The following is a 57,568-nucleotide window of genomic DNA, read 5'->3' as shown; positions in this document are numbered from 1 at the left end:
CGTCATCCAAATATGGAGAACAGCACTCGTCCCTTAACCCGTCAAGAACTCCCTCCATACATCTTTGAAAGGCCGCGGGGGCGTTTGTTAGACCGAATGGGAGGCGGGTCCACTCATAAAGCCCCCAGGGTGTGCTAAAGGCAGTCAGGTGTCTGGAGCTCTCCTCGACAAAGCCTTGATGGTACGCACTACCCTGGTCGAGTATGGAGAACCATGAGTACCCCCCCAGACTGTCTAGCAGGTCTTGGATGCGTGGGAGAGGGTGGCGGTCGGGGATGGTTTTCCGATTCAAGCCTCTGAAATCAATACACAGACGTAAACTCTTGTCCTTCTTCCTAACACAGACGACTGGAGATGAGTAGGAAGAAGCAGACTTTCTGATCCAGCCCTGGTCGAGCAGATTTTGGACATAGTCCTTTACCTCCTTGTACAAGGGCTTAGGAACGGAGTTGTAGGACGTTTGCACTGGCGTGTCATCCTTCAGGTGGATTTTTAGTTGCAGGTTTGGGATGCACCCAATGTCACAATCATCTTTGGCGAAGACATCTGACTCCTCATACAACATGTCTCTGACAATGTTTTGTTCATGTCTCTCCAGGTGCGACACATCAACAGGTGGGTGCCATCTCTGTCTTGTTGTGTCCTCTGTCTCATTTTTCTCACTTGTTCCTCTTTGTTTGTCTGTGCTAACCTGAGCTGAGGATGTATTAACTGTGCTAGGGGACATGGGCTCTAACCCACCTGGAAAACAGTTAACTGGTTTAATTTCAGTAGCCTCCTCTAATGTTCCTAAAACTGTTCTCTTAGGGAGGTAGATGTCGTGCTTAGTGGGGTTTTGAACAGGTATCTTAACAATTTTTGAGGACCCACTTGGAACGTCAACTAAGGCCTGAAACAAATCCAACCCCTCAGGACAGTTACTCACAAAGTTGGGTTGAAAGAGCGTAACCCCACCCCCTGGCCATTCTCTGACTCTGCATCTCACCTCACAAATCTGCCCTGCAGGAATAGTGAGACCCATCTTCCCTGTTCTCACACTGCACTCCACAGCTGTCTCACCTGGGGTCAACATCTGGCAAACAGAAACAAGGGCTTCTACAGCACTGTCATTTATGCTTAGTGTTTCTTTTAATAAAGCAGAAATATCAACCTCACTTCTCTGTTCTTTGATTATCTCAACTAAAACATTGCTGCCTAAGAGAGGACAGTTGAGACAGTTCTGGCTGATTAGCATCGGCACTTGAATGGTGACATGTCCACAGTGTTTGTTACCGATTTGGAGTTCAACCTCTGCCCATCCATCAAAGGGAACATCTGTGCCATTTGCTGCAGAAATCACCAGCGGCTCATCGAGAGGGAGGGATTCAAGTGGCTGGATTTGGACATGGGGGAGTGCTTCTTCCATCCAGCCTCTCCCCACCATCGTCACTTGAGCCCCTGAGTCGAGCAACATCTGAAGAGGGACACCATTAATAGCACATGAGACCATACATCGCTTTCCTATGAGCTGTGCTAAGCGTTTCTTTGTTGGTGGTTGACATTGTGTTTTTATTGTTACAGGACTGGCTGTTTTAGAGTGGCTGGGTTGGGCTGATTCCTTAGCTGTCACGGTCACTGGCTGCCCCTCTCCAGTGACCTCATCCCGTTTCCCGATGTCCTCCTTTGAAGACAGCCGACCGCCCGATGTCCAGCTTGGCCACATACGAAGCAGTGAGGGCAACTCATCTTGCCCTGCTGAACACAGTTGCTGCATCTGCCACGGGCTTCAGGTGTTGGTGGCAGTGGCTGGGCTGTGGCTGAGTGTGTGTTCACAGGGGTGGTAGTGTCAGCAGGCCTCACCACTTGAGCCAGTTGTTTGGTCAGGGAGGACACCTGTGCAGTCAGTTCTTTAATAGCGGCACGGTTAGCCTGTAACTCAGTGTCAACTCTAGTCTGCTTAGTTGAGTCACTACAGTCAAGCTGAGCTGGGCTCACAGTCACTGGTCGGTTTTTAGCTACTGTGCCAAGGCGTCTGAGTCTCTCTGTCTCCTCACTGGTGGACTTGGTGATTTGGTCCAAAAGAAAGTCATCACTAACCTGCAAGTCTGTGAGAAGAGGTTTGAGATCATAACGAACATGGTTATTTTTTTCATTCAGACCTTGATACAGAGTGTGGAGAAAGGTACCCTGAACAAGCTTTCTGTCATAGCTAAACTCTGTACCAGGCTGTTGTGACTCAAACAAAACACGCTGCTTTAAACCCATCATTCTGTACAGAAATTGCTGAGGACCCTCTTTGTCTTGTTGTTTAGCATTACTTAACTCTTGAAAAAGTTCAGTGCTGCTTTTGTCCCTGATATGTGCACGGAGAAACCGCTTTAGCTCATCAACAGTTAAATCACTTTTGTTTGTTAACATTTCTCTGAATGCACCAGGTTTTAAGATTTTCATTACAGTGCGTATTACTTCAGACTCGGTGAACCCTTCCTGTATACCATCTTCAATTTGTTTACAAAGGTTACCATAAGACATGTCTGACCCAACATCTGAGATTTGTCCACCATGTAGCTTAAATTCTCTGCGTGGGAGCAGAGCTGCAAAGTCATTCACCCTCAATACCTGGTCTCCCATGCTGGACGACAGGCCCACTCCACCACGGGGAGAACCACCAACCCCCGCGACGAAAGCCCCGGTGACAGCGGAAGTGCCACAGTTCCTCGCCGGCAGTCCACCACCTCCTCCTGAAGATGCTGGACGTGTATGAATGTCTCTGTTGTGTGAGGGGCTGGTAGTGTGTGTGTCTTTGTCCAGTGGTGGAGGTAAAAGGGGATGAATGTCTGTGTTCATCTGTAATGGCTGTGTGGGAATGTTGTGGCTGTGTGTGGTTGTTGTGGATTGTGTGACTGTGTCGTGATACTCAGAATGAGGTGAAGTGGATAGCTGCTCCTCGTGGGGTGATGGATCCTCCCCTGGCTGTCCTGTCTCCTGCGCAGTCCGGCTAGCTTCACTTTCACCCAGGTCTGTGGCCAGCAGGTCACTCAGCAAGTCATTTAGGATAAGGAGTTGAGCCATGCCCTCATCTTCCATAGCACTTAATTTCTCACTCCTGAGGTAGTCCACAATCAGGTCATACAGTTCTGGTTCGCTCAAGTCTTTAATGTGGTGAGTTATGCTGCCATCGTCTATTGAACTCACGATTGCACGAAGCTGTTCTGCATTCAAATATGAAAGACTCTTCTGGATCTTGAAGATCAGCATCCGCCGTGGGGTGACAGTGGCCATTGTGGCGTTACTCTGGTGACTTCCGCTCTCTGGATGACGCTCTGGACTGCAGCAGCCTTCCCTGAAGCTTTGGGCACCGTTTCACGTCGTCGCGACACTCACTTCACTGGCAGGAATGCTAACTCATCCCGGACCGAGCCCCCAAATGTTACCGGCGCCAGAGCTAGGGGTCTCTGGACCGGCAGCATGAGCCTCTCAGGCGGCGGGCACTGAGCGGCTGAGTTACGGTGCTAACAGTTTATCTGTGGATCCAAACACAGGACACGAGAGCTGTTAGCTCATGCTACTGCTGCTCAGCAGGTTTATTCTCTGCACATGCGCTTAATGTTCACATTTCATAATACACAACACTGTAAATACCGTACGAATTACTCTCAGAAAAATATTAATAAACAATAACTCTAGCAGGCAACGTTTATGGTCGGAACTGCTCACACACACACACATATACACTCATTCAGGTTTACCCGACCTTTTGCGGACATGAACGCCCGATAGTAAACAACGACGATAAAGTACATATTTCAACATCCTACTATGCTTAGCTTCCCTTCACGGCTTCGCCTTATGTTGTTACATAGTTTAACTGAACAAAACTGTACAATTAATACATTTTACATACCTGTGGATCCAAACACAGGACACGAGAGCTGTTAGCTCATGCTACTGCTGCTCAGCAGGTTTATTCTCTGCACATGCGCAGAGCAAAGCAGAGCAGAAACTATTTGCTGGACCCACTGGTGTTAAAGCACCATCTACTGGCGCAAAGTGGTAATGCTTTCTGCAAAACTGAGTTTATAAAGTTTCAAATAAAGGTTCAAATATTAAAATGAAAAAGAGGGGGTGTCTGTTAAAGTAATAAACTATATGTGGCTATTCAGACCCACTACACGTCGCAAAAAAAAAAGTCGCGTATACCGCGTCGCGCGCCTAATCGCGTCTCGCGCCTAATCGCGTCTTTGCGTTACGGCCTTTTACACCGCGGACGTAACGAATAAACGGTTACGGTGTGAACGAACAACATAGAACAGGACCAGACGTGGCGTTGTTTCCTCTTTTCACCGACAGCTCCACTCTCCCTTACTTACACTAACTACTGTTATTGTTGAGGCCAGAGAATTGTGGGATTTGTAGTTTTTGACCAATCGCAGGTTGTGCTCTTTCTGTTTTTGTGATTTTCCCGGTTCACACATGTATTTTTTTTTAGGGGCAAATGCGAGTGAAATGCTCGCCCATGGTGGGCATAAGAACATTTAAGACCTGTCTAAAATTATTTAAGACTTGAACACAATAATTCAACAAATTTAAGACATTTTAAGGCCTAAAATTTAGATTTTCAAATTTTTGACTTTTTAAGACCCCGCGGATACCCTGTAACTATTACCCCTGGCAAAAAATGTATTTAATGAAATTTAATTTAATTTTAATGAAAAACATCTGATACAGGATATAAATCCTTTACATCAGACTCAAATAAATAACAACATACAAAAATTAAACACAAATATACCAACTACATACATAATCACTAAAATACATATAACAGAATAATCCCCAAAAATCTCAATAAAACTACAAAACAAAAACAAGAAAGAGAAAGAGAATTGTATTGTTCTGTATATAATTATATATATATACCGTATATATATATAAAGCAATTAAAAAAATGTTTTTTTCATTGAAAGAGATTACTGTTTCATTTATACTTTGTTGGATTGGTTTTTTGTTTCTTCAGTGTTTTTTAAACAGCCAGAAATGATCTCATCTGGTCTGGCTGTTTAAATAGATTTTAAAAATGCAAATATACAGTACATCAGTCAAATACATTGGGAACATTTCCCCATGTGTTTCAAATTTAAACTTCAAATCTCATTAAATTTGCTAATTGTTGGGAAAAAGTTCTTCAATTGTGAAATAATCAAAACTTTATATATTCTACATTATAAATGTTGTTTATTTGACCAGATAACATTTCATTTAAATCCCATTTTGTTCCTGAATCCACCAAACTGCTGGGATCAGAATAATCCTGATGTTCTGGATCAACGTTTTCCTGATCCGACTAAAAAGCTCTGAACGACACAAACTGATGAAGGTTTGATCCATTTTCAAGATTTGATCTGATCAATGATCCAAAATCCGATCAGTTTTTAACCCTTTGTAACAACTGGGTCCAGGACCAGAAAGTGACTTCTCCCACGTTCTCTGAGGAACCTGAACTCACCACAAACGACTCAGACTTGGTTCACTTCAACTTTATTGAGTTTTTTTTTTTTTCTTTTTTTTTCTTTTTTCTCGTTTGACCAGGGTTCAGACACTTCACAGTTTATGAGTCGGACCAGAACCAGAACCAGGACCAGGAACCAGGTCCAAGAGTCCTGATCTGGATCCACATCCCCACACAAAACCACGACAGCATCAACAACAACAAACAACAAACAACAAACATTTCAACACATGAAACAAAACAAAACAAAACAAAATAGACAAAATAAAGGTCAGTATCAAAAAAAAAAAAAAACTACGACACCATCGTTACCCAGCAGCCCAGAGGAAGACGTCGGGACCGGGACCAGGACCGGGACCAGGACCAGGACCAGGTCAGGGAGCAGCTGGTGGGGGGAGGGGAGGGGAGGGGAGAGGGGAGAGAGGGGGGGGGGGGCACTTAGCAGCTACAGAACCAGGACCAGAACCAGGACCAGAACCAGAACCAGGACCAGAACCAGAACCAGAACCAGGACCAGGACCAGGTCTTCCCCTCAGGAGCTGGAGGAGCAGTAACAGTCAGACGGGTCCAGAACCAGCAGCAGGTCCACCGGTTCATTTACACACAGTTCAGTCAGTCGGGACCAGATCGGACCAGGACCAGGACCAGGACCGGGACCAGAACCAGAACCATGTGAAGTTCTGGTCCTGATGATCAGCGGAGACTTTGTGGACCTTTCACAGAGCGGTTGGTCCTGGTTCTGGACTCAGAAAACCAGACCACCAGCACCTGAAGAGCTGAACCCTGGTTCAACTTGGACCAAAAACTACAAAAACCTCTAAACCTCCAACCGAGAGAGAGAGAGTGAGTGAGAGAGAGAGTAAGGGGGTGAGTGAGTGAATGAGTGGTTGTCATGGAAACGACATGATTGACAGGCTGGCCCCTCCCCCGCCGCATCGCGCCGCCGCCGCAACTCGCTCAAAGGCAACAAGGAAATAAGAGAAAAGAAGAAAGAGAAGAAGATGATGATGAAGGCAGCAGCAGCGGCGGCGGTGGCGATGGCGGCGAAGGGGGAGAGGTGAAGGTGTGTTAGTGTTGGCGGTCCGGTTCCATCCGGTTCCATCCGGTTCCATCCGGTTCCATCCGGTTCCATCCGGTTCCATCCGGTCGGGTCCGGTCACTTGAGGTCCAGCACCATGCTGGCCGGGTTCTCCAGGTATTCCCGCCACAGGTTGGAGAAGCGGCACATGGTGGCGCCGTCGATGATGCGGTGATCCGCCGACCAGCTGACCGCCATGATGTGAGCCGGGACCACCTGACCGCCGGCGCCGAACCGGGGCAGCACCTGAGAAACACACACACACACACACACACACACACACACACACACACAGCGTTGGAATTAGCATTCGGCCCCAAGTTTTCAAAACAAATGAAGATTTTTTTTCCCGCTATATACATTATAGTTCAACATTTTGTCAAATTGGCCCATTGCCATAATCCCTATAGTCATAGCAGTAGGTTCGTTAGTTACCTTTAGTTGTCGGTGCAAGTTATTTTTAGAACGGCGGAGCAGAGCCGTGAGCTGCTCAGAGCTACGCTACGGAGGCTCATGGGATTTCTCATCAAATACACAATCCAACAACTCCACAACGCTCTGGTGGACAAGTTGTGAGCTGCACATTCACCACGCTATGAGATAATAACACAACGTTACCACACAGAGTTGTTTTAGAGGGAAATACAGAGACTGTTTGATGAAAAACTGTCCCTGAAGGCAACGCGCATCAGCGGTTTTGCACGAATTTCCCTCTAAAACAACTCTGTCTGGTAACGTTGTGTTATTATCTCATAGCGTGGTGAATGTGCAGCTCACAACTTGTCCACCAGAGCGTTGTGGAGTTGTTGGATTGTGTATTTGATGAGTTTGATGAGGGAAACCAAGAAATCCCATAATGAGCCTCCGTAGCGTAGCTCTGAGCAGCTCGCAGCTCTGCTCTGGATTATGGCAATGGGCCAATTTGACAAAATGTTGAACTATCCCTTTAAACTCTAATTACCTTTCTTTCTTTTTTTATTATATACCCTGCACACACACACAGGAAGGGGGCGGGGCTTGGCTTATCTAAGTACTTTGACCTCTGTGGTGTGTTCATAGGTCGTTGGAAAGTCTGGAACTCACCTGCATTTTCCCCAGCGCTCCGATGGCGACCTCAGGAGGGAGGATGACTGGTTTGGCGTACGTCCCTCCGATCTACAACACACACACAGAGGAAACAGGTTGTGGTTAGAGCGGGTCTAGAGTCCGTCTCCGTCCTCAGAGCGGCGGCGTCTGGACTCACTGATCCGATGTTGGACAGGGTGAACGTTCCCCCCGTCAGCTCCGACGTTCCCAGCTGCCCCACGGCGCCGAGCGTCTGCAGCCGGTTCAGCTCCTGGGCGATGTCGAACACGCTGAGCAGCTGCACGTTCTTCACGTTGGGCACCAGCAGACCCTGACTCGTGTCCATCGCCAGCCCGATGTTGTGGGACGCCTGAGGGCAAAGAGACACACCAAGGTGATTAGATATAAATGATGTGAAGTAACCGGGTCAGACTGATCCAGACCCAGTGATCTGATCGGATTCTGGGAAACCTGATCAATGACAACTGATTAATGATTATCTGACACATAACAGGTCTGATCTGCTGTTAAAGGGATATTCAGCTACAAATTCAGTTGGGACAGACTTTCAAACCAAGAACTTTTTTATCTGGGCCAGATGTTTTCAGTGACACAAACATACGAAATGTAGAGAAAAAGGGTTATTTTCTGCCTCTGCGCTGGTCTCACATTTGGGCTTATTCTGACCAAATGGTAGCTCCTATCAGAAAAAGAAGCAGACCGTGGTCGTCATAAGGATTTCCTGAACACTTTGGTATGATTTTGGTGTTTCTACAGTAAATATTTTGGAAACACTTGCAAGTTATAAACAGGGGTCCCTCCTGCTTCTCTTTGTATTAGAGTCAATGGGCGGCAGGAAGAGACCTGGCCGCAATGAGAGGCTCACAGTTTAAATTTTGTAATTCTCTCTGCTTCGATGAACACATTGTTAGAGAGAGGACAGAGGAGATCAGATCAGCTGCTGGTTAATTTTAGTCAGAGTCTCCAGGTCATGTGACCGACAGATACCCCCACCTCTTACCCCCCCTCTTACCCTCTTACCCCCCCCCCCCACTCAGAGTCACATGACTGGGCCGGTCCTGGGTCCTGGGAGAGGAGTCGGGGTCTCTCAGCCAATCAGAGCGGAGGACCTCCCACCTCCTCTCTGACCTCTGGAGTTTCTGACCGTGTGTGTCCTCCTGCACGTTGGGACGTTGTCATGGTGACGGCAGCATCTGGTCCACACACAGCAGCCCTACAGAAGCTTAAGGATGGGATGTAGGAGCTCAGTGCATCATGGGAGTTTGGTGAAAGAAGCTAAAATGAGTCGTAGCAACAAGTAATAAATATTTGACACATGAAGTAAAGACATTGGCCTTTGGTCAGCCCTAGATATTATGGTATTAAACTACATCTTTTTATTTAACTAGGCTAGTTAAATCACAGTAGCATACTGATGTGTTGAACTTACAGGCTTGTTACTAAGTATGTATTAATTATCATGATAAATAAAACTCAACCTCACACAGCTCCATGTTGTCTCTGTGTGGTGTTCAGGGACAGTCAGGACAGTCTGAGGACAGAGTTTATATTAATGCACCGTGACACAGTGGCAGGTCTCTGTACGTCTTCACCACAGATCACAGATCAGCTGTTCAGCTGGAGGAGGAAAACTCAGCTGTTCTCGGTTTCACCGCGACGTGCGCCTGGCGTTAGTTTTTTCTCCATATCAAGCTCCGGTAGCGACCCAGGTAAAATACGGGAGGACACCGTGCAGCTTCTGCTCACCTGACTCTGTGCAGCTTCTTCATTAAATCCAAACAGTCCGACACAGCGACGCACTGCTCCTCTTTGACTCTAAAGTCTCAGCAACCGGACTTATACTGAGTCTCCAGACCAGTTGGACCAGTCCCAGCCTGGTCAGATGCGTAGAACTGATGAAGCCTCTTGGATGAAGGTGAAACGTCTTCAGACAAATAACTAAGTCCAGTTGCTTTCGATTTAACCTCCTTTGAAAAAAAAAAAAAAAATTGTTGTAGTGAAAATGATTTTTTTTTTACACGAGTCAAAACGAGCGTCAAATCGCGTATCTCGCGTATCTCGCGTTTGGTCGCGCGTCAAAGCTCGCGCGAAAAAAAAGCGTTCCTCGATGAAATAGACGAAGACGCGATGGTCCCGTCGCCATAAAAGAATCGCGTGTATTGCGTCGCAAAAAAAAAAGTCGCGTCTACCGCGTCGCGCGCCTAATCGCGTCTCGCGCCTAATCGCGTCTTTGCGTCACGGCCTTTTACACCGCGGACGTAACGAATAAACGGTGACGGTGTGAACGGACAACATAGAACAGGACCAGACGTGGCGTTGTTTCCTCTTTTCACCGACAGCTCCACTCTCCCTTACTTACACTAACTACTGTTATTGTTGAGGCCAGAGAATTGTGGGATTTGTAGTTTTTGACCAATCGCAGGTTGTGCTCTTTCTGTTTTTGTGATTTTCCCGGTTCACACATGTATTTTTTTTTAGGGGCAAATGCGAGTGAAATGCTCGCCCATGGTGGGCATAAGAACATTTAAGACCTGTCTAAAATTATTTAAGACTTGAACACAATAATTCAACAAATTTAAGACTGGGATCTCTGCAGTCCAAAAAGGAGGACATGGCTTTTCAATCCCCATACATGTACAGAGCAAAACCTGGGGTCGAGTACACAAGGTTCAGTGTGAGTTGGAAGAATGCAAGCAGTATTCCAAAATGGCATCACGAAGTGGATTAATTTTTACACACTGTGAACACATCCGCTCTTTGCAATACAGTACAGACATAGCCACTGAAGAATGCCTTAGAGAAGATATTTTATCAGAGATGGTGCGCTTAAAATTTTTTGGTGACGCAAAAAAGTCAACCTGTATTAAAAGGCAAGAAAATGCACAGGCAGCACATGTCCCTCTCTGTGTTCAGGTGTCATTTGAGGAAAGCTCAAAGCACTTTTGTTATGAGCCAACTTTACACTATTACAGTCGCCTCGGGAGGATATTTGTAACATACAATTCATCAGCAAACACATGGCATTGCCCTTGTGCCAAACCAAGGATGTCATGTGTCCACAAAAACATAAGCAAATGGCATTTATTTCAAACCAACCCCGATGTGTTCAGAACAGAGGAAACCAGCACCAGTACACCAAAAAAGCACCCAGATACTGTCTATCCACCATCAGCAGAAGTCTTCAAACGACTTGTAGAGTATATATACGGACATAAAAAACTTCCAGCTAACCTGCCAGATGACGTTATAAAACCAAAAGCACTCACAGACTATGTCACAGAGTTGCAGCCAGCAGAGACAGTTTGTGCACTCTGTCCAGGACCTGTAAATCTTGAAGAGTCATCAAGAATCTCCAGAAAGGCCAGGATAATCACCATGAATGGTGTAATTGAAAGTAAGTAATTTGTGTTTTGTCTGCTATTATGGCAGTTTGTAGAGAATGTAACAATGCTAATGATATATTCATGATTTATTTACACCAGATGTATCGACCTATTTCCGGCGATGTCCAGTGTGTCACATAACCTATAGGTACCAGGAATGGCAAGACGGTCTACATAACTTTGATGACCATACAATATTGACCCTGGAACTTTGTGTATACCTGAGACTTAACCTACAGGTATGTACAGTATATTTTTTATGACAAATACTTAAATATGTGTGTGGGTATATTTGTCTTCATAAATCTTATGTAACATGTTTTTTTTGTTTTGTTTTTGCCTCTTCTATAGAACAACGTCTCAGTATCCAAGGTAGTAAATGCAATTGAAGGCCTAAGAAAGGTGACAATTCCTGACAGAGATGCAGTTCTGCATGCATACTGCCACTTTGAGGCATTGACAAGCCATGACTACTCCTTTTCTTGTGTTTGCTGTGGCTACTATCCTCCAGTAGTTGTTATGGACTTACACAAAAAAGGAGTGTTCAACTTCCCTGGTAAGTCACAGTGTCTTGTGTGTTGGGTGGGAGTTATATCATAGTATTTTCAAAACTAGTTAAATTAATTACTGTTTTTCAGTGAGTGACATTAAAGATGCCCCAGAGAACTTCACTGGTGAAGTCAACATTGAAGAGTTCTGGGACTCTGTACAGCTGGAGATGATTTCTCGTGGCTTTGTCCAAAGTATGTACATATTAATGTTTCCTTAAATTAGTAATTACCCTAACTTAATGATGCAATGCACTGTAGCATATTAAGAATGTAACGTGTACTTTTCACAGGTCGTGCAAAGAACAGCTTCAGTGTAAGACCTAGTTATGAGTACTGGGGCCCATGGATAGGAAGGAACACACGTAAATCGGAGATGGCATTAAACACAGAATTTGAAAAAGCATCCTCTGCCAAGTCCTCCACTGAAGCTGAAGTCAGTATGGTGTCAGAGGACCGGCTGGTGGATGAGCTCATGAAGCAGAAGGTAGAGTTGTTGTGTATGCATGTATGTTTGTTTGATTTGCATTGTGCAGTAACATCTTACTTTTATTTCTTGTCTGTATTTCAAAAGGTTTCAACTGTGCGTAAACTGTGCAAGGCCTGTAATTTGGATGCAAAGGGATCGCGGATGGATCTGATTCTTAGACTTAGGCAAGAGATGAAGACACGACACTCATACGACAAGATATTCCAGAAAATCTGGGGAGCATCTGGTAAGGGTCACATTTAACTGCACAATAAATACCTACGATGAGCTACTTGCTCATTTATTATTAATTTTTTTTTCTTCTTCAATTTTCCATTGAAGGTGGGTGGTCAGTGATTCTCTGCCCACATGGTGTGGTGTACAGTTTAAAGTTTAACCTGCGTGCAGAGTCTCCACGAGATTTTGCTGATCTCCTTCTATCCTGGAAACATCTGCCAAATGTCGCAGTTTATGACTTTGCTCGGGGTCTGGCAACTCATGTCAACCTACGTTGTCCAACTGTGATACCTTTCCAACCACATGAAGGGAGATTGGCTGCATCGACACCACAGAACATCACAGCAGCTCAGCAGAACAAACTCAAGATCTCCCTACCATGGCTGACTGAAATGTTGCAGAATCCTGATAAAGATGGGCATCCATGCACTGGCTCCCCAGACCACTATGTCTTGTATGACAAATTCCATGAGGCCAATACCAAAGACCCACAGGAAGTGTTGAGGAGGATCAACCTGGTTCCAGAACTTCAGGGTTCATTGAATAGCCAAGTGGCCGAACAACTTTTTTCATGTATGCGCAAAAACAACTACTTCCTCAATAACATGGCATCCTCAACACACGTTTTTTTGATGAGAAACCTAATACATCACAGAAACAACAAAACGAATGTACAGCTTTTAGAAAAGCAACTACAGAGAGGACGTGAGTCGCATCGTTTGCAAGACATCACACTGGACAAATTTGGACAAGCAGTATTTGGTAAAAAGTATTTTAAAGACATATGTTTTGTTTCTTTGTGGTAATTGGAAATATAATGCTTATGTTGCCTGATAATGATTTCTTAAACCTCAGGACCCCCAGCACCTGATATGCCTACACAGCATCATCCTGCAGTAGCTGGAACATCTCAGCAGCTCCATGTGCTCCCCACTGACCCAAACACAGGTAGGTGTTTTTTTTTTTTTTGGTTGTTTTTTTTAAATCAACACAAAATAGTATTGGCAAGATTTTATGTTAATTCCTTTTTTTGATAGACACTAATGCCTGTGGACCACATTGTGAAACGATCACAAAAAGTGAGAATGTGAGACCATGCCGATCATCATGGTCCTTCAAGCTTCATCCTGCCCAAGAGCAGCTGGTATGTGTTCTTGAAAAAAACAGCTGTGTGATATATTAGACAGATACGTGCTTCTCATCTTGACGCCCTACCACCCATGTTCCTATGTTTATAAATTTAAATATGCTTGCTATGATTTTTTTTTCTTCTTCAACAATCAGCTTAAATACGTATTGGACACTGACAACCAAGCGGGCGAGCTCATTGTAAAAACAAGAAAAAGTTGCCTGACCCGAGCTGACTTCTGGGGGCTTGGATTGAACAAGGAAATGGAATCAACCGTGAGTTAACATTTGAACCCATTTTAATTGTGAGCTAATCATGTTTGTATGTCACTGCCAAGTTTTTGTTTTTTGTTTGGTTTGCAGATAGGAAATGCGTGCTTTGAAGTTATTGAGAAAATTGCTCAATCACAGGTATAAAACATAAATATTGTTTTCGTAGTATACTTTTCCTTTTTATATTTTATGGATATTTGCTCACATTTGAAATGTATCACACAGGGGAAAACCATTTTTGTTGCTGACCTCTATATTGTACCAACCTGGCGAAAACCAACATTGTGTGATCCACTTGCAAGCTTACCTGTAAGTGCAACTTATCCTACTGAATTTTATTCAGATTATATTTCTTGTGTATTTTACCTGTTTGCTTTTGAACTTTTCCTTTGTATTAGAATGATGCTTCAATCAGAGATGCCATTGTCATTCCTGTGTGGAAACCTGGGCATTTCCTGCTCTCTGTAAGTAGTGATGCTTACTGTCACAGGTGGTTTGCATGTCACAGAAAATTTATATCAAATATTAACAAAAGTATCTTCATTTTCTATTGCAGTGCTGTTGTTGTATTGTGTTGTGCTGCACTTTCACACAATGTTGAGTTCAAATGTCACTAACTACAATTACAGGTTTTGAAACCAGTACAGAGAGAAATAGTCTTTCTTGACTCCAAATGTGCTGAAGCACCATTAGGATTTGGTGATAAGGAGATGAGGGAGCTGATGAGGTCACTAACAAAAACTTTTTTTGTGTGTGCTTTTTGGAGTTCATGTTCCAAAGCTGTTCTAAAGAGTTCCATATTTAGTTTTTTAACCAGGTCATGTTCAGATCTGTGTGACAGCCTTTTTATGGTGCAACATAAGTACAATTGTAGTTTTGTGTATCAAATCATGCTTATAAATCTTATATTAGTTTTACAGATTTACCAACATTAACGTATTTCATACAATTGAGTCAAGAAACTGGCACCATAAAAAAGCCTTTTGAAATAATGTGTGGAGTGTGACTGCATGGAAAGGGATGCATGGATGGTCTGTCCTGAATCGGAACCAGTGATGCATGTGAAAAGAGCCCATATTTATCATTATATTATTTACTATTATTTATCTTTTTAATGCAACTGTTTTAGAAACCTTTCCCAGTCACTAAATCCTGGCAACTGGACAGAGAAAACTGGATTACAAATTCAGGTAAGAGTATAAAGTATGTATATATTAATAGTTGAATACTTAAATACTGTAAAACAATAATTACATAATTGACTTCTTTCTGATATCTAGGGTTTTCCACGACAACCATACGGGATTGACTGTGGCATCTTCATGTTGATGGTATTAATTATTTGTGCAATTCTGTGTGCGTTACAGATATCAGCATTAAACTAAAATTACTATGTTTTATTCCTAGAATGCCTTTTACACCACACTGGATGCTCCCTATGACTTTTCTATTGTAAGTTCATTCATGGAATCAAAGTAAGCTCAAAATTACAACAACAAAACATTTATGACATGGTGTGAGGCTTTTGTTTTTTTATCTTCACTTTTCAGATGGACATGCCACTTTTGCGACAGTGGTGGTGTATCATCCTTATGGAAAACTTTGACCTTGGAAGGTGAGACTGCAAATATTTTGATATTGACTTGAAATTGTTGCAAGAAATGTTTTATTTATTTCTATTGTTTAATCATTTTTGAGCCATGGAAAGCTGTTCGCCCACTGGACAGATGCATCAAAAGCCCTCCTGCGAGGTGAGGTGCCACCAGTGTTTAGGCTGATGAAAAGGAAGGTGGATGACATAACTGAGGTCAGATTTAAATTTTGTTTGAGTTCCATCTGAGTTTTTCTTTTGTTTCAGGTCAGAAACCAGCATTTCTATTTCCCTATTTTTTTTACCAATCTTTTTTCCAATTTTACTGCAATTGTGGGGTCGCTTTAAAGAACATGCCATTCACAAGTTGAGGTTAGACCTTCTGTCTGCAGTTTAAAAATAAAGTGTCTAGATCATGCATGATTGGATGATTGCATGATCTCTAATATGTCGAGGAGGGCACTGCTGGATCTTTTCTTTTTTTCTTTTTGGAGCTTGTGTTTTGAATATTACAACTGATCATTTTGCCTATATATTTTCAGGATGAAGAGCAGCAGGCTGAGGTCTCAGTCAGACCTGCCGACAAGGACACACCAGTGGAATGGGTAAGCTTTTTCACAGTATCTATTGGTCAGATACTGTTGGTGCAGCAGCTATGGTACAGACATCTTTCTGTCTTTTCCATAGGACTCGGTTGAAGATCGTATTCTCCATGATTGCAGACATGCAGCAGAGTGGGTTGAGGCCAATGAACAATTGTTCTCTGCCAAAGTGGGCCTGCCTGATATTCTGTGCATGGGGGAGGAGAACCAGGCTGAGGCTGCTCTGCAGTATGGGAGGATTTGGACAGAACAACTGGACGACGATGAGAAGGAATCCATCCTGGAGCCCTTCAAATTTACATTTTTCTCCACTGAGGACATGTGGACATTTTGTGAAGAAATTATGGACAAAAGAAACTGTTTGGCCTACTGTGAATGTCACACAGATGAGTGACTTGTGTTCTGGAAATAAAGGGCTACAGAACATTGATCATGTTGTGACTTGGTGTTTTTTTAATGTTTTTTCTCTTTGATCACTTAATAATTAACTTGGATTATACTGTAGATATCAAGAGGGTTGTATCTAGTGGTACTTAGGTGTTCCAGCAGCACAAGAACATTAGCATAGACATAGAACCAAACTATTTGAAACTATTCGAAATTTATGGTGGTTATGAATAAAAATACAGAATGATACAACAGAAAAACAAATTGAAGAAAAAAAAGTAAAACAGCAGTGCAATAAAGTCAAAGTTAAATGATATTGAAAAGCCAGTGAAGTAATAGTACACAATAAAACTTATAGGCCTATGACAGCTTATGAGATGTTGGCTTATGAATATGAGTAATAACTTAAATTTGTGCACTGACCTATGTTATTCCTGCCCTACATTGTTTTCATTGATCAACTATTTTAGCCTCTTTTCAAGATCCTAAGCTTTATAGTAGGCCACAAAGACAATTGAGCCCCGATTATCACCCACCGTTTGTTTTTCATAATGATAAGTTGTACAGTTAAGCAGCGCAGTGTATGCTATAGAGTCTACATAATATGGCAATCATTAATGAGAATTGTTTTGAAAAAGACAAAGGCTAATGCTTCAATTGTCCATATCAAAAGATTTATTTTATATATACTATAGCAATTGATCGATTTTACATCATATTTTTACTAATTCATGCTTTTGTGAGGAGAGCGATTCAACCGGAAGTGTACTTGCGATTTTATTTTGAAACGTATCCCGTGCATTTCCTGTCCTGATAGTGACGGTGGCTTGTGAGTAGCCTGCCGCGGTAGCGGCCTCACAGTGGAGGCGGCTTGAGAGTGGAGCCTGCACCGGAAGCGACCTCACAGTGGAGGTCTGCAGCCAGGACCTCTTGGAAAATTTAGACATTTTTAGACCCCGCGGATACCCTGTAACTATTACCCCTGGCAACAAACTGTATTGTTCTGTATATAATTAGATAAAGCAATTGAATTTTTTTTTTTTTTTTTAATTGAAATACATTATTGTTTCATTTATACTTTGTTGGATTGGTTTTTTGTTTCTCCAGTGTTTTTTAAACAGCCAGAAATGATCTCATCTGGTCTGGCTGTTTAAATAGATTTTAAAAATGCAAATATACAGTACATCAGTCAAATACATTGGGAACATTTTCCCATGTGTTTCAAATTTAAACTTCAAATCTCATTAAATTTGCTAATTGTTGGGAAAAGTTCTTTAATTGTGAAATAATCAAAACTTTATATATTCGACATCATAAATGTTGTTTATTTGACCAGATAACATTTAATTTAAATCCCATTTTGTTCCTGATCAACGTTTTCCTGATCCGACTAAAAAGCTCTGAACGACACAAACTGATGAAGGTTTGATCCATTTTCAAGATTTGATCTGATCAATGATCCAAAATCCGATCAGTTTTTAACCCTTTGTAACAACTGGGTCCAGGACCAGAAAGTGACTTCTCCCACGTTCTCTGAGGAACCTGAACTCACCACAAACGACTCAGACTTGGTTCACTTCAACTTTATTGAGTTTTTTTTTTTTTTTCTTTTTTTTTCTTTTTTCTCGTTTGACCAGGGTTCAGACACTTCACAGTTTATGAGTCGGACCAGAACCAGAACCAGGACCAGAACCAGGTCCAAGAGTCCTGATCCAGATCCACATCCCAACACAAAACCACGACAGCATCAACAACAACAAACAACAAACAACAAACATTTCAACACATGAAACAAAACAAAACAAAACAAAATAGACAAAATAAAGGTCAGTATCAAAAAAAAAAAAAAAAACTACGACACCATCGTTACCCAGCAGCCCAGAGGAAGACGTCGGGACCGGGACCAGGACCGGGACCAGGACCAGGACCGGGACCAGAGCCAGAACCAGGTCAGGGAGCAGCTGGTGGGGGGAGGGGAGGGGAGAGGGGAGAGAGGGGGGGGGGCACTTAGCAGCTACAGAACCAGGACCAGAACCAGGACCAGAACCAGGACCAGAACCAGAACCAGAACCAGGACCAGGTCTTCCCCTCAGGAGCTGGAGGAGCAGTAACAGTCAGACGGGTCCAGAACCAGCAGCAGGTCCACCGGTTCATTTACACACAGTTCAGTCAGTCGGGACCAGATCGGACCAGGACCAGGACCAGGACCAGGACCAGAACCAGAACCATGTGAAGTTCTGGTCCTGATGATCAGCGGAGACTTTGTGGACCTTTCACAGAGCGGTTGGTCCTGGTTCAGGACTCAGAAAACCACTTTAAACTGGACCAGATCCCAGACGGGTTCATCTGATCTGGATCGAACTGATGGAACTGGACTCTGGTGAACCCGGGTCTCAGGTCTCAGGACCCAGTTCTGCCCCCCCCTCCCCCCCAATCAGACTCTGGTTCTGGATCTCTCTTACACACACACACACACACACTGGTTCAGTCTCACTTCCTGTGATTTTCAAATTAAAAGTTTCACCGATTAAAATTATTATTATTAGGATTAATTTTCCAAATAGAAAAAAAACAACAAAACTGGTCCGGTCCAGGATAACAGAGTCCAAACTGATCAATGAACTGATGAATTATTGATGACACACACACACACACACACACACACACACCCCCGACCCCCCAGCAAAGAGAATCCAGACCCAGAACCACCAGCACCTGAAGAGCTGAACCCTGGTTCAACTTGGACCAAAAACTACAAAAACCTCTAAACCTCCAACCGAGAGAGAGAGAGAGAGTGAGTGAGAGAGTAAGGGGGTGAGTGAGTGAGTGAGTGAGTGGTTGTCATGGAAACGACATGATTGACAGGCTGGCCCCTCCCCCGCCGCATCGCGCCGCCGCCGCAACTCGCTCAAAGGCAACAAGGAAATGAGAGAAAAGAAGAATAAGAAGATGATGATGAAGGCAGCAGCAGCGGCGGCGGTGGCGGTGGCGGCGAAGGGGGAGAGGTGAAGGTGTGTTAGTGTTGGCGGTCCGGTTCCATCCGGTTCCATCCGGTTCCATCCGGTTCCATCCGGTCGGGTCCGGTCACTTGAGGTCCAGCACCATGCTGGCCGGGTTCTCCAGGTATTCCCGCCACAGGTTGGAGAAGCGGCACATGGTGGCGCCGTCGATGATGCGGTGATCCGCCGACCAGCTGACCGCCATGATGTGAGCCGGGACCACCTGACCGCCGGCGCCGAACCGGGGCAGCACCTGAGAGCACACACACACACACACACACACACACACACACACACACACACACACACACACACACACACACACACACACACACACACACAGTGTCAGAAATTAGTCGGTTGCCACGAAATGCGATGCTAATTTCTGTTAGCCCGTCTATGAGGTTTTACATTATACGTTAGCATTAAGCTAGCGGACTTTATACTTGTGAGAATGGCTGTGTGTTTTGAACGTTGTTGGTTTGATTGAACATCTTTGATGCTTAAATACATATATTACCGCTTAATATATTGCTTTACTCTTTATTTTATGCCATTTTTACTGTAGGGCAGGCTAATCTTCAATTCGGAGTGACAAATAAAACCATGAAGCAAAAAGATTTTGTCTTTTGTTTGAGAACTGACATTGATGTACAATAATTCAGTTAACAGTTGTAAATGTACCTTATAGGGTTTATTTTTTAATATTTTACCATTCAAAAGCAAGCTCAGTGCTGTCTGTCCCATAGAAGAACATGATAGCGGCAGCCTGCTGTAGCCCCTCTGTTATATCAATCGCTCTGCTTGTGGTGCAATACATACAACAGTCTCCAGCTGCAATGAAGCACACGCTGGAGTCGAGCAATGGGGGCGTGGTTTTTGTGATTCCTGATTGGACGGAGGTAAATTCATGCAAAACCACTGATGCGCGTTGCCTTCAGGGACAGTCTCTGTATTTCCCTCTTAAACAACTCTGTGTGGTAACGTTGTGTTATTATCTCATAGCGTGGTGAATGTGCAGGTCACAACTTGTCCACCAGAGCGTTGTGGAGTTGTTGGATTGTGTATTTGATGAGTTTGATGAGGGAAACCAAGAAATCCCATAATGAGCCTCCGTAGCGTAGCTCTGAGCAGCTCACGGCTCTGCTCTGGATTATGGCAATGGGCCAATTTGACAAAATGTTGAACTATCCCTTTAAACTCTAATTACCTTTCTTTCTTTTTTTATTATATACCCTGCACACACACACAGGAAGGGGGCGGGGCTTGGCTTATCTAAGTACTTTGACCTCTGTGGTGTGTTCATGGGCCGTGGGAAAGTCTGGAACTCACCTGCATTTTCCCCAGCGCTCCGATGGCGACCTCAGGAGGGAGGATGACTGGTTTGGCGTACGTCCCTCCGATCTACAACACACACACAGAGGAAACAGGTTGTGGTTAGAGCGGGTCTAGAGTCCGTCTCCGTCCTCAGAGCGGCGGCGTCTGGACTCACTGATCCGATGTTGGACAGGGTGAACGTTCCCCCCGTCAGCTCCGACGTTCCCAGCTGCCCCACGGCGCCGAGCGTCTGCAGCCGGTTCAGCTCCTGGGCGATGTCGAACACGCTGAGCAGCTGCACGTTCTTCACGTTGGGCACCAGCAGACCCTGACTCGTGTCCATCGCCAGCCCGATGTTGTGGGACGCCTGAGGGCAAAGAGACACACCAAGGTGACCAGATATAAATGATGTGAAGTAACCGGGTCAGACTGATCCAGACCCAGTGATCTGATCGGATTCTGGGAAACCTGATCAATGACAACTGATTAATGATTATCTGACACATAACAGGTCTGATCTGCTGTTAAAGGGATATTCAGCTACAAATTCAGTTGGGACAGACTTTCAAACCAAGAACTTTTTTATCTGGGCCAGATGTTTTCAGTGACACAAACATACGAAATGTAGAGAAAAAGGGTTATTTTCTGCCTCTGCGCTGGTCTCACATTTGGGCTTATTCTGACCAAATGGTAGCTCCTATCAGAAAAAGAAGCAGACCGTGGTCGTCGTAAGGACTTCCTGAACACTTTGGTATGATTTTGGTGTTTCTACAGTAAATATTTTGGAAACACTTGCAAGTTATAAACAGGGGTCCCTCCTGCTTCTCTTTGTATTAGAGTCAATGGGCAGCAGGAAGAGACCTGGCCGCAATGAGAGGCTCACAGTTTAAATTTTGTAAGTCTCTCTGCTTCGATGAACACATTGTTAGAGAGAGGACACGTTTGTCTACAAATGTGGAAAAAATCATGTGTGTAGAGTGTCATTTGTGGTTGTAAGCAGCGTGGAAAGAGAAAAATGATGTCACCCACGCTAGCCTGAACATTCTGCGCAATACACACCCATTATAATCTCAACACTTCTCCAAATATGATCATGGTCATTAAACAGTGATTGATCAAAAACTATAATACCTATCGAAAAACGTGAATTAATACACCAATAAACGAGAGTTGTGTCTTGCAGAAGTCAGAGGACAGAGCCTCGCTGTCTTTGCCCCGTGGCCCTAACGAAAAGTGCCCAGTTTGATCGGATAAAACCTTGAAAACGGGTTATTGCAAAAACTAAAACCAGATCATGTGATCCAGTCTTGGTTTTAATCTGGATCAAACCCTCAGTTTGTGTTGATCAGAACTTTTTAGTCGGATCAGGAAACTTTGACCGTGTTTGTGTGTGTGCACCAGCGCGCACGTGAGAGAAGGGCCGCCACAGACTCGTTAATTAATAGGAAACACTGCTGGTTGGTAAGTTTCATTTTTACCGCGCACCACGGGCATGCATGCTCGCTTCTCTCTCTCTCTGTGTGTGTGTGTGTTGTGTGTGAACACAGCGAAAGAGCGCTACGCCCTGCCTTGGGACTGCGGCTGAAATTTAGCAGTTGTGCTAAATCCGGCACATTTACACTGATGCTTAATGCGTCAGTGTTGATGAATGTGCACTGTCCCAATTCAATAAATAAAGAAATGAAAACGCGGAGATGAATTAACGGAACGATATTGCGTTGATAGAAAAAAAAAAGCAGAATCAATTTGTGTCTTGGTCTTGATTCTGTGACACTGCACCACACACTGGTCAATGTATGGGAAACAATAGGTGTGTGTGTTTGAGTAAAATGATAGTTTGTGTTTCATTCTATAAACTACTGATAACAATTTCTCCCAAAAATTACAACTGGTCAAAATAACAAAAAAAGATGCAGTGTTTTCAGACCTCAAATAATACAAAGAAAACAAGTTGATATTCATTTTTAAACAGACCACTAATGTTTTAATTTAGGAAGAGTTCAAATTAATATCGATGGAAATTTAAATTTTAATCCTGCAGCAGCAGTGATTGTTTATTGATTTACTGATTATTTACTGATACATATTGTAGCGGCCCTTGGTTCCCCAAGAAAAGAGGCGGAGAGTTCCTTACGGGTGCATGAGTTTATTTCTTTGGTGTAGCACCGTGAAAACTGAGGGAATATACAAAAAACACAAGAAGAAAAAGTTTAACACATTGCACTTCACATACCACTTCCCCAACACAGATTCAAAAACACCCAATTTATTACTATAAAAAGGCAAACAAACAAACCACATTTTATTAACCCATTACAAAATCACTAAAACCTTATTTAAGGAATAAAAATATAATTTGAACGGCATCACCCCAAAACCAAAAAATAAAACAAAACATCAAAAATAAAGTACTGGCCCAAAATTAAGATACACACCTTGTTCCACAAACCAAGGGGCTAATAGGAGGATGGAAGGTGCCGTCTATACTGTGTGTCACTGTCTCCTGATAACAGAACAAAACCAAACCATAAGGGAACCTACACCAACACAAAAATTACAAATAATTCAACAAAGAAAACTCACTCAACGAGCCACGGACATGCTTCAAACAAAGCCAGCAGCACAAACACTGAGCCAACCAGGGGAGAACAAAGGGAGGATGGTGGTGATGCGCACAGGTGAGCGCACACACCCACAGGAAGAGCTTACAGGTAACAGTGGCCTCCTCCCTTTTATACCCCAGAAAACTGACCACTAGATGGCAGTGATACACTGACTTTTACAGGCACTTGAGTGAGAAAAATAAAGGGGGGAATCAGCAGACAAGACACAGGAAGGCTGAGATGGCAGCTCAAAACAATTACTATCATTTACACTCCCACCAATCATGTTATGATAAATATGTCCTCAATGAATCATACATGATTTTTTTTTTTTTTTTCTTTTTCTTCCTTTTAACAAGTAATACATTTCCCTTGGGTTCAGGTTCATAACCTTTGCCATCACTGTATTGAACCACAAATGTTAACAGATTGGCATAACACTAGCAAACACCAAGTTGCTCATTCTCTAACAAGAGCACCAACTTCTGAATGGGTCTTTCGACAATTGTGAGTTTCCCTGATGATTTCCGATCTCCCACTTGCACTTTGACCTTACGCACTAGGTCATCACTCCCTTGGATGGGTTCAACCACTCGTCCCAACTGCCACTGATTTCTGGGAAGAAAATCATCCTTGATGATGACAACATCATTAACTCTAAGGTTACGCCGAGGCACATGCCACTTTTGCCTTGTAGAAATATTCAAAAGGTATTCTTTCCTCCAGCGACTCCAAAACTGTTCAATCAGATATTGCACTCGTCGCCACCGTTTTGCTGCATACATGTCTTCCTTCACAAATTTCCCTGGGGGTGGAAGAGCGACTTTGGGCTTCATCAGGATTAGATGATTAGGTGTCAAGGGCTCTAGTGATGTGGGATCATTGATGCCATCTGTATTCAGCGGGCGACTGTTAACAACGGCCATAGCTTCATAGAACAGAGTTCGAAGTGAAGCATCATCAAGTCTGCCAGGACAGAGAGAAAGAGTGGCGTTCAACACATTCTTCACAGTCCGGATTTGTCGCTCCCAAACACCACCAGCATGACTTGCCGCGGGGGCATTGAAAATGAACTCACATTGTTTATCCGCCAGTTGAGCCTCGAGTTGAGTGACATCACACTGCTTTAATGCTTCTCTGAGCTCGTTCCTGGCTCCCACAAAGTTTGTGCCATGATCACAATGGAGTTGGCGCACAGCTCCTCTGAGGCTGATGAAACATCTTAAGGCATTCATAAATGTGTCTGTCGACAGATCTTCCAACATTTCAATGTGAACAGCTCGGGAAGAGAGGCAGGTAAAGATGAGTCCATATCTCTTATGTTCCTTGCGGGCCCTTTTGATAATGAACGGTCCAAACACATCCATACCACTATATGTGAAGGGGGCTGACACCTCGACTCGTTCGATTGGAAGCTCAGCCATACGTTGCTCCTCTACTGGGCGTCGAAGCTTCCTACACTTCACACAATTGTATATCAGCCTGGCAACAGATTTACTCCCACCAATAATCCAAAATCCGTTGGCTCTAAGCTCCATTTGAGTTTGACTTCGGCCTTGATGGCAAATCCTGTCATGGTAATGTGACAAAATGAGCTGAGTAACATGAGAGCCCTTTGGAAGGATGACTGGATGTTTTAGTTCTTGACTGAGGGATGATTGCTTTAGCCTCCCACCCACCCGAAAGAGGCCCTTATCCACAATAGGATCAAGGCGGAAAAGAGGACTGGAACTAGGGAGACTACCTCCTCTTTCAAGTGTTTTCATCTCCTGGGAAAATGCTCGCTGCTGAGCAAGCTTAATAACCACATCAGCTGCTCTCTCTCGTTCTTCCACAGTCACATTATTACCATGTCTTCGCTTGGATGCCAGCCTTTTAATTCTTGCAACAACCTTGAGAAGTTTTAACCAAGATGAAAATCGGCTCAAAGCATCGAGCACACTGTTGGAGTCACTGGTGTTAGTGGTGGCTACATTCACTTGAACTGCTCTAACTTCAGGGTCACCGACCAGAAGTTCAGTGGAGTAGTTTGGTCTAGGTTTCACCTCTTGCTCCCACAGGAATTTGGGTCCTGACATCCAGCTTGTTGAGGAGATATTGGAGACATGTAGGCCTCTAGATGCATGGTCAGCTGGATTCTCTGACGTCTCAACGTAATGCCACTGACCAGGGTCTGTTTTTTCCTTAATCACTTGCAGGCGATTTGCGACAAACACATGAAATCTTCTAGCATCATTATTGATGTATGCCAGCACAACTTGAGAGTCTGTCCAAAAGAACTCCTCATCAATTTTCATTTCAAGTTCAGTTTTCAACATGACGCTCATTCTGGCAGAGATTACAGCAGCTGAAAGCTCCAGCCTCGGAATGCTCAAGATTTTTATGGGTGCCACTCTTGCTTTGGCCATCACAAAGCTGCAGTGTATTTCATTTCTGTCATTAATGTACCGTACATAGGAACATGCACCATAACCCACATTACTAGCGTCCGAGAAGTAGTGCAGTTCTGTCCTTACAATGTTGCCAAAGTTGTGTGGGTGATAGCATCTGGATATCTTTACTTCTTTCAGGTTTTGGAGGCCACCTTTCCACTCCTCCCACCGTGAATGTACATCCTCAGAAAGGGGCTCATCCCATCCCTTGCCCGTGCGACACAATTCCTGCAAAATGCACTTCCCAAGCAAGGCAAAGGGGGCGACAAAGCCTAGAGGGTCGTACAAGGAGGCGATAACTGAGAGAATACCCCGGCGAGTAGCAGGTTGGTCCCTTAAGTTGATATTAAAACTGAAGGTGTCATCTTCTATTGACCACTGAATGCCAAGTGCACATCCGACTGATGTCACATCCAAGCCAAAATCATGGGATTTAGCAGTTGTCACCCTTTCTGAGGGATCAACACAGCTGAGAACCTCTTGCCTATTTGAGTTGAACTTATGTAGGCGCAAACCTCCTCTTTTGCACAACCTTTGTGCTTCAACAATCAAGTCTTTAGCTTCCTTGATTGAACAAACACTGGTTAGGCCGTCATCTACATAAAAGTTCTTCTCGATAAAGGCTGAGGCTGAAGGATGAACAGATCTGTATTGCTGTGCTAAATACTTAAGGCCGAAGTTGGCACAACCAGGGGATGAGGCAGCACCAAAAAGATGGACGGCCATCTGGTATTCTTGGGGTTCTGTTTCCAAATCTCCATGCTCCCACCACAAAAACCTCAGATAGTTTCGAACTCGAGATGGAACAAAAAACTGATGAAACATCCTTTCAATATCACATACAACAGCCACAGCTTCCTTCCGGAAGCGACAGAGGACTCCCACCAGTGAATTAATTAAGTCTGGACCGGTCAGGAGAGTATCATTGAGGGAGACTCCACGGAACTTTGCTGAGCAATCAAAAACCACCCTTAACTTGTCTGGTTTTTGTGGGTGGTATACACCGTGGTGCGGTATGTACCACACAGTATCTCTCTCAGCAGGGGGGGGGACTGGTTCAGCGTCTCCTCTGCTGATGGTTTCTTCCATAAAGGTTTTATAATGATCATGATACTGTTTATTGTTCTTCAATTTCCTCCTCAAAGATTGCAGACGGACAAGGGCCAGTCTTTTGTTATTTGGTAGTGATGGTGGAATGCTGCTCTTAAAGGGGAGGGGGAGCTCATAATGTGTGTCTTCTCTCTGCTTTATGTTGTCGCTTAGGAGTTGGATGAAGCGAACATCATCTTGTGACACATACCTGTCTTCATATCCCTTCTCATTAAAGTCAGACTCAAGAATTTTAAGAACATCAGTGACTGATGGAGTTGGTATTTCCTTCGCTGCAATTCTGTGCACGAAGCTCTGGTTTCCCAGTCTGTCGAGATGGGGATTAGATGAGCCTGTTATACTCCACCCAAGCTCGGTTCTCTGTGCAAAGGGTTCGTTTCCATCACCTCTGATGACCTCCAGAGGGGCCAGTGCTAATGGACAATCATATCCAATTAGTAACCCCACTTCACAGTCTTGCAGTGGTGGAAGTTTGTCAGCTAGGTGTCTCAGGTGTGGCCACTGCAGAGCTGTCTTGGCAGTTGGAATATGAGATCTGTCCACTGGGATAAAATCCCTGGAGTAAGCCTTATGTAGCTGAATGTGGGTTTCAGAATGAATTCCTCTAATTTGCAGCCCATGGGAAATCTTGCTTGATATGATAGTGTCGACAGCTGTCATTGTGCTTAGCTTCAGTTGAACAGATGATGCGTTCACATTAAGTTCCTTGAGCAAATCCTCCAAAATAAAGGTTGAGTCGCTCTGAGTGTCAAGTAAAGCATAAGTGAGCAGCTCTCTGTTTGGTTCTTTCACTGATGACAAAAATACAGGTACAATATTAGAGGTGGAGGAAGAATTTTGAGTCACGGCATGGGACAGTACATTGTGGATTTCCTGACTTCTGCTGTCCTCTGTGGAAGTAGAATTTTGCTCCAAAGCTGCCATAGATGCAGTTCCCCTTTCTTCATGCAGGCAGGTAGGATGACGCCGGCCGCATGCACTACATGTGTGTCGCCTTTTGCAGTCCTTTATGACATGGCCCTTCCACAGACAGCCAAAACAAAGTTGGTTTTCTCGAATGAATGTCCTTTTATCTTCCATGGATTTCTCTGCAAAGGTAGGGCACTTAGCTATTCCATGCATTTCGTCCTCACACACTAAGCAAGGTGGTTTTGACTTAAAATAAGTTTGTTTGTGGGTCACAGCAGAGGGGTTATTAGACTGGGCGCTTGTATTTAGAGTACTTGCTCTTTTGGGTAGTCTGTCATCCATGGCCTTGGAGTTAATCAGGAATGGGGATGCAATGGGGTTGCATGCTATTCGGGCTTCCTTTTGTATAAAATCTGTAAAACGAGAAAAGCTTGGATAATCACCAGATGCATCCAACTCATCCACAACGATTCTACTCCATCTGTGCACAATCCAATCTGGTAACTTCTTAAGTAGTTTATGATTTTCCTCACAGTCATTTAAGATGTCTAGCCCCTTAACATGGGGCATGGCCTCAGCACAGCCCTTTAGGAAGTCTGCAAATTCTCTAAGGGCTGGAGGGTCGCTTCCACTAATTTTGGGCCATTTCAAAAGTCTATCGCGGAAGGCCTTTTGGACGATAAAGGGATTTCCATATCTTTCCTGCAACAATGCCAAGGCGCTATAATAAGCATCTTCAGAATTCCGGTAAAAGAATCCCTCCACAGCCTTGCGTGCTTCTCCTGAGAGATAATGTTTAAGATAGAGCATTTTTTCACAGGCTGGGAGGGGCTTCTGGTCAATAAGGGCCATGAAGGAGATCTTCCAGTCAATAAATTTTAAGGGGTCACCAGTGAATGTTATTAATTCAGGGGGAGACAGCCTGCTTACACTTAAAGAGCTTGCAATGGCTTGGGCTAAACTGACTGTGTCTTGACTTGTTGTTTCAGGAGAGATCTGAGAAAGAAATGGAGCAGCCCGTGGGTTTAGCGAATAGCTGGACTCCACCCTTTGATGCACAGAGTGAATCTCAGCAGGCCCGCTCTCTTCTTCCTGATTCTTCACACTGCCTTCAAGATTTTTATAGGCTCTTACCCGGGCTGCTGCTACTTCCACCTCGTTTTCAGCTTCCAGCTGTCTTAACTTTAACTTCTCCTCTTCTCGTTTAAAAAGCATTTCAGCCTCCTTCTGCCTTATTTCTGCCAGCATTTTTGCTTCACTCTGCTTCCATTCATTTTCCATTTGACACAATTTTACTTGTTGAACTTGTATTTTTTGCATTGCCCTTGACTTCTCCAGTTTTACTAAAAGCTCTGCTTCAGCTTCGGCTCGTTTGCTGGAAACCATAGAGAGGGAGGAGTGGACCGAAGGTGTCCTTTGTTTTCTGCATTTCCTTCGCATATCCAGATTTTACTGAGGGTTCTGCTTCAGCTTCAGTTTGTTTACTAGAGGACGCCTTTGAGATTACTGTTTCTGTGTCGGTGTATCCAAAAATGGAGCCATGTTCATTTTTATTTAATATCTCCCTTACCCTCTCCTTCTCCAGTTCATCATTAAACATGTTTTCAATAGTTCCTTTTCTTTTACAAACAAGATCACAGATCTCCATTGTGAGGGAGATGCAGGCGTCCATTTTCTTGGTAATTTCTGGGGTGGAGGTGCAGTTGCGTCTGATAGGCTCATAGAATTCACACACTGTCTCATGTTCGGCTTTTATGTTTTGTTGAATACTGTCAAGGTCGTCCAATGCGCAGAATCCCTTCAGTTTTGTTCTGGAGTCTCTTGCTATTTGTTTCCAAGAGCTGTATGCTTTTATGAAGTCTTTCTCATGTTGTTTAGCCCTCTCTTCTCGCAGCTCCCGACCCTTGTCTGTTAAAGTTCTTTCACGGGAGCTGGACCTGGATGATTGACCATTAATGTTGTCCATCTTTTGTGATTTGAGTGACATTTTATGAGGCTTATTGTATTAAAGGTTTGTGTTCAAATAACTGGGCTGTGGTTCATTTAGTTCACAAGGTGATGCCTTCACACATTATTTAACAATAAAATATCATAACTGTAGCCAAATGAACACGCAACAGCTATGAGCATAAAAACTTATATTGCTCTTTGCCCTTTCAACATTTTCATGTAAAGAGACATTGTAAGTGTATCATTCACGGATAAAATACATGGGCTACTGTGGCCTTTACCGTGTATTTGACTCTTAAACCCTTGAAACATTTAATTTCTACTTCATGTTTATTCTTGACATTTAACTCAAAAACAACATTCAGTGCGTTGCTCCATTTTCTTTCTTTCTCCCGTTTCTTTATTATTTCAGTCCAGTGTCTCTTACTGCATTTGGCTGTACCTTTAGAAGATGGGTTACTGTTCATTTACTGCGTGTGTGCCAAAGTGCAGGCTGCGTGGGCTGTGTCGGCTGCTGACGAAGGACGACGAGGATGGCTCGGACGTGATGGTCAAGTTTTCACTGTAGCGGCCCTTGGTTCCCCAAGAAAAGAGGCGGAGAGTTCCTTACGGGTGCATGAGTTTATTTCTTTGGTGTAGCACCGTGAAAACTGAGGGAATATACAAAAAACACAAGAAGAAAAAGTTTAACACATTGCACTTCACATACCACTTCCCCAACACAGATTCAAAAACACCCAATTTATTACTATAAAAAGGCAAACAAACAAACCACATTTTATTAACCCATTACAAAATCACTAAAACCTTATTTAAGGAATAAAAATATAATTTGAACGGCATCACCCCAAAACCAAAAAATAAAACAAAACATCAAAAATAAAGTACTGGCCCAAAATTAAGATACACACCTTGTTCCACAAACCAAGGGGCTAATAGGAGGATGGAAGGTGCCGTCTATACTGTGTGTCACTGTCTCCTGATAACAGAACAAAACCAAACCATAAGGGAACCTACACCAACACAAAAATTACAAATAATTCAACAAAGAAAACTCACTCAACGAGCCACGGACATGCTTCAAACAAAGCCAGCAGCACAAACACTGAGCCAACCAGGGGAGAACAAAGGGAGGATGGTGGTGATGCGCACAGGTGAGCGCACACACCCACAGGAAGAGCTTACAGGTAACAGTGGCCTCCTCCCTTTTATACCCCAGAAAACTGACCACTAGATGGCAGTGATACACTGACTTTTACAGGCACTTGAGTGAGAAAAATAAAGGGGGGAATCAGCAGACAAGACACAGGAAGGCTGAGATGGCAGCTCAAAACAATTACTATCATTTACACATATATTATAGTTCTAAGATTTTCTATTAAAATAAAGTCAATAATGACATTTTTTGTGTTCTCTTTTTATTTGGAAAAGTACCAAAAAGTATCGAAAAGTATTGAAAAACATTTTGGTACCGATACCGGTACCAACATGTATCGTGACAACACTAGTTGTCAGATGAGGTCTGGCTGTTTAAACGACATTGAAGAAACAACAAACAGCAGAGAAAACAACACAAACATCCCATTTTCAAATAAATCCACTCTGAGTGTCTCCATGCTGCTGTTCTACCTGTTGTTTACACATTTAAAACACTCATTATCTGGATTTGGTCATCTAGAGAAGCTTGTATCTGCTCTGAACAACTGGGGTAAAGGTAAAGATGGATTACGTGATCCTGGATGGCAAAACAACGGATTGAAACAACTGGGTCTTAAAGAAAAAGTTTGAATCTACAATGTAGAAAGTGTCCAGTCTGGACCGGGTCGTACCTTGTAGGTGATGTTCTGACAGCTCTGGTCCAATGAGGAGTTCAGGATGGGGAAGTGCAGGAGTCCCAGAGAGGCAGCCTGAGCCAATGAGAGCACAGCATCAACGTCAGCATCAAACATCACGTGACCAATCAGCATCAAGGTCGCCCCCCGCCAAGCCCCGCCCCCTCGCCCCACCTCTCAGCCCCGTACCTTGATGAAGAAGGGCATGAAGCTGAGTTTGACCCCCCGGCCCTCGGCGAGGGGCCGGAGCTCCGCCCGCAGTGCCACCAGGCGGCTCAGGTCGACCTCGTCACAGTAGCCGAAGTGAGGGATCATCAGAGCGGCCGTCATCGTCTTCACCATCGCTTTGTGGAAACCTGGTCAATAACAATCTGGTGTTAAAGGGATATTCAACTACCAATTCAGTTGGGACAGATTTTCAAACCAAGAACTTTATCTGGGCCAGACGTTTTTCAGCGGCCTGTGGTTTTAAACTAATACAAATTAATGTAGATTGAAAAACAAGTAGCTAATGTTTATTCATCGTTTTCATTTTAAAATTGGTCACTTTTGACACCGGCCCATCAAACAGTGCAGAAAAACAAAGAAAAAAGCTTCAACTGAACAGAAACTGAGGTAGTGGCGATAAGAGAGGAGAGTGTGTTGTGTGTGTTGGTGTGTTTGGCAGAGCCTTGATCTAATGGTGCGTTCCAGGCAACCCGTAACTCGTGTTTTTCCGACCTGTTCCTATGGTTACCCGTTGGAACGTACAGTCAAACTCGTAACTTCCCACCTGTGAACTCGTACTAGATCGATGTACTCCCAGTTCCCAGTTGTAACTCGTAACTGGTGACTTACGGGTTCAAAAGCCTGCCTGGAACGCATCATAAATGTGTGGTAGACAGTGCTCAGAGCAGAACTGGTCTCTGATTGGCTCTGGCCTGAGGCTCAGAGGTTACCACGGCAACTTGAGGTGGTTGCCAATGACGATAGAGGCCCCCCAGGCTGAGGCAGACAGAAACGTGGAGAAAAGAGGGTGATTTTCTGCCTCTGCGCTGGTCTCACATTTGGGCTTATTCTGAGAAAACGGTAGCTACTATCAGAAGAAGAAGCAGACCATGGTCGTCGTAAAGACTTCCTGAACACTTTGATATGACTTTGGTGTTTCTACAGTAAATATTTTGGAAACACTTGTGAGTTATAAACAGGGGTCCCTTCTGCTTCTCTCAGAAAATCTTTGTATTAGAGTCAATGGGCGGCAGGAAGAGACCTGGCCGCAATGAGAGGCTCACAGTTTAAATTCTGTAAGTCTCTCTGCTTTGATGAACACATTGTTAGAGAGAGGACAAGTTTGTCTACAACTGTGGAAAAGATTATGTGTGTAGAGTGTAAATTGTGCCCGTGAGCAGCGTGGAAAGAGAAAAATTCAGACAATTTCTGGCAACTTCTCCCACTCTGACACGAACATTCCGCCCAATACACACCCATTATAATCTCAACACTTCTCCAAATACGGTCATGGTCATTAAACAGTGACTGATCAAAAACTATAATACCTATCGAAACGTGGATTAACACACCAATAGACGAGACTTGTGTCTTGCAGAAGCCAGAGGACAGTGCCTCGATGTGTTTGCCCCGTGGCCCTAACTAAAAGTTCCCAGTTTTAGCAACAACTTGCTTCCCGTATGAATTTAAATCAGTAAAATTGTGGTCACCTAGATGCACCTCAAAGGTCATAAAGAAGGAAAACAGTATTCACAGTCTACTGAAGGCTAAAGGTTCAGGTTTTTCTGCAATTCTTATACCACCATCTGGGTCTGGGTTAAACCTACGCCCTTTAAAGCCCCAGTATGTAACTTATTTGGCCTTTTATTAGTAAAAATCAAATCTGTCTTTCATAAATCCGTATTTCACTGAAGGTGAATCACACCCGCATACAAATGAAAGCTTTCTGGTACCTTAGAATGAGTTGTTACAAGTCGTTACAAATACATAAGTGGTCGACGCACCGAACCGAGGCGGCCATGTTGCAGCGCCATTTTTTACGTTGAGTGACAGCGTGAGCGTAGGTAACCACGGAAACGGCCTGTTAAAACTGTCACCACTGTGTAGTGTGAGGAAGGACGGAGGCACTGGTGTTGCATTCAGGTGCAGTCAGGCAGACGGCCGTCGGCAATCCAACCAGATGTCATTTTACTCCACCAGAGAAAGACGGTAAAACAATACCACATCACCATGACAATATATTGTCAGGCCTGTATTGTTCTGCCTCGTGCTGGCGGACCACTTGTTTACATAGACGCTTGTTTATCCTGTTACATGCAGCGTCTGTTGTCTGTCTGACGTCTGCCCCATTTCACCTGAATGCAACATCAAGAATACGTTCAGATATGCAACCGCACCGCTAGATGGGGGGAATTCCTACGTACTATACCTTTAAATCACCAGAACTAACAAAGTGATCGATTGATCAGCTCATCAATAATCTCAGAGTCTCTAAAGTCTGCACTGACGTCACAGTTTCCCGTTGCTGACTGCTGAGATGATCTCTGACCTTTGAGGGGCTCGGTCACGTCCTTCCCGGTGAACACGGGTCTGGGGATGGCGGGCGGGGGCTTGATGGCGGCCGGAGCGCCGGCGGGCCGGAGCGCCGGCGGGCCGGGTGGCGGCGGCGGCGGCGGCAGCGGGAATCGCACCCGGACCCGGAGTGTGGATCTCCTGGAACGGAGTGGGAGGTAAGATGGCGCCGGTCTGCCGGGCCAGGAAGTTCAGGATGTCCTCCTTCAGGATGCGTCCGTCCCGTCCCGTCCCCACCACCTCGCTGAGCTTGATCTGAGCACACGCCGGTAAAAACACAGTTAACCCTTTAGCTGCCGAGGCTGGAAATGGACATCTGGACATGTTTTTTTTTTGTCTGAATGCTTTTTCTAGGAGAACTTCAACCTGAATTTGTAACATCGGATAATAAATGATCATAAGTGTTAGGTGTCTCTTCCTCTGTGTTTCTAACCCTCCTCTCCTCCATGTGCATTTGTTTTCAACGAAGTCGGTGAGAAATCAGTGGACAGTGGTTCTCAAACTTTTTCAAATCAAGGACCCATAATCAAGCACAAATTAGACGATGGACCCCCATTGGACAAAATTTTGAAGCAAACATGAGAAATACATAAATATTTGTTCTGAGACTGAAGAATGTTACTTTTTTAGTTGATGTACATTCTAATTAGGGCCAATGGTGTGAATTTTTGGAAATATTGTAGAGAAATTTCTGGAAAAAAAGTGGTACAATTTCTCCCAAAACATTTAAACATTTCTAGGAATGTATATATAGTCATAGCAGTGTTTCCCCCAGAAAATTTGTTAGTTAAGGTGGTGTCTGACCTGTCGACGGGGGGGGGGGGGGGACGAGCAGATCGATCGTCGGGGGGGAACGCACCGCGCCGTATTAAGTTTCGCTTTCAACACGCGCTGCTGTTATGCATGCGCGCTTCTCTGTGGTGTGTATGTGTGTGAGACAGTGTTGGCCAAGCTACTTGGAAAATGTAGTGAGCTAAGCTACAAGTTACTCTGCATGAAATGAAGCTTCACTACACTGAAGCTACCCACCAGAGAAATGTAGCAAGCTACGCTACAATAAAATGACAAAAGTAGCTTAGCTTGGGGCGGTGTTTAGCTCAGTTGGTAGAGCAGCCGCCCCATGTGTTGAGGCTATAGTCCTCACTGCAGGCGGCCCCGGTTCGAATCCCGCGTCGGACGGCCCTATCCTGCATGTCATTCCCCCCATCTCTGCCTCCCATTTCCTGTCACACTCTCAACTGTCCTATCGAATAAAGGCATGAGAAGCCAAAAAATATATACTTTAAAAAAAAAAAAAAAAAAAAAAGTAGCTTAGCTACATCAAAGCTATTTTTTTTAGAAGTTAAATAAAGTTTTTCATTTATATCGGCCCATTGTGAGTGCTGAAAGATCTATGCAAGTACATTCCAAAAAAACCCAAGTGTCTTTTCAAACAGTGGTTCCTAACCTTTCTTGGTCAGATTTTTTTTTAATTCATCAATTAGGCTACTAGACATTTCAGGCGACCTCATTTGAATTTCAAGCGACCCCACGTGGGGTCCCGACCCCAAGGTTGGGAAACACTGTTTTAAAAGACGTCGGCCACGGACGGAGTGGGCGACATGCTGGGACAAGGAGCTTTCGTTTTAACTGCTGCAGTCGTCTCTCCCTCTCGTACTCAGCATGCTGTTCAGGGTGTTTGGTTTGATTCATTAAAAGGCGCGTTCCTACAGGAACGGTCCCGTCACTCAGTCCTCTCAGTGGCCGTGTCTCCGCTGCAGACAGGACGCACCGGCTCTTGGAGCGACGTGCAACGGTGCGCGCGGTCGCTGTGCAGCGATAAAGTTGTCCAGCTACGGCTCTGATTCACGAACTTAACGTCGCTACTGCCCAACACTGGTGTGAGAGGATGCGGCCATCGTCCGACGCTTTATGACAATAAACTGAGTCTCTCTTTGGTTTGTGGACAAAACAAGACATTTGAGGACGTCAGCTGGTGGTTTGGGAAACACTGATTGATGTTTTTCAACATTTTTTAATATTTTATTGACCAAACAACTAATCGGTTAATCGTTTAAATAATCAACAGATTAATCGATAATGAAAATAATCGTTAGTTGCAGCCTTACCAAAAAGAGTTAGTAACTGAATTTACTACATAATAACAGTAACTATTGAGTTAGTTTTATTCCATAAAATGCTCAAATATGTTAGACTAGTTGATGGACCGAAAAAAAATGTATAACGTAAACTTTAACAGGTGTTTTACTATTTTCTGATGGGACTTCTTGAGTCAAGTAACGGCACATTTTATTGTCAGTAACGGTAACAGCATTGTAACGGGGAAACAGTAACTTTTTTGATAACTGTTACTGAAAAAAGTAGCGCCGTTATTTATTAATCCCTGGTCATAATTGGTCAAGCCCACATTCTGCTCAGAAACATAATGAAAAGAGCCACAAGGCCAAGAAACAGTCTTAAATGGACTGTCCCAAGGAGGTGATAGTCATAAAGTTAAAAAGTTACGTTTTTGTCTGGTCTCAGTAGCTAGGCTACTGATTGGCTTTTCTCTCTGAATCAAATTGTTTTTTTGCATTGTGCTATTTACAAGCTGTGATGTGCTATGTTCATAATTCCCCACGCTGAAGAAAGCCAAGGGCTGAAACGCGTCCGTCAGGCACTGCTGTGCGTTTAATAAATGATTCAAGATTATTTTGTGAGTGCTGCAATTTCAGTTTTTTCTATGTTCATAATGCTTCATCCAGGCAAGATAATAATACTAATAGTGGTAAATGACTGAAAGGTGGGGATGACAAAATAAAGAGGTAAATAAGCCTTGTCCTTTTATCAAAGTTAATGATTTTGCACTTTTTCATGCATACGCTGACTTTTTTGCTTAAAAAAATCCCTATACGGGGCGGTGTTTAGCTCACTGGGTGGAGCTGCCGCCCCATGTTGAGGCTCAGTCCTCGGTGCAGGCGGCCCCGGTTCGAGTCCCGCGTTGGACGGCCCTTTCCTGCGTGTCATTCCCCCACTCTCTGCCTCCCCATTTCCTGTCTCTCTCTCGACTGCACTATCAATTAAAGGCAATAAAAGCCCCAAAAATATAGGCCTACTTAAAAAAAAAAAGAAGACTGGACCAGGACAATAATCTGATACCTTCCACTCCTCCTGCTCGATGCGGAGCACCAGCCGTCCGTCCTCGGTCTGCAGCTTCTGTCTGAGTCGAGCCAGAAGGGCCCGGTCCTCCCAGACCCCCAGGCTGAGTCTGGAGCGCCGCTCGGTGCCGCTCCTCCTCCTCTGCTGCTCCTCCTCGTCCTGCTCCTCCCTCCTCCTCTTGATCCGGGTCTCCCACAGAGCTCTGACCGAGCTGATGGAGCCGCACACCGCCACGCCCCCCACCATGGTCACCACGACGACGACGACGTCACAGCGCCGCACGGGGGGACAGGCGAGATGACCTCTGACCTCTGAGCTGCAGCCTCGCTCTCCTCCTGATCATCCTGTCGTATTATCACCAGAGGAACAAACACAAAACATTTCATTTCTTTGATTTCATTTCTATTTTACTAAATAAATTGTGAAGAAAACTGTTTTTTTTTTATTATTCATTTAATTGAGGCCTATATTGAGGCCACATTTTGTAATAATGTAATTAATTTCACCTCATGATGTAATATTTTGTAAAATCTGCCACAGTTTGTAACATTTTGTAACCTTTTTTTGTAAAATTCTTGAATGCAATATATAATAAACTTTGCCACATATTGTAATAAGTTGTTACATTTTGCACAAAATTATTACATTTTCTATATGAAAAAGTGCAACACTTATGTTGTATTTTGTAATAATGCAATATGTAACAACTTATAACAAAATGCGGCAAAGTTTATTACACATTTATTGCATTATAATGCAACTTTATTACATAATGTGGCGCTACAAGGCCTAATCTATTATTTGTATTATTTAAATTAATGTGTTTGTTTTTTTATGTATCTTAAATTACTCTTTGTATTTTTCTTTTATCCTTTTTAAAGTTATTAGGGAGAGATGCACCTACATTTTTTTGTGCTTCATTGCTCGATGACAATAAAGGAAAACTGAAATTTACAATATAAGAGAAAATCACCGTTCTGGCGAAACGTCAGTGATTTATTTTATTTTATTTGTTTGTTTTTTTTCCATTTATCTTCATGTTGTCAGTTACACAGAATGAAAAAAAAAACTATTGTACAAAACATTTCATTTCTTTGATTTCATTTCTATTTTACTAAATAAATTGTAAAGAAAACTGTTAAAAATTATTTATTTAATTGAGGCCGCATTTTGTAATAATGTAATACATTTTCACATTTTGAAATAAAATTCTTGAATGCAATATGTAATAAACTTTGCCGCATTTTGTAAAAACGGGCTATACAAATAAAATTGCCTTGCCTTGCCTTGTAATAAGTTGTTACATTTCGTGCAAAATTATTACATTTTATATACAAAAAGTGCATTATAATGCAACTTTATTACATAATGTGGTTGGTAAAGTTAGTCTATTATTATTTAATTTAATAATTTAATTATGTATGTTAAATTACTCTTTGCATACTTCTTTTATCCTTTTTAAAGTTGTTAGGGAGAGATGCACCTATATTTCTTTGTTGCTCGATGGCAATAAAGGAAAATTGAAATTTACAATATAACAGAAAATCCTCATTTTGGTGAAATTACAACAGTTATTTATTTGATTTGATTTATTTTCCATTTATCTTCACGTTGTCAGTTACACATAGAATGAAAAAAAACTACTGTAGTACATTTAGTTTACAGTGTAGTATCTTAAAAGTATTGTTAGTTGTATTTCCATCAGTGCTGTAGTGTTACAGTGCAGTAATATTACAATGTACAGTGTTATTGTTGTGTAGTATCACAGTAATGGACTGTTGTGTTACAGTGTTGTGGTACTGTAGTCTAACAGTGTTGTAGAACTACAGTATAATTACAGTAGTATTATCATAGCACCACTGTGTTATTGTAGTATTCAAAGTATTACAGTGTTGTATTATCAGAGTACAGCTGTACAGTGTTGTAGTAGTATCACACAGTACCACAGTGTTAGTGTTGTAGTCGGTGAACACTGGTGTCATGTTGTAGTTAGTGTTGTATTACTATAGCTCTGTAGTATTGCAGTACTGTGGTACTCCAGTATAACAGTGAGGTAGTATTATTACAGTGTAGCAGTATTGTATTGCAGTATTATTGTAGTAGTACAGTCTCAGTGTAGCAGCTCTCACCTTGTCTCAGCGCAGCGGCAACAGTCGTCGTCCATGCTGCTGAGAAATTTGACCTCAGATCAGATCAGCTGCTGGTTAATTTTAGTCAGAGTCTCCAGGTCATGTGACCGACCGATACCCCCACCTCTTACCCCCCCTCTTACCCTCTTACCCCCCCTCTTACCCTCTTACCCCCCCTCCACTCAGAGTCACATGACTGGTCCCGGTCCTGGGTCCTGGGAGAGGAGTCGGGGTCTCTCAGCCAATCAGAGCGGAGGACCTCCCACCTTCTCTCTGACCTCTGGAGTTTCTGACCGCGTGTGTCCTCCTGCACGTTGGGACGTTGTCATGGTGACGGCAGCATCTGGTCCACACACAGCAGCCCTACAGAAGAAGGATGGGATGTAGGAGCTCAGTGCATCATGGGAGTTTGGTGAAAGAAGCTAAAATGAGTCGTAGCAACAAGTAATAAATATTTGACACATGAAGTAAATACATTGGCCTTTGGTCAGCCCTAGATATTATGGTATTAAACTACATCTTTTTATTTAACTAGGCTAGTTAAATCACAGTAGCATACTGATGTGTTGAACTTACAGGCTTGTTACTAAGTATGTATTAATTATCATGATAAATAAAACTCAACCTCACACAGCTCCATGTTGTCTCTGTGTGGTGTTCAGGGACAGTCAGGACAGTCTGAGGACAGAGTTTATATTAATGCACCGTGACACAGTGGCAGGTCTCTGTACGTCTTCACCACAGATCACAGATCAGCTGTTCAGCTGGAGGAGGAAAACTCAGCTGTTCTCGGTTCCACCGCGACGTGCACCTGGCGTTTGTTTTTTCTCTCCATTTATCAAGCTCCGGTAGCGACCCAGGTAAAATACGGGAGGACACCGTGCAGCTTCTTCATTAAATCCAAACAGTCCGACACAGCGACGCAGACGCACTGCTCCTCTTTGACTCTAAAGTCTCAGCAACCGGACTTATACTGAGTCTCCAGACCAGTTGGACCAGTCCCAGCCTGGTCAGATGCGTAGAACTGATGAAGCCTCTTGGATGAAGGTGAAACGTCTTCAGACAAATAACTAAGTCCAGTTGCTTTCGATTTAACCTCCTTTGAAAAAATAAAAATAAAAAATGTTGTAGTGAAAATGATTTTTTTTTTTTACACGAGTCAAAACGAGCGTCAAATCGCGTATCTCGCGTATCTCGCGTTTGGTCGCGCGTCAAAGCTCGCGCGAAAAAAAAGCGTTCCTCGTGAAACACGATGAAAGAGACGAAGACGCGATGGTCCCGTCGCCATAAAAGAATCGCGTGTATTGCGTCGCAAAAAAAAAAGTCGCGTATACCGCGTCGCGCGCCTAATCGCGTCTCGCGCCTAATCGCGTCTTTGCGTCACGGCCTTTTACACCGCGGACGTAACGAATAAACGGTGACGGTGTGAACGGACAACATAGAACAGGACCAGACGTGGCGTTGTTTCCTCTTTTCACCGACAGCTCCACTCTCCCTTACTTACACTAACTACTGTTATTGTTGAGGCCAGAGAATTGTGGGATTTGTAGTTTTTGACCAATCGCAGGTTGTGCTCTTTCTGTTTTTGTGATTTTCCCGGTTCACACATGTATTTTTTTTTAGGGGCAAATGCGAGTGAAATGCTCGCCCATGGTGGGCATAAGAACATTTAAGACCTGTCTAAAATTATTTAAGACTTGAACACAATAATTCAACAAATTTAAGACATTTTAAGGCCTAAAATTTAGATTTTCAAATTTTTGACTTTTTAAGACCCCGCGGATACCCTGTAACTATTACCCCTGGCAAAAAATGTATTTAATGAAATTTAATTTAATTTTAATGAAAAACATCTGATACAGGATATAAATCCTTTACATCAGACTCAAATAAATAACAACATACAAAAATTAAACACAAATATACCAACTACATACATAATCACTAAAATACATATAACAGAATAATCCCCAAAAATCTCAATAAAACTACAAAACAAAAACAAGAAAGAGAAAGAGAATTGTATTGTTCTGTATATAATTATATATATATACCGTATATATATATAAAGCAATTAAAAAAATGTTTTTTTCATTGAAAGAGATTACTGTTTCATTTATACTTTGTTGGATTGGTTTTTTGTTTCTTCAGTGTTTTTTAAACAGCCAGAAATGATCTCATCTGGTCTGGCTGTTTAAATAGATTTTAAAAATGCAAATATACAGTACATCAGTCAAATACATTGGGAACATTTCCCCATGTGTTTCAAATTTAAACTTCAAATCTCATTAAATTTGCTAATTGTTGGGAAAAAGTTCTTTAATTGTGAAATAATCAAAACTTTATATATTCTACATTATAAATGTTGTTTATTTGACCAGATAACATTTAATTTAAATCCCATTTTGTTCCTGAATCCACCAAACTGCTGGGATCAGAATAATCCTGATGTTCTGGATCAACGTTTTCCTGATCCGACTAAAAAGCTCTGAACGACACAAACTGATGAAGGTTTGATCCATTTTCAAGATTTGATCTGATCAATGATCCAAAATCCGATCAGTTTTTAACCCTTTGTAACAACTGGGTCCAGGACCAGAAAGTGACTTCTCCCACGTTCTCTGAGGAACCTGAACTCACCACAAACGACTCAGACTTGGTTCACTTCAACTTTATTGAGTTTTTTTTTTTTTTCTTTTTTTTTCTTTTTTCTCGTTTGACCAGGGTTCAGACACTTCACAGTTTATGAGTCGGACCAGAACCAGAACCAGAACCAGGAACCAGGTCCAAGAGTCCTGATCCAGATCCACATCCCCAACACAAAACCACGACAGCATCAACAACAACAAACAACAAACAACAAACATTTCAACACATGAAACAAAACAAAACAAAACAAAATAGACAAAATAAAGGTCAGTATCAAAAAAAAAAAAAAAACTACGACACCATCGTTACCCAGCAGCCCAGAGGAAGACGTCGGGACCGGGACCAGGACCAGGACCAGGACCAGGACCAGAGCCAGAACCAGGTCAGGGAGCAGCTGGTGGGGGGAGGGGAGGGGAGAGAGGGGGGGGGGGGGGCACTTAGCAGCTACAGAACCAGGACCAGAACCAGAACCAGGACCAGGACCAGGACCAGGACCAGAACCAGAACCAGGACCAGGACCAGAACCAGGAGGAGCAGTAACAGTCAGACGGGTCCAGAACCAGCAGCAGGTCCACTGGTTCATTTACACACAGTTCAGTCAGTCAGGACCAGATCGGACCGGGACCAGGACCAGGACCGGGACCAGAACCAGAACCATGTGAAGTTCTGGTCCTGATGATCAGCGGAGACTTTGTGGACCTTTCACAGAGCGGTTGGTCCTGGTTCAGGACTCAGAAAACCACTTTAAACTGGACCAGATCCCAGACGGGTTCATCTGATCTGGATCGAACTGATGGAACTGGACTCTGGTGAACCCGGGTCTCAGGTCTCAGGACCCAGTTCTGCCCCCCCCCTCCCCCCAACCCCCCCAGACTCTGGTTCTGGATCTCTCTCACACACACACACACACACACTGGTTCAGTCTCACTTCCTGTGATTTTCAAATTAAAAGTTTCACCGATTAAAATTATTATTATTAGGATTAATTTTCCAAATAGAAAAAAAACAACAAAACTGGTCCGGTCCAGAATAACAGAGTCCAAACTGATCAATGAACTGATGAATTATTGATGACACACACACACACACACACCTACACACACACACACACCCCCCTCCCCGACCCCCCAGCAAAGAGAATCCAGACCCAGAACCACCAGCACCTGAAGAGCTGAACCCTGGTTCAACTTGGACCAAAAACTACAAAAACCTCTAAACCTCCAACCGAGAGAGAGAGAGTGAGTGAGTGAGAGAGTAAGGGGGTGGGTGGGTGAGTGAATGAGTGGTTGTCATGGAAACGACATGATTGACAGGCTGGCCCCTCCCCCGCCGCATCGCGCCGCCGCCGCAACTCGCTCAAAGGCAACAAGGAAATGAGAGAAAAGAAGAATAAGAAGATGATGATGATGAAGGCAGCAGCAGCGGCGGCGGTGGCGGTGGCGGCGAAGGGGGAGAGGTGAAGGTGTGTTAGTGTTGGCGGTCCGGTTCCATCCGGTTCCATCCGGTCGGGTCCGGTCACTTGAGGTCCAGCACCATGCTGGCCGGGTTCTCCAGGTATTCCCGCCACAGGTTGGAGAAGCGGCACATGGTGGCGCCGTCGATGATGCGGTGATCCGCCGACCAGCTGACCGCCATGATGTGAGCCGGGACCACCTGACCGCCGGCGCCGAACCGGGGCAGCACCTGAGAGCACACACACACACACACACACACACACACACACACACACACACACACACACACACAGTGTCAGAAATTAGTCGGTTGCCACGAAATGCGATGCTAATTTCTGTTAGCCCGTCTATGAGGTTTTACATTATACGTTAGCATTAAGCTAGCGGACTTTATACTTGTGAGAATGGCTGTGTGTTTTGAACGTTGTTGGTTTGATTGAACATCTTTGATGCTTAAATACATATATTACCGCTTAATATATTGCTTTACTCTTTATTTTATGCCATTTTTACTGTAGGGCAGGCTAATCTTCAATTCGGAGTGACAAATAAAACCATGAAGCAAAAAGATTTTGTCTTTTGTTTGAGAACTGACATTGATGTACAATAATTCAGTTAACAGTTGTAAATGTACCTTATAGGGTTTATTTTTTAATATTTTACCATTCAAAAGCAAGCTCAGTGCTGTCTGTCCCATAGAAGAACATGATAGCGGCAGCCTGCTGTAGCCCCTCTGTTATATCAATCGCTCTGCTTGTGGTGCAATACATACAACAGTCTCCAGCTGCAATGAAGCACACGCTGGAGTCGAGCAATGGGGGCGTGGTTTTTGTGATTCCTGATTGGACGGAGGTAAATTCATGCAAAACCACTGATGCGCGTTGCCTTCAGGGACAGTTTTTCATCAACAGTCTCTGTATTTCCCTCTAAAACAACTCTGTGTGGTAACGTTGTGTTATTATCTCATAGCGTGGTGAATGTGCAGCTCACAACTTGTCCGCCAGAGCGTTGTGGAGTTGTTGGATTGTGTATTTGATGAGTTTGATGAGGGAAACCAAGAAATCCCATAATGAGCCTCCGTAGCGTAGCTCTGAGCAGCTCGCAGCTCTGCTCTGGATTATGGCAATGGGCCAATTTGACAAAATGTTGAACTATCCCTTTAAACTCTAATTACCTTTCTTTCTTTTTTTATTATATACCCTGCACACACACACAGGAAGGGGGCGGGGCTTGGCTTATCTAAGTACTTTGACCTCTGTGGTGTGTTCATGGGCCGTGGGAAAGTCTGCAACTCACCTGCATTTTCCCCAGCGCTCCGATGGCGACCTCAGGAGGGAGGATGACTGGTTTGGCGTACGTCCCTCCGATCTACAACACACACACAGAGGAAACAGGTTGTGGTTAGAGCGGGTCTAGAGTCCGTCTCCGTCCTCAGAGCGGCGGCGTCTGGACTCACTGATCCGATGTTGGACAGGGTGAACGTTCCCCCCGTCAGCTCCGACGTTCCCAGCTGCCCCACGGCGCCGAGCGTCTGCAGCCGGTTCAGCTCCTGGGCGATGTCGAACACGCTGAGCAGCTGCACGTTCTTCACGTTGGGCACCAGCAGACCCTGACTCGTGTCCATCGCCAGCCCGATGTTGTGAGACGCCTGAGGGCAAAGAGACACACCAAGGTGATTAGATATAAATGATGTGAAGTAACCGGGTCAGACTGATCCAGACCCAGTGATCTGATCGGATTCTGGGAAACCTGATCAATGACAACTGATTAATGATTATCTGACACATAACAGGTCTGATCTGCTGTTAAAGGGATATTCAGCTACAAATTCAGTTGGGACAGACTTTCAAACCAAGAACTTTTTTATCTGGGCCAGATGTTTTCAGTGACACAAACATACGAAATGTAGAGGAAAAAGGGTTATTTTCTGCCTCTGCGCTGGTCTCTAGGGCTGTTTTCGACTAAGGATTTTCATAGTCGAATCTGATTCGTCAGATTTTGCCGTAGTCGACTGATCGTCAAACCTTTTTTTTTTTTTTAGATAGCAGCAAATTTGCAACTTTTTCCCGTTTCAAACAAAAGAGCTAAAACACCCCAAAAATATGGTAGGTGTAAAACAAATACCTTTATTTATTTTCCACACTTTGGATGATTTTTAGTAGCCATTGTGAGCCAGGGTATGCGTTTACTGTATGTTACGTTGCCCTGGACAACGCTCCTTTTGCTCGGACTGTGAGTGGCAAATCAAACATCCCTCAACGTGGTGAAGATAGCTTGCACCGACAATTAAAGGTAACGAACCTACTGCTATGACTATAGGGATTATGGCAATGGGCCAATTTGCCAAAATGTTGAATTGTCCCTTTAAATATCTGGGGGAGTAGGAGTGATTCTTAGACTTGAGAAAGTTGATAAAAAGCTTTAGTTCTTAAGTTTGAGAGTTGGACTAAATTCCACAAATTCTCAACACTAAAATTCTCTAAGACTCGGACGACTTGGAAATTCAGTTTACAGCACATAGTACTATGGTAACTCGGCTCTGACACCGGCATTTAAGATTCAGTTCACTAAAGGTGTGACTAAGACACTTGATAACTACCTTTTAAAGGGATAGTAGCATTTTTTTTAAAGTGGGGTTGTATGATCTACAAATAGCCCCTAAGTACTTTAATTGCAGTAGAAGACTCTCTGCATTTTTCCCAGCCCTTCAAAGTGCAGGAAAAACACAGTTTTTATTTGGACCTAACCAATTCACGTATGCCTCCGCCCAGGGTTAGCGCCCCCCGATCAGCAGTTGGTTAGGTCCAAATAAAAACTGTGTTTTTCCTGCACTTTGAAGGGCTGGAAAAAATTATATTATAACGAACAATGGAACTGTGTATTTTTTTAGGGGCTATTTGTAGATCATACAACCCCACTTTTAAAAAAATGCTACTATCCTTTAAGTGCATCTTTCAGTCAATAATTTGTTTTACTCATAAGTCGACTCCTATCTGGTCCGTACCTGGTCAGGGAGGTGGTCCAGCTCCCGGTTCATGGCCAGCTCCAGTCTCTCCAGACTCTCACAGCCGCTCAGCTCCTCGGGAACCACCTGCACTCGGTTGTAGCTCAGCATCAGCTCTCTGAGCCGCGTCAACATCCCTGAGACCAGAACCAGAACCAGGAGGACACATGGTGAGACCGGCTACAGGGTCGGTCTTTGACCTGTCGGAGGTAGGCTACTGACCGATCTGTTTGGGGATTTCAGAGACGCCGTTGCGGGACAGATCGAGCACCAGGAGGTTCTGGAAGCTGGAGATGAAGTGAGGGATCTTCTGCAGTCCGGTCCGGTGGAGCTGCCACTCCTGGACCTGGTTGAGCTGGACCAGACAGCCCGGCAGGACCTGCAGAGACAAACACTCACATCAGACCAAGGGTGTAATTTATATAATTGCATAATTACTTGATTAATCAAACAATAATCGATTATTAAATTAATTATCAACTAGTTTGATAATCTAATAATCAGTTTGAGTAGTTTTTAAAGAAAAAAAGTCAAAATTCTCTGATTCCAGCTTCTTAAATGTGAATATTTCTGGTTTCTTTGTTCCTTTATGACAATAAACTGAGTCTCTCTTTGGTTTGTGGACAAAACAAGACATTTGAGGACGATGTCGTCTGGTGGTTTGAGAAACACTGGTTGATGTTTTTCAAATTTTTTTTAACATTTTATTGACCAAACAACTAATTGGTTAATGGTTTAAATAATCGACAGATTAATTGATAATGACAATAATCGTTAGTTGCAGCCTGAATTACTACATAATAAAAGTAACTATTGCGTTACTTTAAAAAATATAAAATCCTCAAATATAACACTAACTTCCCATTCAAGCCCATATTCTGCTCAGAAACATAATGAAAAGAGCCACAAGGCCAAGAAACAGTCTTAAACGGTTGGTTCATCATATAAAAGGAGAAAAGACACTGTCCCAAGGAGGTGATAGTCATATCACTGAGTTAAAAAGTTAAGTGTTATCTCAAGTCAGCTGATTTGCTATTGGTTAGAGCCAGAGGTGCCCTGGTCTCAGTACTGATTGGGTTTTCTCTGAATCAAATTGGGTTTTTGCATATTGACATGGTGTGATGTGCTATGTTCACAATGCTGTTAGTGTTTTCACAGACTATAGCCGTAGTCCTTAACCACAAATTGTCTGTAGTTTATCTGCAAATTAATAATAAGCAGAATAAACGTGTTAATCACCACAACAACTGATCAACAGAACAACAAAATAAAATGTGTTTAAGAATAATGCTGATAAATGACTGAAATACCTTTTACGACTATAACAAATATGGGAATGACAAAATAAAGAGACAAATAAGCCTTGTCCTTTTATCAAAGTTAATGATTTTGCACTTTTCCACGCATACGCTGACCTTTTTGCTTTAAAAAATCCCTATACAGACAGAGATCTTAACCCCCTCCCCCCCCAAATGTTTAACCCTAAGCTAGGCCCCTGCATCAGACCGAAGACTGGACCAGGACAATAATCTGATACCTTCCACTCCTCCTGCTCGATGCGGAGCACCAGCCGTCCGTCCTCGGTCTGCAGCTTCTGTCTGAGTCGAGCCAGAAGGGCCCGGTCCTCCCAGACCCCCAGGCTGAGTCTGGAGCGCCGCTCGGTGCCGCTCCTCCTCCTCTGCTGCTCCTCCTCGTCCTGCTCCTCCCTCCTCCTCTTGATCCGGGTCTCCCACAGAGCTCTGACCGAGCTGATGGAGCCGCACACCGCCACGCCCCCCACCATGGTCACCACGACGACGGTGACGTCACAGCGCCGCACGGGGGGACAGGCGAGATGACCTCTGACCTCTGAGCTGCAGCCTCGCTCTCCTCCTGATCATCCTGTCGTATTATCACCAGAGGAACAAACACAAAACATTTCATTTCTTTGATTTCATTTCTATTTTACTAAATAAATTGTGAAGAAAACTGTTAAAAATGATTTATTTAATTAAGGCCTGTATTGAGGCCGCATTTTGTAATAATGTAATTCATTTTCACATTTTGTAATAAACTTCTTGAATGCAATATGTAATAAACTTTGCTGCATTTTGTAATAAATTGTTACATTTTGCACAAAATTCTTACATTTTCTATATAAAAAAGTGCAACACTTTTATTTTGTAACTAATGCAATATGTAACAACTTATAACAAAATGCAACAAGGTTTATTACCTATTGCGTTTAAGAATTTTATCACAAAATGTGGCAGATCATTACATCATGAGGTGAATTTTTTTTTTGCATTATTACATAATGAATATATCTATATCTTAAATTACTCTTTAAAGTTATTAGGGAGAGATTCACATATATTTTGTTGTGCTTCGTTGCTCGATGACAATAAAGGAAAATTGAAATTTACAAGATAACAGAAAATCCTCATTTTGGTGAAATTACAAGTTATTTATTTGATTTTCCATTTATCTTCACGTTGACAGTTACACAGAATGAAAAAAAAGTACATTTACTCTGAGTGTATCTTGTTAGTTGTATTTTCATTAGTGCTGTAGTATTACAGTGCAGTAATATAACAATGCACAGTGTTATTGTTGTGTAGTATCACAGTAATGGACTGTTGTGTTACAGTGTTGTGGTACTGTAATCTAACAGTGTTGTAGAACTACAGTGTAATTACAGTAGTATTATCATAGCACCACTGTGTTATTGTAGTATTCAAAAGTATTACGGTGTTGTATTATCAGAGTACAGCTGTACAGTGTTGTAGTAGTATCACACAGTACCACAGTGTTAGTGTTGTAGTCGGTGAACACTGGTGTCATGTTGTAGTTAGTGTTGTATTACTATAGCTCTGTAGTATTGCAGTACTGTGGTACAACAGTATAACAGTGAGGTAGTAGTATTACAGTGTAGCAGTATTGTATTGTAGTATTAGTGTAGTAGTACTGTAGTATTACACAGTCTCAGTGTAGCAGTTCTCACCTTGTCTCAGCGCAGCGGCAACAGTCGTCGTCCATGCTGCTGAGAAATTTGACCTCAGATCAGATCAGCTGCTGGTTAATTTTAGTCAGAGTCTCCAGGTCACGTGACCGACAGATACCCCCACCTCTTACCCCCCCTCTTACCCTCTTACCCTCTTACCCCCCCTCTTACCCTCTTACCCCCCCCCCTCCACTCAGAGTCACATGACTGGTCCCGGTCCTGGGTCTTGGGAGAGGAGTCAGGGTCTCTCAGCCAATCAGAGCGGAGGACCTCCCACCTCCTCTCTGACCTCTGGAGTTTCTGACCGCGTGTGTCCTCCTGCACGTTGGGACGTTGTCATGGTGACGGCAGCATCTGGTCCACACACAGCAGCCCTACAGAAGAAGGATGGGATGTAGGAGCTCAGTGCATCATGGGAGTTTGGTGAAAGAAGCTAAATGAGTCGTAGCAACAAGTAATAAATATTTGACACATGAAGTAAAGACATTGGCCTTTGGTCAGCCCTAGATATTATGGTATTAAACTACATCTTTTTATTTAACTCGGCTAGTTAAATCACAATAGCATACTGATGTGTTGAACTTACAGGCTTGTTACTAAGTATGTATTAATTATCATGATAAATAAAACTCAACCTCACACAGCTCCATGTTGTCTCTGTGTGGTGTTCAGGGACAGTCAGGACAGTCTGAGGACAGAGTTTATATTAATGCACCGTGACACAGTGGCAGGTCTCTGTACGTCTTCACCACAGATCACAGATCAGCTGTTCAGCTGGAGGAGGAAAACTCAGCTGTTCTCGGTTCCACCGCGACGTGCGCCTGGCGTTTGTTTTTTCTCTCCATTTATCAAGCTCCGGTAGCGACCCAGGTAAAATACGGGAGGACACCGTGCAGCTTCTTCATTAAATCCAAACAGTCCGACACAGCGACGCAGACGCACTGCTCCTCTTTGACTCTAAAGTCTCAGCAACCGGACTTATACTGAGTCTCCAGACCAGTTGGACCAGTCCCAGCCTGGTCAGATGCGTAGAACTGATGAAGCCTCTTGGATGAAGGTGAAACGTCTTCAGACAAATAACTAAGTCCAGTTGCTTTCGATTTAACCTCCTTTGAAAAAATAAAAATAAAAAATGTTGTAGTGAAAATGATTTTTTTTTTTTACACGAGTCAAAACGAGCGTCAAATCGCGTATCTCGCGTATCTCGCGTTTGGTCGCGCGTCAAAGCTCGCGCGAAAAAAAAGCGTTCCTCGTGTTTGGTGGGAAGCCCCTCGTGTTTGGTGGGAAGCCCCTTGTGGGTCTTCCCACCAAACACGATGAAAGAGACGAAGACGCGATGGTCCCGTCGCCATAAAAGAATCGCGTGTATTGCGTCGCAAAAAAAAAAGTCGCGTATACCGCGTCGCGCGCCTAATCGCGTCTCGCGCCTAATCGCGTCTTTGCGTCACGGCCTTTTACACCGCGGACGTAACGAATAAACGGTGACGGTGTGAACGGACAACATAGAACAGGACCAGACGTGGCGTTGTTTCCTCTTTTCACCGACAGCTCCACTCTCCCTTACTTACACTAACTACTGTTATTGTTGAGGCCAGAGAATTGTGGGATTTGTAGTTTTTGACCAATCGCAGGTTGTGCTCTTTCTGTTTTTGTGATTTTCCCGGTTCACACATGTATTTTTTTTTAGGGCAAATGCGAGTGAAATGCTCGCCCATGGTGGGCATAAGAACATTTAAGACCTGTCTAAAATTATTTAAGACTTGAACACAATAATTCAACAAATTTAAGACATTTTAAGGCCTAAAATTTAGATTTTCAAATTTTTGACTTTTTAAGACCCCGCGGATACCCTGTAACTATTACCCCTGGCAAAAAATGTATTTAATGAAATTTAATTTAATTTTAATGAAAAACATCTGATACAGGATATAAATCCTTTACATCAGACTCAAATAAATAACAACATACAAAAATTAAACACAAATATACCAACTACATACATAATCACTAAAATACATATAACAGAATAATCCCCAAAAATCTCAATAAAACTACAAAACAAAAACAAGAAAGAGAAAGAGAATTGTATTGTTCTGTATATAATTATATATATATACCGTATATATATATATAAAGCAATTAAAAAAATGTTTTTTTCATTGAAAGAGATTACTGTTTCATTTATACTTTGTTGGATTGGTTTTTTGTTTCTTCAGTGTTTTTTAAACAGCCAGAAATGATCTCATCTGGTCTGGCTGTTTAAATAGATTTTAAAAAATGCAAATATACAGTACATCAGTCAAATACATTGGGAACATTTCCCCATGTGTTTCAAATTTAAACTTCAAATCTCATTAAATTTGCTAATAGTTGGGGAAAAGTTCTTTAATTGTGAAATAATCAAAACTTATTACATATTCTACATTATAAATGTTGTTTATTTGACCAGATAACATTTAATTTAAATCCCATTTTGTTCCTGAATCCACCAAACTGCTGGGATCAGAATAATCCTGATGTTCTGGATCAACGTTTTCCTGATCCGACTAAAAAGCTCTGAACGACACAAACTGATGAAGGTTTGATCCATTTTCAAGATTTGATCTGATCAATGATCCAAAATCCGATCAGTTTTTAACCCTTTGTAACAACTGGGTCCAGGACCAGAAAGTGACTTCTCCCACGTTCTCTGAGGAACCTGAACTCACCACAAACGACTCAGACTTGGTTCACTTCAACTTTATTGAGTTTTTTTTTTTTCTTTTTTTTTCTTTTTTCTCGTTTGACCAGGGTTCAGACACTTCACAGTTTATGAGTCGGACCAGAACCAGAACCAGGACCAGAACCAGGTCCAAGAGTCCTGATCCAGATCCACATCCCCAACACAAAACCACGACAGCATCAACAACAACAAACAACAAACAACAAACATTTCAACACATGAAACAAAACAAAACAAAACAAAACAAAATAGACAAAATAAAGGTCAGTATCAAAAAAAAAAAAAAACTACGACACCATCGTTACCCAGCAGCCCAGAGGAAGACGTCGGGACCGGGACCAGGACCAGGACCGGGACCAGAGCCAGAACCAGGTCAGGGAGCAGCTGGTGGGGGGAGGGGAGGGGAGAGAGGAGAGAGGGGGGGGGGCACTTAGCAGTTACAGAACCAGGACCAGAACCAGGACCAGAACCAGGACCAGAACCAGGACCAGAACCAGGACCAGAACCAGGACCAGAACCAGGACCAGGACCAGGACCAGGTCTTCCCCTCAGGAGCTGGAGGAGCAGTAACAGTCAGACGGGTCCAGAACCAGAACCAGCAGCAGGTCCACCGGTTCATTTACACACAGTTCAGTCAGTCAGGACCAGATCGGACCGGGACCAGGACCGGGACCGGGACCAGAACCAGAACCATGTGAAGTTCTGGTCCTGATGATCAGCGGAGACTTTGTGGACCTTTCACAGAGCGGTTGGTCCTGGTTCTGGACTCAGAAAACCACTTTAAACTGGACCAGATCCCAGACGGGTTCATCTGATCTGGATCGAACTGATGGAACTGGACTCTGGTGAACCCGGGTCTCAGGTCTCAGGACCCAGTTCTGCCCCCCCCCTCCCCCCAACCCCCCCAGACTCTGGTTCTGGATCTCTCTCACACACACACACACACACACACACTGGTTCAGTCTCACTTCCTGTGATTTTCAAATTAAAAGTTTCACCGATTAAAATTATTATTATTAGGATTAATTTTCCAAATAGAAAAAAAACAACAAAACTGGTCCGGTCCAGGATAACAGAGTCCAAACTGATCAATGAACTGATGAATTATTGATGACACACACACACACACACACACACACACACACACCCCCCCCCCGACCCCCCAGCAAAGAGAATCCAGACCCAGACCACCAGCACCTGAAGAGCTGAACCCTGGTTCAACTTGGACCAAAAACTACAAAAACCTCTAAACCTCCAACCGAGAGAGAGTGAGAGAGTAAGGGGGTGAGTGAGTGAATGAGTGGTTGTCATGGAAACGACATGATTGACAGGCTGGCCCCTCCCCGGCCGCATCGCGCCGCCGCCGCAACTCGCTCAAAGGCAACAAGGAAATGAGAGAAAAGAATAAGAAGATGATGATGATGAAGGCAGCAGCGGTGGCGATGGCGGCGAAGGGGGAGAGGTGAAGGTGTGTTAGTGTTGGCGGTCCGGTTCCATCCGGTTCCATCCGGTTCCATCCGGTCGGGTCCGGTCACTTGAGGTCCAGCACCATGCTGGCCGGGTTCTCCAGGTATTCCCGCCACAGGTTGGAGAAGCGGCACATGGTGGCGCCGTCGATGATGCGGTGATCCGCCGACCAGCTGACCGCCATGATGTGAGCCGGGACCACCTGACCGCCGGCGCCGAACCGGGGCAGCACCTGAGAGCACACACACACACACACACACACACACACACACACACACACACACACACACACACACACACACACACACACACACACACACACAGCGTTGGAATTAGCATTCGGCCCCAAGTTTTCAAAACAAATGAAGATTTTTTTTCCCGCTATATACATTATAGTTCAACATTTTGTCAAATTGGCCCATTGCCATAATCCCTATAGTCATAGCAGTAGGTTCGTTACCTTTAATTGTCGGTGCAAGCTGTTTTTAGAACGGCGGAGCAGAGCCGTGAGCTGCTCAGAGCTACGCTACGGAGGCTCATGGGATTTCTTGGTTTCCCCTCATCAAGCTCATCAAATACACAATCCAACAACTCCACAACGCTCTGGTGGACAAGTTGTGAGCTGCACATTCACCACGCTATGAGATAATAACACAACGTTACCAGACAGAGTTGTTTTAGAGGGAAATACATGCAAAACCACTGATGCGTGTTGCCTTCAGGGACAGTTTTTCATCAACAGTCTCTGTATTTCCCTCTAAAACAACTCTGTGTGGTAACGTTGTGTTATTATCTCATAGCGTGGTGAATGTGCAGCTCACAACTTGTCCACCAGAGCGTTGTGGAGTTGTTGGATTGTGTATTTGATGAGTTTGATGAGGGAAACCAAGAAATCCCATAATGAGCCTCCGTAGCGTAGCTCTGAGCAGCTCGCAGCTCTGCTCTGGATTATGGCAATGGGCCAATTTGACAAAATGTTGAACTATCCCTTTAAACTCTAATTACCTTTCTTTCTTTTTTTATTATATACCCTGCACACACACACAGGAAGGGGGCGGGGCTTGGCTTATCTAAGTACTTTGACCTCTGTGGTGTGTTCATGGGCCGTGGGAAAGTCTGGAACTCACCTGCATTTTCCCCAGCGCTCCGATGGCGACCTCAGGAGGGAGGATGACTGGCTTGGCGTACGTCCCTCCGATCTACAACACACACACAGAGGAAACAGGTTGTGGTTAGAGCGGGTCTAGAGTCCGTCTCCGTCCTCAGAGCGGCGGCGTCTGGACTCACTGATCCGATGTTGGACAGGGTGAACGTTCCCCCCGTCAGCTCCGACGTTCCCAGCTGCCCCACGGCGCCGAGCGTCTGCAGCCGGTTCAGCTCCTGGGCGATGTCGAACACGCTGAGCAGCTGCACGTTCTTCACGTTGGGCACCAGCAGACCCTGACTCGTGTCCATCGCCAGCCCGATGTTGTGGGACGCCTGAGGGCAAAGAGACACACCAAGGTGATTAGATATAAATGATGTGAAGTAACCGGGTCAGACTGATCCAGACCCAGTGATCTGATCGGATTCTGGGAAACCTGATCAATGACAACTGATTAATGATTATCTGACACATAACAGGTCTGATCTGCTGTTAAAGGGATATTCAGCTACAAATTCAGTTGGGACAGACTTTCAAACCAAGAACTTTTTTATCTGGGCCAGATGTTTTCAGTGACACAAACATACGAAATGTAGAGAAAAAGGGTGATTTTCTGCCTCTGCGCTGGTCTCACATTTGGGCTTATTCTGACCAAATGGTAGCTCCTATCAGAAAAAGACGCAGACCGTGGTCGTCGTAAGGATTTCCTGAACACTTTGGTATGATTTTGGTGTTTCTACAGTAAATATTTTGGAAACACTTGCAAGTTATAAACAGGGGTCCCTCCTGCTTCTCTTTGTATTAGAGTCAATGGGCGGCAGGAAGAGACCTGGCCGCAATGAGAGGCTCACAGTTTAAATTTTGTAAGTCTCTCTGCTTCGATGAACACATTGTTAGAGAGAGGACACGTTTGTGTACAAATGTGGAAAAAATCATGTGTGTAGAGTGTAATTTGTGGCTGAAAGCAGCGTGGAAAGAGAAAAATGATGTCACCCAACATCACATTCTGCGCAATACACACCCATTATAATCACAACACTTCTCCAAATATGATCATGGTCATTAAACAGTGATTGATCAAAAACTATAATACCTATCGAAAAAACGTGAATTAATACACCAATAAACGAGAGTTGTGTCTTGCAGAAGTCAGAGGACAGAGCCTCGCTGTCTTTGCCCCGTGGCCCTAACTAAAAGTGCCCAGTTTGATCGGATAAAACCTTGAAAACGGGTTATTGCAAAAACTAAAACCAGATCATGTGATCCAGTCTTGGTTTTAATCTGGATCAAACCCTCAGTTTGTGTTGATCAGAACTTTTTAGTCGGATCAGGAAACTTTGACCGTGTTTGTGTGTGTGTGTGTGTGTGTGTGTGCACCAGCGCGCATGTGAGAGAAGGGCCGCCACAGACTCGTTAATTAATAGGAAACACTGCTTGTAGAAGCTAAAATATATTTTGCCTGCCATTTTGCTATAGGTTTGACGTCATTGCGTTGATGATGTCATTTGCATTCACACATTGAGGGGGTGTGGTTATTTTCTTTACTTAGTGTGTGTGTGTGTGTGTGGTGGCGGGAGTTTTGAACACAAAGAGAGAGAGAGAACTAAGCTCATATATTTTTTGTTGACCGTCAATTTACCATCATTTTCACCTTATCATCTCACCAGTATCATTATTATTATTTATTGAAAGGGCACGTATTAATTTCCCTTTTTGATATAACTGCTTGTTGGCTCTTTTTGATTTTTGTCACAATAAACACTTTAAACTGATCGTGGACCCATGGAGTTTTTGGACGCGTCACAAAAGAGCTTTAAGTTCCTCAGCGGCTGAAGTTTATTGAAAGACAGCCACAACATTAGTCAACAAAAAATATTAACGTTAAAATAAAAGACTTTGGATCGCGGAGTTTGTTGGAATTCCGGACCACCTTGGACCCTGGGATTGGATTCTCATGGGATTGGATTCAGCTCACCCGGCATGGGAAGAAGAAATCACAGCGGAGCGCTGCGTAAAAACAACAAAGGAGTGAAAAGCAATCACAGCGGCGGCGCATCACAGCCATCAGAAGCGGTATGTTGAGATTCCTTCTGTGTATTGGATGAAATTTGGAACACAGTGTGGACTTGAATTGGATGCTGCTCGTCCAGTGAGGACTGGGACTGTTGTTTTGGCTTGTGTGTTTGTGCGCTGGACGCACGCGCCGAGTTCGGCGGAGTTTGGAAGCCGAGTGGATTGTTTGTTGGATCAAAAGAGCGCACGGACTCAAAGTTGAGCTGTGGAACGTTTGTGAATGGATTCATGATTCATCTGTTGCGTGGAGTTTATGCTTTGCTGTGTATATTGATGAGCTGTGCACGTTGGAAATGTCAAAATGAGTGAAACAAAGGATGCGAGTGATGAAATGGAGAGGAGGACGGTCAAGCTTACAACCAAAGCGCTGGCTTATAAAATTAATACGCTTCAGCATGAGCGTCATACGGCGGTGAAGAAACTTAAAGGGCTCACACGTGAAATTAAGGAGCTCATGAAAAGGGATGCAAATGCAAAGGATGTGCAATGGAATTTGGAGAGACTGATTCAACTGTTTGAGTGTGCAAAAGCTGCGCATGAATCAGTGATTGTATTGCTTCCTGAGGAGGATCAAGAAACTCAGAATGACTGGTTTGCACGCATAAACAAATACCACACAGGCTTTGTGGAGGATGTGAAACAATGGCTTTTTGACAATGAAAGACACTCTATGCAAACAGGTCATGTGACTGTGAATTTACCTGCTGCAGATTCAGACACTTCTTCCATCTTACATGAGAAAGCACCTGTTGAATCAAAGGAGGAAATTCCTCCACAGGACAATCATCCCCCTGACCTAACCTCAAAAGCAACATCTGATGTGC

General features: G+C 43.6%; 3 protein-coding genes, 1 long non-coding RNA gene and 1 pseudogene across 5 annotated transcripts in view; 1 reads left to right on the top strand and 4 right to left on the bottom strand.

Annotated features, from left to right (window-relative positions):
• Positions 1 to 6,605: 6,605 nt before the first annotated feature.
• On the bottom strand, positions 6,606 to 8,001 carry LOC146989258 (lipoamide acyltransferase component of branched-chain alpha-keto acid dehydrogenase complex, mitochondrial-like). The gene is made up of 3 exons (XM_085775472.1): positions 7,810 to 8,001; positions 7,650 to 7,721; positions 6,606 to 6,812 (listed from the first exon to the last, which is right to left on the bottom strand). The coding sequence occupies exons 1-3, from the start codon at positions 7,975 to 7,977 to the stop codon at positions 6,645 to 6,647; spliced, it is 408 nt and encodes a 135-aa protein (XP_085631598.1). The 5' UTR covers positions 7,978 to 8,001; the 3' UTR covers positions 6,606 to 6,644.
• Positions 8,002 to 13,143: 5,142 nt separating this feature from the next.
• On the top strand, positions 13,144 to 14,174 carry LOC146989257 (uncharacterized). The gene is made up of 6 exons (XR_015035789.1): positions 13,144 to 13,237; positions 13,327 to 13,433; positions 13,574 to 13,693; positions 13,781 to 13,828; positions 13,916 to 13,999; positions 14,089 to 14,174. It is a non-coding gene; the product is annotated as an uncharacterized LOC146989257 (long non-coding RNA).
• Positions 14,175 to 19,354: 5,180 nt separating this feature from the next.
• LOC146989256 (lipoamide acyltransferase component of branched-chain alpha-keto acid dehydrogenase complex, mitochondrial-like) lies at positions 19,355 to 34,584 on the bottom strand (annotated as a pseudogene). Its single transcript, XR_015035673.1, has 6 exons — positions 33,959 to 34,584; positions 31,612 to 31,778; positions 31,420 to 31,497; positions 20,762 to 20,953; positions 20,602 to 20,673; positions 19,355 to 19,522 (listed from the first exon to the last, which is right to left on the bottom strand). The product of XR_015035673.1 is annotated as a lipoamide acyltransferase component of branched-chain alpha-keto acid dehydrogenase complex, mitochondrial-like (transcript).
• An 8,828-nt stretch (positions 34,585 to 43,412) lies between these two features.
• LOC146989255 (lipoamide acyltransferase component of branched-chain alpha-keto acid dehydrogenase complex, mitochondrial-like) lies at positions 43,413 to 49,373 on the bottom strand. The gene is made up of 7 exons (XM_085773175.1): positions 49,339 to 49,373; positions 47,893 to 47,953; positions 46,578 to 46,734; positions 46,356 to 46,492; positions 44,808 to 44,999; positions 44,648 to 44,719; positions 43,413 to 43,580 (listed from the first exon to the last, which is right to left on the bottom strand). The coding sequence occupies exons 1-7, from the start codon at positions 49,371 to 49,373 to the stop codon at positions 43,413 to 43,415; spliced, it is 822 nt and encodes a 273-aa protein (XP_085629301.1).
• A 5,430-nt stretch (positions 49,374 to 54,803) lies between these two features.
• The window catches only part of LOC146989254 (leucine-rich repeat-containing protein 39-like), an 11,566-nt gene continuing 8,801 nt past the window's right edge, over positions 54,804 to 57,568 (bottom strand). Inside the window, exon 5 of the mRNA XM_085773174.1 lies at positions 54,804 to 55,006. Coding sequence (XP_085629300.1) covers positions 54,946 to 55,006 — 61 coding nt within the window. The 3' untranslated portion in view covers positions 54,804 to 54,945. The remainder of the gene's footprint in view (positions 55,007 to 57,568) is intronic.

The sequence above is a fragment of the Trachurus japonicus genome, chromosome 4, assembly GCF_045865225.1.
Source record: "Trachurus japonicus isolate A0001 chromosome 4, Traja_1.0".
Classification (NCBI taxonomy): Eukaryota; Metazoa; Chordata; class Actinopteri; order Carangiformes; family Carangidae; genus Trachurus; species Trachurus japonicus.
Note: the sequence above shows the minus strand (reverse complement) of the source record. Positions and strands in the feature narration are given on the sequence as shown.

Bases quoted from the DNA above. Each gene is read 5' to 3' on its own strand.
- LOC146989258 (XM_085775472.1), bottom strand. From the start codon at position 7,977: ATGGACACGAGTCAGGGTCTGCTGGTGCCCAACGTGAAGAACGTGCAG. The intron at 7,722-7,809 runs GTGAGTCCAGAC...TGTGTGTTGTAG, and splicing joins CCCTGTCCAACATCGGATCA to ATCGGAGGGACGTACGCCAA. The intron at 6,813-7,649 runs GTGAGTTCCAGA...TGTGTTTCTCAG, and splicing joins GAGCGCTGGGGAAAATGCAG to GTGCTGCCCCGGTTCGGCGC.
- LOC146989255 (XM_085773175.1), bottom strand. From the start codon at position 49,373: ATGGACGACGACTGTTGCCGCTGCGCTGAGACAAG. The intron at 46,735-47,892 runs GTATCAGATTAT...TTGTCTCTGCAG, and splicing joins TCGAGCAGGAGGAGTGGAAG to GTCCTGCCGGGCTGTCTGGT. The intron at 45,000-46,355 runs GTACGGACCAGA...CTTTGCCCTCAG, and splicing joins TGGACCACCTCCCTGACCAG to GCGTCTCACAACATCGGGCT.